This window comes from Eleginops maclovinus, chromosome 3 (genome assembly GCF_036324505.1).
Source record: "Eleginops maclovinus isolate JMC-PN-2008 ecotype Puerto Natales chromosome 3, JC_Emac_rtc_rv5, whole genome shotgun sequence".
Lineage (NCBI taxonomy): Eukaryota > Metazoa > Chordata > Actinopteri > Perciformes > Eleginopidae > Eleginops > Eleginops maclovinus.
In genome coordinates, this window is record NC_086351.1 from 6,044,649 (window position 1) to 6,116,737 (window position 72,089).

The window sequence follows — 72,089 nt, forward strand, 5'->3', positions numbered from 1 at the left end:
ACAGTGACGTGTTTGGTGTTAAATGAGAGAAATTGCCCCTCTCACTGATGATTTTACAGCTTCTGTTGCGTCACTGCCGATGAGTTGGCTGTATACTCACACTTCGAGATACAAACGTGTGGTTAAAATGTTGAAGAGATTATAAAATGTCTTATTTATGGGAGTAAGAATGAAAACAAGGCCTTCTTGAAGTCATCTTTGATGATTGATTCAACATTGTTTTAGGATGTGTTGTGCTTGAACTGGAACAGCAAACACCAGTGTGATTTTGGTGAGGGTATGACTATCCTGGACAAAGTTACTGGTAGAGTGACTTTCTCTGTTCTTACAACAGTATATAATATAGTTATAGTTTAACTATATTAAGTAGATACACTATATTTTAGTCTTTCAAAAACATCAGTTACCTTAAAATACTCAAATAAATAAAATACCACAGAGGAAAGTTACAGTCAACGGAACAATTAAAGTGAGTAAAGTCAGTTTGAACTCATTATTTCTCAGGCTTGATTGGAATTAACAGTGTCAGACTATCTGACTATATCATATGTCTTATATAATTAGCTTTCGGTATGGTTTTAATTGAGAATACGGCAGAAAAAAATAAATATTGTGCGTTTAATGTTGCATAAGTAATGCACGGGTCATACCAACTCCTGTCCATGCCGCATCCTGATAAACAAGACTGATCAGATATGTTTCCTGGGAAGTCATACAGTTGGCTGTAAACAGTAACGTTGTATATCTGACTCATTTTACGGTGTGCTTGTCTAGACCTTGTGCATGACGTCACCTCAACATGCTGCAACATTCACCACATCTGGTTAAACCTTGATCATGTTTTCCCTGATTATGTGTTCCTGTACAATATGTTTGGCAAATGAAAAACATGAAGGCAGTCCTTAATTTATTATTTGATCAAGGTAACTTCTATGGTGTCCTTTAAATGTCCTTGGTCATGAACTAATTGTAAAGATAAGGGTAAAACTGACAAGGTAAGAGATTTATATTAAACCAACATTGGCTTTGCTCACTTACTTTCTCATATTCCTTAAGTTAGAAGTACATAGTAACGTATATTAAATAATAAAGGGCTTATGTTTGTTTGTTGGTATATCTTGACAGATGATCAACACAGGGTAGGTTCTTTTAGTCTAAATTCACAAGCAGACTAGAAAGCCTCGTCAATGCTGATGTAGTACTTACGTTAGAAACTAAATAAAGTATGTTGCACATTAAAACTCACCTGTACTATACGTTTTACACAAAAAGAGCTGAGTATAAATGGTCTAAAGTTACATCTTAGTTTGATATTTTGCAACTTCTTTAGGATTTGGGGTGACTAAGGTAATAGTACACCAAAAATGTAGTCCAATTAATACATACGTCATTTCATAGGAAGGACTTAGGGTAGGTTTGTTTCAACAGGCTCTTTTAGACGTTTCCCATCACACCTTCTCAGGTGATCCCAATTAATGTTGCTGATTAGGCCTCTGCTTTGTTTGCTACTGGGTGAAGCTGCTTGGATTTACCTGAGGTCACAAAACTTCATGAACTGTCCAAACAGGCTCAATAACACAAAGAGGGGCAGGAGAGAGAGTTGCAAAGCCATACAATTAAAACTTGACGTTGACGTTTACTTCAATCCCTCAATTTAATTGTTAAAGCTTTGTAAAAAGGAACCTGACAATGTGCCAATACACAGCTCCTTATACTTTACGGCCCTCCGAAAGGGTAGAATTTGTGAACTCCTCACAGCAAATAACTGAATAATGTAAAACCAGTTGCTCTTTGGGATGTTGTTCAGTTTTGTTAATAGCAAACCTCAGAACTTCCCTTACTGAACACTACCAATTTCCAGTGTATATCTGGTTAATCTTTGCAGAAACACATGAATCCAGTTCAATTTAATCGAATCACTTTCTCGAGAAACTGTCAGACATGGATTGAATAGACTAATCAGGCATCAGTTGTATTAGGCTCCACAAGGTTTGCACACATTTAAAAATGATCAAAATTGAATCAAAACTTGTAAACATTGAATCATTTCAAATGAAACCGTAATCTGATTAGTCATGTAAGACTAGAACCACCAATGAGCAAACATCGGTACATTTAAAGTACTTTCATGTTGTGGATCTTAAAAAAGGGCACAGTTTTAGATACTGAAGATTTATTTCTTGTGCTTCAAAAAACTAAGAGTACTAACACTTTGTTACAATTTATGATTCAGTGCGTGTCTGGAAAATAAAACAGTTTGTATGTTAAGCAAGCAAAACTTAGCTTCTAGCGTTACGATAAGGTAGCTAAGTGTTCTTCAGTGGTTGAGTGAAATGTTAAAGTTTTAATATAAGTAAAGACACACTGTTGTAAGAGAAAATGAGACCTTGTCTTTGCAAACTTCAAGCCAAATGAAGGACTTTCTAAGAGATTGCTTTTGGGTAAACTTGATTCTGGGTGACAGTGACAAAGACACGGGGAAATAGATGTTGCTGAGAATCACAAAAACAATAAGACGGGAAGCAGCTTTGAAATTCATTATAATAGCTGTACAAGTTTAACCTGTTTATGAAATATGTGTTGCATAAAATACAGTTGAAATCCCTGCAGCTTTCTCTGACCCTTCCTGCTTTAACAGCCACCTCTATACCCTTCTCCTCCTTCCAATAAATCCAAGGGGAGCCGTGCGTGGAGCTGAACCCCCCCCCCCCCCACCCCCAGTGAAAGTGCCATGGAGCAGCTCCAGATGTGAACATCCTCCCTCTCTCTCCCTCTATCTCTCTCCCACACTCTTTTCTCTCCCACTTCGAGTCAACCCCCCCGCCTTCCCCCGAGCAGCTACGAGTTTTCCATTTCCTTTTTTGGTGAAAAAATCTCAAACACAGGCAGGGAGGAGGACGTTTCACCCATGCCGACAGGAGAGACTGTGTATGTGTGCTTCATCAAGGCGATGAAACAGTCGACTCAGCATAAACAACGGTGTGTGTGTGTATATATACACATTCAGGCACACACACACACACACACACTCTCCCTTTTAGCTCTGACTTTCTCTCTCTCACTCACACAATATCCTAGACCTACAGACACACACTCAAACACTTTTATTACACACACATGGTTTTCCTCTCCGACACTTTCTAACAAACCTTTATGCCCGTCCCACGGTGCACTCAAAACTCTCTCTGCCTTTTTCCCTGTCACACACACACACACACACACACACACACACACACACACACACACACACACACACACACACACACACACACACACACACACACACACACACACACACACACACACACACACACACACACACACACACACACACACACACACACACACACACACACACACACACACACACACACACACACACACACACACACACACACACACACACACACACACACACACACACACACACCTCCTAGAAATACTTTTTAAACACACAGGAAAGGTTCTCTAGTAAAGTCAAATGAAAGCTATGACCTCGTAAACCAGTGATAGATATTTCACTTTAACCACAAACACACAGAATGCAAAAACTGCCCAGCGAAGATCAGTCAGTGTAAGTTTAATGAATAAGACTTCACAAATAAAAGCAACCATGTGGCAGTATCAATTATCATCTTTTTTGTTGTACAGTAAATTCATACTGTTTTCGCCTCAATGCCATTTTTTCCACCCTAAGTGTCCTTTGGCCAACTCTGACTCACCAGCATCAAAGCTGAAATAAAGAAATATGCCTTTCCTTAATGACTTCTCACATACATATTAAAAAAGAACAATGAAAAACAAAAACAGTAACAGCGTTAAAAGCAACAGTTATTAAGGCAAATCAATGCAGACATGCATACTCCTGCAAAAAATAAAAGATTTTAGCTTCTTTTGGGGTTATAAACGCTGGCTCTCTGAGCAATGTTGATAACAAACTCATAACAACAAAGAAAAAACAAACATGTATATTGAAACTTTTTGTAAGTAGTATTGCAAATTGTAACAAAAGCATATACATGACATAAAAGTGGTCTGTGTGCCATGTTCTGAAGTTGTGTTCTTTATGTGCACGTAACATGGTAGCAAGAGAAGGTCTTATCAAAAGTGCAAAAGACTTTTATTGATCATAACCACCATAAACTGGCTCTCACTGTAAGCACAATCAGCAACGTCTTTTAAACATTTTCTTCCTGTTATTTACCTTCTGACGTATTTAAAAAAGATGCTTAACCTGCAGTTATAAGAGCATTATAGTACCTCCACCATACTTCGAAGAACTGACTGTAGGGTTTACATGCCATACTGTATCAGTGTTCTGTATCCTCTCTTCTTTACCTGAAGTTGCAACTTTTTATATAAAACATGAAGGTTTTTTTTTGCAAAGTGACTTGCATTTTGCTTTTCTTTGGTTTGAAAGTACATAACACATTAGTCGTGTTATTTTTAAGGACAGAATCATTAACTTTTTGGTTGAAGAGGAAACCTTTAAAAAGGGGTTCATTCAAACAATGCAGAAATCCGACCCAGACAGTGAGCACGAGGAACTGATCTATATAAAAACAACCTGAGAGGCAGCATTTGTTAGCCTGCGTTACCGTCCTGGGTAATGACTCTGGGTTCTTAACATGCTGTGACAAAGTGTGAAAGGTTTGTCAGGGAAGGGTGGGAGTGGGGTTAAACACTGTTTATAGGTTGCTGTTGGTGTTGCAGTCGCGGCACAAGATCTTGTCTCCATCAGGGAAAAAGCCGGTGCCCACCAGTGAAGCCGAGCACTGGGAGCAGGTGAAGCAGGGCTGGTGCCACTGACGTTCCTCAAATGAGATGTACTTCCTCCTCCAAAACCTGGGACGAAAAGAGCAACGACACAGAGATTAATCATTATGGTTGAGCTTTAGAGGACTCGCGTGGCAAATCACGCATGCTTCAAAACGTATCAAACTGGGAAAGAAAGCTTTTTCTGGGGCCAAACTCTGATCAGTTTCCATACAGGATTTTATATAAATTAATCTTTTCTCCTGAAACTTTCAGAATCTCTTAACAAAGGGGGGGGGGCACATATCTATGTATAAAAGACATTACAATTGGAAATTGGATTCTGCATAACAGACTTCGAAAGAATTCAACCAGGTTACACACAATGTAAAATGCAGAAACTGGCAGCCAATCTAAATACTAAACGTATATCTAGTGCGGAACCCTCAGCCAGTCAACACATCAAAAGTAGCACCTGGGGAAGCACAAATCAATATCACAGTGTAGAATAGCGATGTTGTCTTGCCTGTGATTGGTTTGCTGCAGGCCTCGCACTTCTTGGAGTACAGGCTGCCGAAGCACTTGAGGCAGTAAGGGTTCTCGTCTCGAGAGGTGAAGTGTTGACCCGCCAGCTGTGTCTTGCAGCTGGTGCACACAAAACACTCCTTATGCCACGGCTCGTCCCGATAGGTCACACCACCTTTAGCCAGGGTCTGAAAATAAGAGAGGTCAAAGGTCAATTGGACATCATTTTTAAATCACTTCTTGAATGTTTTCCCGTGAATGTTTCTGGTTAACAAGGACAAATCCCAGTTATGTTATCCCATGTGGTTGTTTCTGCTGACCTTTTTACAGCGTGTGCAGCGCGGGGCGAACTTGTCCTCGTAGCAGGTCACGCAATAGTGTTCATCCTTGTCAGGGATGAAGGACTTTGAGCCAATCGGCTGGTTGCAGCTGTTACAGATGAAGCAGCCCTCGTGCCATGTAGAGCCTGCATACTCCAACTTCCTCGTTCCTGAAAGAGAAAAAGAGTGATGATAGAAGGCAGGGAAAGAAATAGAAAGATGGAAACATTGGCTTGATTTGAGTATGCAGCTTTTACAATTCTTCATAGAGTTGTAATGGCCATTTTGGGAATTTTATGGTGATTTTATTTAACAATGAACTGATACACTTCAATTGCTTAAAGGCATATAAAAATAAATTTGTTTCACTAAGATGGATTTAATTTTACATCATAATACCACAAGCCCCTCACTTCTTTCTACTAATGGAAACTGGCGGCAGTCCGCTTAGAAAGGGGATAATGCCATTTTCCCCTCTAGGTCCCCAACCAATCCATCTTCTATCCCTCAGCTGTTGAGTTTTTTATTATACTGGTTGGGTTTATAATATGGTGACGCAGTGGTTTGTGTGGGACTGACATTTTAAACGTTTCCCTGTTTTAAGCTGTGTGTTGTTGAGTCCAAAACTGCCAACAACTTGGTTATAAGCTTACATGAATTATAGTGACTCAACAATATCAGCAGTTAAGTATCTGATAAATAGAATACATGTGAACAAGCTGAATTTTGGAGTTTCATTTCACAAGCATTATGAGTCTAAGGAACCTTTAAAAAATTCATAAATGATTGAGTTGGTGCATTATACAGTAGGATGCAAACAAAAGGCTTGTTAAAGATTTCTGCTCATAAAACAGCCGTTGGTATTTCACTCACAACGTATTTTATTCACATCCTCTTTGCGTATAGTCCATTGTCGACATGCTCAGAACTGTCTCTTTCCCTACAGGTTCTATTCTCCTTCCCTAGATGATACTTTATTGTTACAGAACATATTGTAGTTTTTAAGTTTGACTTCTCATACAAGAATTCCGTTTGTATATTTATTCTTGCAAAAATAGTTTGTTTCAAACTTCAGTGCATAACTCAAATAAGATCATTTGTCAGTGTACGGCGGCAACAACAGAAACTATGTCTGTCCTAGGGAATTCCAAACAGAATAAACTGAGTCACAAAAGAAAAGGACCATTGTCTGCGAGACATACAACAGCCTTTGTGACCAATGTTGGTCATGCATTGGGATCAAAGTTGCAGCAGTTTTATCTGAGAAATCTTCTAACCAAATCATGTAGAGAAATCCAATTAGACTACGTTTGTATTAAGTTTCTTCCTTCCTTGAGTAGCCTACATAAACAACTTCAGTCTAGCATTCAGTCTTTAAACAAAGACAAGTGTGTGTGCCTGTTTTTTGAGGGTGTTCATATTTTTATATGATGGCAGAGTCTTACGCTTAAGGAGAGGTCACACTTTTGGAATTGAATCCAAAGTGCATCTGAATTTTGGGTGATGCAGTGAAAGGTTTACACTCTTGTATACTAATGAATTCCAGGAGCATTCCTAAGAAAAAACATTCTGAGCTGATAGATGTATACAACTAGTTATTTGTCTAAAGCTCTTCTCAAACCAATGATGCAAATATGCTGAATGTTCTCCATAAAAAAGAGATTACCTACAGTTGGAATAAAGGGAAATATCATATATTTTCCTGAAAAATGTGCTGCCTTGTCGGGGCTGTGTAAGCTGGAATAACTGACTCTCTTATCTCCTGTTATCATCAGGCTGGTGGCAGCCATCCAGCCCTGAGGGATCTGGCTTACAGACAACAAGTCAAGCAGACTGGCAATTACTCTGTCACATTCAGCGCTGGCTGCTGCTCAATCGTGGACCCTCGCCTTCTCTTCTTCTTTTTTTAAAACCCCTGTCATTTCTATATCTTCTTGATCTGTTACTTTGTACTTTTCATTTGACCCTCCTTCCTGGAGTCTGTCATGCCATCATTTTCCATAGTCATTTGCCTATCCATCTTGAAATGTGAATACTACATGGAAAATAAAATGACGGACAACAAGACAAATGTTTAGTGGGCGAGTGGAATACCATTATATATGGCACTGTCAAATTCATAGTACATGTGCAAGGTATTTTACATGTCACTCCATCGTTCATTTGATTTCATTTGATTAAACTGTTGAAAAAACAGTGGTTTGGAGTGGCTTATATCTCATTGCACAATGTCTTGCAGGTTTACCTGGCATGACGACTTTGTCGCAGGCTACACACTTGGAGGAGAACTCATTACAGTAGCAGTCATTGCAGAGCAGCTCGTCATCCTGGCTGGTGAAAGGCTCATCGGCCAACGAATGATCACAGCGGAAACAGCGGAAGCAGTGCTCGTGATAGTGCCGGTCCTCATAGAAGAGCTCCTGGCAGGGGAACAAGAGGAGGCAAAATCAGAAGGACATTTTTAAATTTCAGAATGGTATTAATCTAAAGTAGGCAAATAAAGAAACGCCTACGAAACTTAACACAGTCAAAAGTTTATTGCTAAACAATAAGACAAGTAAGGTCTTTAAGGCCATAACAAGTATGTGGTTACTCTGTGTGTATGTTATCATACTATAACCCTACTTGAGAGCAGCCTCCTGAGTTAAATAAAAGTCTCACATTGTTACATTTATTGTCTAAAAGGAAATGAGCTATGAAAATGTTGGCTTTATTAATCACTCACTGCCCATAGGGGTGTTGAAAACTTATTGGACTACTTAGCTAAGCAAACTATTACACAATGTAGCATGCCCTCATCCTGTAAACTCTACTAAGTAGCTTATGTCAGTCTTAAATGATCCACTTCATGTTAGCTCTTTGCATTAAGCAAAGTATGAATTTTAACTTGATTATGGAGGAGAGGGAGACGCTCCCTCATGCTGCATTTTTACAATCATAGACAAAATTAGCCTGTGGACCAAGTGGAAATTGCCTGTGTAATTGCATGTTAAATTGGCCTGCACTGTGTCTTGCCACACAAAATACATAGAACACGCCTCATTTAGCACAAATGATGCGTCATTAACATGACATAACTTCTGTTTTAGCTATCCAAGACAATGTCAAATTGAATATGCTTTGCTTCAACTGCAATATGTAGCTCAAAGTGTGGAAAGACTGAAGTCATACCTGCCGTTCAATCCAATGCATGTTTAAAAATAAGGATGTTACATGAACTTTTTGGGTACAGGCCCAACATATTTCTCTGAAAACAAATGTAAGCTGGAATAACCTCCTTGCGGTTGATTGCCTACATGTATAGATTTGGGCCAGCAAGACGTTTTGTGAGATCACAGTGACCTTTGACCACCACTTTCTATTCGGTTCCTCTTTGAGTCCAAGTGGACAGTTTTGCCAAATTTGAGTAAATTGGCTACAGGAGATATTTGGTCATGAGAATCAGACAGTTTTCAGGTTTCCACAAATGGAAAACCTGAAAACAAAATGCCTCAGGCCTCGGCAGTCACTGTCACAGGTACATAAAATGAATGTTGTTTCATTCAAGTTGGGTATGTACTACTTGTTACTGCAGCAGATACATGATTGCATGTCTGATCATGAAAATTGAATGCCTTACCCTTGCGTCATGGCCGATCAGCTCTTTGCACTCATCACACGTGTTTGAGAACAAATTGTCGTAACAGGGGATGCAGTAGGGGCTGTCATCTGACTGGATGTACTTTCTGCCGTACAAGGACTCCTTGCAGTTGTCACAGTCAAAAGAGTCAGTCATTGTAATTTTCTGTGAGCCTGAAACACAAGACAGGAAAAACTCGAGTCAACAACATTTAAAAAACAATCAATAAGAGATGAGGACAAGAAGAGAGGGGAACATAGGGGAGGGGCAGAAAAGCAGAGTCTTTAGGAATGATTTAGTCACCTTTCCCGACACAGAGGTTATAAATCAGAATAGAATCTCACTGCCAATATTTACGCTGTAAATCCCTAGGCTTGTACCATGGATGGAGCTCAGCTCAAACAAAACACACTGTGCAAGTGGGAGCTAGTGGAAAAAGAAAGAGAGTCAGAGAAAGTAACTGAGAGAAATAGAGAGAGAGCGATAAGAGAGGCGGCCCAAAACGCCTATTCCCTTTTATTACTGTGTGATGAAAGTGTGGCTGAGGCAGAGGGAGGGGACAAGAGAGGGAGATGGGTAACTACCAAACTCTTTCCTGTCGCTGTCAACCGCCTAAAAATCTGCAACATAAATATTAAAGAGCCGCCTCTCTCCGTGGGAATACAGTAGTGTATCCTTGCATGTGAAGAACCACATATCATACAAACTTCTAAATATTTATGAGGAGTGTATTTGTGAGGAGAGCGTGGACCACCAACAGATACAGAAACCCCATGAAGCTTTTGTGAGTGTTTGTGTCAAAAACACAGACACTTGAAACAGTTTGAACTGAGACTCCCTAAAAAGTGTCTTCCTGTCAGCATAAAGATACAACTACAGTTACATGCATATACAGATACAGGAGGTACACAGTCTCAGTACATAGTTTTTACTGCACAATAAGGCCCTTGATCATGACAGAACACACAGCAAAGTGACAGAATAATATTGAAAGAGCATTATGGCAACAATATCAGGTTGCCAAAACATTACAGCATGGCTGGAGGACAGCCCGGTGATAAGTGATACAGCCCTCTTGCATGGTGGACTGCTGGTTATGCATTCCCACCACCCAGTAATAATATTCATCTCTGATATTATAATCAATCAAACTGGGCTTGTAATTCCTGTCTTACACACATGCATGAAAAGTACTTCTATCCAAGTGAGAGCTGTCACACACTTGAACACAGGGTGACACATCAGAGGGAACAAAGACTAAAAGCCGAATCACACAGGATCCATCATCAAAGACAACATTAGTCTCTCACGTTTCAGCTGTCTCAGCCTTTTGCGAGACCAAAAGCTCTTAATGAGCCGGGGTGAGAAAGTCAAGGCATCACCTGCTCACAGTTTTCACATCTTAACCAGTGACAGGCTTTTTGCTAACACAACACCACCTCTCCAAACTGGAGACACACTTTGAGCTACCTTTGATGACCTGAAGACGTAAAGTGTAAAAGCTTGACAGCCCTGCAGCCATGTGTGTTGGCTCACATCACCAGACAGGCATATCTCTCTATCTAATGACTGAACAGACACATCTTTAGTACCTGACGTCTCGGATTATAGTATCCATCTGGAGGTTATGGCAAAATACCAAAGTAAGCAGCTGTGGTTGGCCTGTGTAATGTACAGCAAGGTGCTGAACTCTGGGGTTTTACATTCATTTCTTTACATTTGACAAACCATCAGTCAGACGTTGCCAACAGTGTGCATAACCACAACCTCAAGATTAGATCAACAAAGTAAAGAGCTGAATAAGAGCAGTATGACCTTAATGTTATCTGCCGTGCTACACAAGTATGCACTCCCTTTGCTTGCCAGGTAAGGGAACGAGACGAGGCATGACTCACAAAGCCGTGAGGCCAGTGCTATGACGTCTGATGTCAGCTTTAATTTCCAGAGCAAATCAGCCCGTTGTTTATTAACCCTCCCCGAATTAAGCTGTATCATCGACATATCCTCATACTAAAAAACTGTTGAAAGTAGGTCATGACACATCTAAAACGCAGATGTCTAACAAGTTAACTATCCTGTGCCTGAGATGAATCACTCATGGTGTCCCTGGTTGTATTATATCAGCCGTTGTTAGCCTCTTCCACAGCAATTGTTTTAAAGTCTCAGGAGAGACGTAGGTTTTTAGCTAGAATAACTATTCTGCCAGTAATCAGGTTAATAATAAGTAACAGAGAACTCACTGAAGCGCAGATGGAAACCTTATACTCAATCGACTAATGCACAAATGAGTTTAGAAATCAGAAGAAGGGTGTGTTTTGCATTCCAGGTCTTTTAGCATGTCCATTTAAGAAATATTTACTTTGTGCATCATTGTTTGAGTGGCCAATGCAGAGCCAGAAATGAACTCCTGATGGCACAGGCTCTCACAGAGAGGGGCATGACGTCAGTGCACTGACCTTCGGGGCAATGAACTAAGACGTGACTACATGAAGAGAAGAGAGGAGAGGAGTTGGATAATGAACTTCAGTTCTCACAGGGCTTTGTATCTTCTACTGTATTTGTCACTTCCCAGCAGAGGTCCATCTCCTTTCTGACCAGAACCCAATGACTAAGAACTCAGCTCTGGGTTAATAATGTTCCCAAATACCAGAGCTGTGAGTGAATTCATCCTCCTGGGAAAATGTGGGCTCCATGAGGAAATCTCCTCTGCTTCCACATAGAACAATGGTGCAGATATATTGTACTGAGTTTGTATTGTGTGAAACAACGTGGGGATCTCTGCTTAATAAAGGCATCCAGGAATTCCATTCTCTATAAGGATCCATCTATTGTTGAGGATGAGTTAGCTGTGGTTATTATTTTTCCTTTGGTCAAACGTTATCATCTTAGCCACACCACTATGGCTTAATAAAGACCCCAAACCATCAGTGTGTTGTTCACAGGAATTGTGACACTTATATGTTAATAAACAACAAATGTTTTCTTATATCATGTAACCTTTAGTTGGCAAGTTGCCTTGGTATAAGCAGAATAATACTCGAGTTATCCTTAACACTGTGAGGTGTGATGAGTTTAACAACTTCCCAGGGCTGCAAACAGGCATTTAGGCTTTTTATTTGTTTTCACACATCGGGTTGTTAGATAGCGGAGGAATGTCAACGATTCGTTCTACGGGTGAAGTTCATGGCCAATAGAGAGACACCGCAGAGGAACAGACCAATGCAAGCAAGCAGGCCTGTATGTTGTTGCCAGGCAACATATTCATGGTTGCTTACTGAAGGGCCGGTAGATACTCTGTCCAGTCTGGTCCCACAGCCTGTTAATCCCCAGCCCAAACTTTGCTTACGCTCCGGTTGATACCAAATGAGAAGCTCGCACAACCTGCTGGGAACAAGCCTGCCAGTTTCCCCCCCTCCTCTTTCCCTGACATCCATAAGAAGAATCTGCTTGTAAAATGTATATTTAACTAAGGCTAGACAAAGAACCTGATATCATGCTACATCAACAGAGGAGGGATTATCTTTGACACAGTAAGCAGAAACCAATGTACAGCACAAGCATAACTACAAAGTCTCCAATGACTTTTGCTGTAATTAAGTTCTATTACACACTATAGGATTAGAAGACTGCACTACTGTGTATAAGTAATGTTGAGAAGGGTTGAAAAGTCACTTAAAAGTCATGAAAAAGACAGAGTGAAGATGTATTATCTCTAACTGTCTGGTTAGAGATAGATATCAGAGATAGAGTTGTAATATTGCATCCATCAAACCCTAAAATCTAGCTGAATTCAGGACACACAGAAGTGATGTTTTGAACATGTTTTCAGTTTAGTTATATTACATGCTACAATTAAATGTTATTCCAAATGTTAAGGACTCAATGTAATGTCAGTGGAGCAGCTGCTGTCTTGTCCTTCCGTTGCATCATGTCAATAAGGATAACCGCAAAGTACGTTTGTCTATTTCCTCTTTACAACAAAACAACACATTTTGTGGCTATGATATTGCAGGAGGACTGTGGGAATGCCATATCTTCAAGATAAGCTGAAGTCACAGAGCGGAAGTGGTGTAACTGTATTCACCGTGATAAGACAATACAACCGGGGGTGGAAATAGCCTCACAGTCGGCTAAATGATGTCTTGGCACATCAGTTAAAGTTTGGTTAATTGCCAAGTGGGAGACGGTACAAAGGTTATAGCTATGTTAGGAGGAAACCATTTCACTCCCAGGGCAACTGCTCTATTTGTTAGGTCTTTGTTTAAAGATATATTGTGACTAGTGGACTTTTATGTCCAACTAGATACTTGAACAAGTGTGGATTTTATGTGCACAGTAAGGTCTGATTTACTTTAGGAAAGAAGCTGCAACAAAAGCCACTCAGTCACCTTTAATGGTTTCATCGTTTGGCAGCAGATGGTCTCATATACCAGAGGAAAAGTGTGGTGCACACGTTTTCCTTTTACTCAAACTCCAGAGAGAGTGATGAAGAAAGAGTGTGACAACAAAAGGCAGAGGAATAAAAGAGGGGTGAAGAAGGTGACATTTAGTGGCAAATGAATGCTGGAGCTTAAACTGATGACATGTCTTAAATCAAATTAGAGGAAAAGTATAAATGGCTGCGTTTGGGTAAACACATACCATCACATTGCCTTCTGTCTTGTGCCTGGAAATCTTCCAGACACAGTTAAGCTCCTTGGCTGGCGTTGAGATGGGGGAAAAAGTACAGCACTGGACACTTGAGTATATCATTTGAGGGCCTGGTTGAGCATATCAAAAATAAAGCAAAATGTCAAAAACACACTTAAAAAAAATCATTTGTGCCTCAGTCCAGTGGCCACTTCAAAGGAGCCTGATGGAGAAGTCGTCTGATCTTAGTTATTTCAGTGCCTCATGACCGTGGAAGACTGTTCCATTTGGAGACTGAAGCGAAAAACCAAGTAATGAATTGCACAAGACTTTTGTAATGGCCCACAAAGTTTATGACACAAAGTCAAAGTAAATTCATTTATGTTTTTTCTTAAAGGACTGAAAACCGAGGTCAGGTCCTTTTGGATAAGTTTCCAGATTCACATATTCTAAGAGACCAGTAACTCCACAAGTGTTGTGTGCATGAACAACTGGTTGGATCCAAACAGATCACAATACAACAGCACAAGAGTTGGACATATAAATTGACTGTGTTATATATTAGTCAAACGTTTGGTGTGCAGTTCCTGTTGGCTTTTGCTGCATCAGATAAATTGAGTCCAGTAACCGTAACGACACGCCAAGGCAATGAATCTTATCACGGGAAGCGGAGGAAATTGCTCATGAAGGAGAGCTAATGTTGCAGCCCCATTCATAAACAGATGTGCTTATTGAAACAAACTTGCGATTGACACACAAAAAAAACACGTTTAGAAAGTATCTTCCTATTAAACAGTCATAATAAATGTCTCTTTAGTAAAGCATCAAGCTGTTTGATGTAGTTATGACACTGATTCCTAGCCAGAAAAAGCAGAACTGCAATCATCCTCATGACATTTAAAGCTTTGAGCTGTCTGAGGTCACCATTTATACGATGGCATCAGCAAATGTTCAGATGAAGTTGGTCAACAATTGAATCTACTATGAGTATGTCATTTTGTAATCCCCCTGTCTTGCATAAGAGGAGAACCTGGGCCACCCATATTCTCAGGACACTAATTCATGACCCTCTAAGCACAAAACTACTTTTTTTTTTAAACAACAGACTGAACAAGTTGTTGCAGGGCAGGGGGGGAAGTAGAGTTAGGGGTTGGATTTAGGGTTGGGGTTGGGAGCACCTGAGACTGTTTCGCTGTGGGAGCCAGGGTCAGACTTGACGGTTCAGTAGAGGCTGCAGGACCAGACACTGGGAAGCTAACCTGTTATTGTCCCTGAGCGTTTAAACACCGCTTGGTGAAGAGTAGGAGGTGACAGAGGGCTCAATTGAAAGCCAACATCATAAACAGGAGGAGGAAAATGACTACCTGCAGCAGAAAATGTCACCACGGCCTTTGTAATTTGTCCCTTCTAGGCAACGTATAATGACCATGCAAGTGTTGGGATATGACTTGATGTCTCTTAATATTAGCCTTGATTCTGTTGTGTGGTACACTCTGCAGCATTAGAGGAAAGTTATAGTGAATAGCAGCTGGCCTAAAATAACTGCACGTCAAACCATCTCGACTCAATTATTAAAAGGATTTGATCTGGTGATTTAAATGTGTTCAAAAGATAAACAAAAGCACAGCGCAAGCCTGCATTGAAGTATGTTTGGTTATACTTAAAACATACGTTTGTCATAATCTGACAGTTACTTGGCACACTGAGATTTCAGGACGTGTTAGCCAGGAGGACTCCATGTCTGAAGAGCAAAGCTGAAAATGCAATTGTCACAGCTCATCTGTCCCCTTCCACTAGCAAGTTTCAATCCCATTGTTCCACAATACTCCACCAATGCCAAACAATAACATTGCAATTATTTTAATCATACAGTACCGTCCCAACCCTCAGGGAAAGCTTGGAGCTTAGGAATGAACCTGTATATTTTTATACCACTGTGAATGAATGACCAAAATACTACATTTTTGCCCTACATTTGTCTTCCTTTGAAGAAAAAAATGCTGCCATACATTAGTGCTTCACATCTGGTTTGCATTGGGGAAAGTATGCAGTCAACTCCTGTGTGCCAGTGAAGGTTTTGGAGAGTCACGGCCTGGAGAATGCAAGAAAGGTTGCTTTTTTTTCCTCTTTCTGTGCTGGTATTTGCCGGTAAATGTTAAGATGGCAGACAGGAAAAAACTAGAGCTAGAGTGAGAAAAGAGAAAGCAAATATTGAAAGTCATCAAGAAAACAATTTTTTTTACAGTCTGCTAGCTGATCTCTGGATACACTTTGAGGTGGCAGATATTTTGATGAGGGAAAGGAAGGTAAGGAATGCAGAGACAATGGAGCAAAAGAGTGTGTGAAAAAAAGCCTTAACGCCTTCACAGTCACCTAGATAAGCAACTGTATATTAAGAGGAAGGAACAAAAACTGCTGAAAGATCTCAGGTTGAGTCACATGTCCCGGCTTCCTCCGTGCTTAGGTGTGGTCTCTGGTTTTAGAACTGATAAGTGGAGTATAGTTGTTCTAATGCCTCTGTGTGAGTATAGCATATTATTTGTCTTTGAACAAACATTCCCATTAATAACAGAGAGCCCCTTACTCCAAAGTTTCCCAGGGCAAATTTTATGCCCAAAAATGGATATCTTAGTCATTATCTTGATATTCACATCCTTCCTGTCGTCCTCTACCCTGTGATCCAAGGCATGGGACATCCCTTTGAAATCCGAAACCTTCACTGATTATTTGAAAAGGGCAGCCGAGTCTGGTCTGACACTTGCTTTGTTTTGGAGAGGATGGTGGACCTGCACATTGTTTGGATAAATGTATTCAATTTAACAATTAACATGTGTAGCACAGTCCAGTCTGCATTTATATCTGAGCAGGATGATTACACATAGTGAGGTCAGGGTGCGTTGACTTGCACGCTGGATGATTGAGTTACTGGTTTGCAAGCCCCTGGAGAGGATGTTGTTTTCACAAGACCAACCTCCAGGGGGGAACAGCAAGAGCTTTTCGGAAGCAATATTTTTAGTTGTAAAATATAAATATCCACTCTGTCTTGTGCCTTTGCTTGAAGGCCAGGCATACACAGCACATGTCTCGTAAGACACCACAATGGAAAATTACCTCTGGACTTCTCCTATAAATAAAACAAACTTATTCTAAACTGCCAAAGCCAAGAGATGTAGAGGACCATTTGGCCTCCTGTACACAAGTCCTAAAATGGATTTGAGTCACACGCCATTGAGCTTTTGCTAAAGTTCTTTTACCATGAAATATGATCATAGTTTATTAAGTCCTTTTACTTTGTCATTTATGTTTTTGACAGGATAAACAAAATCTGTCATTGACAAATGTCCCTCTTTTATGTCTATTTGTTATGGCTATGAGTTTTGTAGTGAGTGAACCAAAATATGTTTCACTTGTGCGAGAAAATTAAGAGTTTAATGGTACTGCAGATCTCACGGACTGAAATAAAGAAACTGGACCAAAATATATTCTATGGTTAAACTAGATAACTAAAAAGTTGAAAAAGTAATCATGAGGAAAATCACCGCATCATCATTGTTGTTTTTCCTTCATCATGCCCGACCACTGCTGTTTACAGACTAGCTTTGTGGTGATGAGTATCCCACAGGCCCTAAAGACCAAGGCTAACTGTAAACCAAAAGACACAAAATGGCTTCCACAGACTGGTCATTCCCAGGTGGTCTCCAAATGTTGCTTAGTCAGCGCAACTAGCCAGGACATCAAGGAGCTGGGATAAGGTTTCACAGGCCGCACACTCAGCAATCTCAGCATGCCACACACAACTGTGCAGAACACACCCACAACTGCTAGCAATTATTTATAACTCATTCAGACTCGAGGCTCGTGGCTGCAGTGATGGCACTTGACCCTGAGGTTAATGCCCAGACTAGACATTTTCTTTTTTAAATCATACATCCCAACATCCCCAGACATGAATATTCAGCATGCTGTTATAAGCAGGCGGACATTTCCAATCTCTGTGTGAACAGGTATTATACATTATAGGAAAGTAAGAACAATCCTATATCCTACAACCGCATCAGAGCAGAACACTCACCTCTCCCTGAGCCTGTAACTCTGAAAAGATGGGCACGATAAAGAAGGAAAAAAAAACATTACATGTGCATCAAAAAATCAAGGGGGGACTGCCAGCTGTGAAGAAACTGGGGTGAATATCTAAGAAGTCATTTCCAGTATAAACAGCCAATTTTTCCTTTCCCAGATACATCTCCCTGGCAACGTATAAACAGTGCCCTCATTCCACTGGTCCATAAACCCCTTGGCAGTGACGCTTAGCTCTGGATTCATCCTGCGCAGCGCTGACCAACCCAGCATTTTATTAGGGATGCTGTGGCAATGTCACATTTACATGTGTTGTGGCAGAAAAAAACCCTCAGTTTTATATATATTTCTTTAACTAAAATAATTTGCCGATATTCTTGACTTATTTGTATGGTGAAGCCTGCAATGCAGATGTAAAATCAGGTCAAACTTACTTAATATAAAGTTAACAATCCACCAGTGCACATAGTTAAATGTTATACATGTATTTTAAATAACCTGACTCCAACAGCGTAAAACAAAAAATCTAAAAATTGACGTGATAATGTGAGTTGACCTCTGAAACATCCCTGTGTAGATAGAGATAGAATTGGAGGATGAAACCCTCTTTATTAGTCACATACATGCACACAGCAGAGCACACACAGTGAAATTTGTCCTCTGCATTTAACCCATCCTAGTACTAGGAGCAGTGGGCAGCTATTGTGCCCGGGGAGCAATGGGGAGGGGGATTGGAGGTGTCCGGTGCCTTGCTCAAGGGCACCACAGCAGGGCATAGGAGGTGAACTGGGACCTCTCCAAGTAGCAGTCCACTTTCCATATTTTCGGGGACTTGAACCGGCGACCCTACGATTCCCAGTCTAAGCCCCTACTTACTGAGCCACTGCTGGACCATTTTCCTGTCATATAAACATAATGTATTCTTCTTGTAGTCTGCTTCGTGCTGCAAGAACTACATGCAGGATCATTTTCTACAACTATCCCATTCACCAGTGCGGTGTTCATAACAATGAGGATGTCAAGGCAGCATGAACACACACTGTGCCTCTTCCCGTTACCCCAAACAGAGACATCTCTGGGACTTCTCAGAGAAATGATCACACACTTCTGCAAACACAAGGTTACATGGAAAAAACAGGGGTATTATGTCTAAACACACTTACAGTCCTGCAGAAGGACAAAGTCACAGAGACACCTGCAGCCATGTGTACGAGGATTGGAAAACATACAGTAGTATGCATGCACACATATGTGAACACACAAAGCTGAGGCTGGATAGAGGGATCAAACAAAAAAACAAACACAGCAGCCAAACTGGGGGACAATGGGTGACTTGTGCAGGAAGAGCAGACACAGTGAGCAGCTGCATACACACACCCTCGGTTTGTTTAAGTCCCTTTGTGGGGACTTCCCCTTGAGTGTAATTACTTCTAATATTCCTAATCCCTGGCTTTTCTGCTCACATAAATGGCGCTGATAAGATCAAACAATTTGATGTAGTAAGGAAATGAGTTTCAAACAAAGTGGGGAGATCTTGATTATGACAATCCAAACATATCCAATAGACAATGAATTCAAACCAGCCTGAAGCACTGGGACTGACTACCAACCAAACCCCCAGCCTTAGTCCTCAATCCTCTCCAGAATAACAGAAGATGGAAGCTTTACCTATTTAAACAATGATCTCACTATTTGTTGGACTACTGAAGAGAGAGCTTTAAAATGGCAATAGATGATAACATCAGTTTCCATTCAGACTCTACTGGAGAAACTTCCCATTTTCCCTTATAATTCTGCATACTACAGCAAGAAAAGGAAAACTAGCTAGACTCTCTAGGAACAGATCCCTCTCGACCCAATTTTTTTGATTCCAGAAAGGAACCACCTCTTTTTCCTCTTTCTCATCCTCCCTGTTAGCTTTAACCTCTAAATCAGTGGTTCTCAACCGGTTGGTCGCGACCCACATTTTGAAAAAAAAAGAAGAAAAAAAAAAAATCATGGAAAACAAACAACTTTTATTTTGAAGGCCGGAATTTGTAATGCTGCGCGTGCAATAGGAGTTTGACTGGAAAGGTCGGAGAACAGAAACAGTTGTGATCAAGATTACGGCATGTTGCTGCAAGTCCCCATGGAAAATAACTTTGCAGTAGAACTACTCTTTACACATCCATGTGATTTAACTTCTTTTTGTAATCACAAAAAAATGTGTTGGCTTTCATTTTGACCCCCAGAACAAGTGAATATCCTTATTCACAATTTAAAGTAATTCACACAGCTTCTCCTCTTGCTCCTTTTCTCTGTGCGGAGCAGCAGCTTCAGCTGTCAGAACAAAGGATAAATGGCATTAAATATTATTCAGTATGCCGGGTAATAATAGATATAGTTATTTTCTTCTCCGAGTGTACCCGAATGTGTAGTTTACATGTTAGTATTTCAAAAAATCTCAGGGGTTGGATCTTTAACTTGTCACATTTTTCACATGTGGTGAGTTTCCAGGATTGGTTCCAAATCTGTCTTTTTATTTAATAAAAAAAATATGTGCCTTTTTTATTTCATAAAGTTCAATTCTGATTCTAGAAAAACATGATGACCATCACCAGTTTAAACTTTTTTTTTAAAGTACACTTTAGTTCTATAAAGGGATATTATCGGCCTTGCATGGCATATATATACTGTATATATGGTTCAAAACTTTGGGTTGTGATTTATTGACGAAGGAAAAAGTGGGTCCTGAGGCTTGACCAGTTGAGAACCACTGCTCTAAATGGTTTACTGAAGAGAGAGTCAGGAGTTCATTGGATGCCGTGGCAGCTCATTTTTGCTTGTTAAGACCAAACAAACACTGATGAATTGCCACACAATGAAGAGGTGCATATGTGAGTAGCAGTGGAGGGTAGTGGAGGTTGATGACCTAAGGGTCATTTATCCCCCTCGCCGTACCGCCAGGCGAAGGTCCCTGCTCTGTAATGCAGAAGGCGTGCCGTGTGGCTGGAATGAGCTCACTTCAAAAGGTGTCCATAAATCATGCTGCCATGCATCCACGGACAACCTCCATCCTCCACGCCCCCAGTCGCTCACCCACCTACTCTTTTTCTCTGCAGCCTGGTAAGTCCAGGTTCACCTAGACCTTGAGCGTTACCATTTTATTTAGATTTGCATCTACCCACACAACCAGGACAGCTACGTTTGATTGTGTGGTATCCCGAGGGTGAGCGTAGCATATAGAAATTAATCAAAGCAGAAGGAAAAGGGAGTGGTAGTTGTAGATGTTAACATGTATTCACCTAAAACCAATTAGCATTGATATCAAAAAGCAAAACTCCCTTGGTATACATGGATGTCTGTGAATTTCTCTGAGGTTCATTTAAGTCTTGAGAAGAGCTGCAAGTACACAAATCCTATAGCTAGTTCCTCGACTTTGCCAGAACAGAGCTGCAATCCGTCAGGTCCTTATCTCCCAGTGTCACACACTGGGATCTCTTTATCATGCAGCCATGCAAAACACCATTCATCTTCCCCACCTAATTCATTATCAGTGATAAAATGCAAAGTCCTAGCTGCAGTTGTTTAATAGAGAGCTGACGTGAAAACAGGTGCTTTGGTAAACACTGATAGCGTGGTTGAATTATGTTGCTTCGCTAGCAGACCCGTCTATCTCGTTCAATCTATTAACCAGTACTCTCGCCCGACTCTTGTCTGACCTCATTCTGCTTTTATCCTGCTTGTCTTTCCTATGGAGGAGTATGCTTTGCTTCAGGGATGCAGGGACATTACTGAACACAAAACAGACACATACAAAGTGAGAAGCTTGATGAAGGCACGTAGCTCCTGTAACAGCTCCATGGCCTCTTCATCAAGTGAAGTGTAAATGTATGTCATGCATGGTGTAAATTAACAGAATGTATGGCTGATTATTGGACATGCAGAATCCAGTGGCGCTGGGAGATGAAGGTTAAAAGCTTCATAGCAATGATTAAGACACACCGCTGTGCCGAGGCACTGTAATAAACCCCTGCAAGATTACCATAAGCATGATGTGGTGGCCAATGACCATCATAATGCATGACTTTTAGTATGGGACCCCATTTTCTTCAGCAATCATTAAACCTTGAACAGTTTCCACTCACCAGTGTTGAGAAAGGGATGGGTTTTTTTTAAGGGGGGTTGAATACTTCCACAGTGAAGTCATGCTGCTTGTGTCATTGGCCCTGTGCTGTGCTTCGCTCACCGTCTGGCCCCCATTTTACCCATTGATCTAATTTCCATTGCCAACATTGGATGTGGTTCTTTTTGAAGCTGGATGTTTAGGCCCATTAAAGCACTGACAGAATTGCAAACGTATGCAGGACCTTAGGAAAACAAATCGGTGATGTTTGACAGACTCTAGAGATGATCAGAGGAAACTGAATTTAAAGTTTTTGGAAGCATTTGTCCAGTGGGGTGGGAAAACCCATGACCCTGTTTACACCTAGTGTTGACATGTTTCTCGCATCCTAGCTCATAATAGAGCTTGTTTTAATAAATGTCAATTATTGGTTTTAAAATGTAACAAAATAAATGTCCCCTTATGAGATGACCAATGTACCATGTATATTTACATTTTTAATTGTCTCTCAATGCCCGAGCAGCCAGTTTGAACTGCGTGAGCATCTTGTTGTGTCAGCATGTAACAGTTCATGTGCATTTATAGCGCGTATATGTAGATTGATGGCAGAGATGTGTTACATTTGGTCTTTCCTGCTGCTAATGCAGTAAAGCACTGTCCCGTGGGTGGTTTGGCTGAATGCCCTAGACATATACACTACTTCAAGCTGCCAGTTGTAATGGGGTCTGTCACATAACTTCTCCGACATCATACACCACGCTATCCTTAACTTCATCTACACCTGACTGACGACTCATAAAGTGCAGTATCTGTTTCTTCGTTAGAGATATTCCCGATAAACGGTTTTGATTGGCATGATGAAAGCCATTTTGTAGAAAAAACTATATTTTTTAAAGGTTGAAGTTACCGCGGACGACAATAAGATCCAGATATCAGTTTCTTTCCATCAAATGAAATTGAATTGCGAGAAAGTACACCAAGTCACTGCTCTTCTACTTCACTGTACCATCTGCAAATGTATTGCTGAACCACATGGACTGCAGCGAGTGCGCTTGACTGTACCTAACTATGTTTTTCCAGCTGTGGAAAAGAGACAGGAGTCTATGGTTTGGAATCTTTTTCCGTACGTAATAAAGTATATTTATGATTATGCATATGTTTTTTTGTAATATCTGTAAACTATGGTGACAGCTCAACCAGAAAATTGTAACATCACAGGACTTTTAAGTATACATTTCAATATTCTTTACTGGTTTTTGAATTTGTGCAAACTAACAGCTAACAGTATTCCTCTAAAATTACAGATAGAAACTTCTATGCTAAGAAATTAACCACTAATTCTTAGCATAGAGCATATTTGGATAATAAGTATTTTTCTATAAACCTATTAGAGAAATATTGGAAAAATGCAGAGGATGGAAGTTAAAATGCAATGTTCTTGTTCATGACTGCACATGAGAACCTTTGGAGCTACAGTATATAAAAAAGGAATTGATACATCTACAGCCCCAAAGGTTTTTTTCTATCTCTTTTCTACGGTCTTCTAACATAAGAACTTTACACTAAATAATAGTCAAAGAAAACCAACAACAAAACAACAGTATCATCTGGTTCTGGGGGTCTCTGAGTCATTTGGTGATTGTGTTGAATGCTCTGATCTCCCTCTGGACTGAGTTATGTGCAATTACTACAAACATCCTGATTTCAATATGATCTGCTGGTTGTAAATACATTGACAAACAAAGCAGTACTTTGCTATTATGTTCTCGCTGCACCACGTTCGAGCCACCTTTGATTACACAAGGTGAAGGAGAGCTGACGCCGGATGCTTTGGCTGAGTCTCGACATGTTCCTTCTCTTGTGTAAATTTGTTCTAATAAAGGTAAATAGTTTCTGCATTATAAAATACACTTTTTTTCCCAGGATGGAGAGGTGATACATGCAAAAGTAAACTGTACACAGTAGGAACTTGCATTTGTCTTCAATTACGTCTGTCTTTGACAGCCCGTTGACAGATGCAGCCACAGGCAATAACAACTAGCACCACTCCGCTCGCCATCCCGTCCTCAATTAAGTCTCTCTCTTAAACCTCACCTGAAGGGGCCAAGAATCCCTCCTCAGCTCTCTGTTACTCATCTTTCTCGTAAATTACCCTAATCTTCCAGTCGAGGAGCTGATATCCTTTTATAGCCACACTAAGGATACTTTCTGCCATTTATGGCTCCTCCAATGCACTGTAGGAGGGCCATTCAGTATCTCATGAAGGTGAGGGAACAGAGGAGGCCAAGAACCAGCCTTCTCGCTTCCTAGTATTATTTAATGCAACTTTGACAGCTTTAAATATTTGTGCCAAAGTGTACCCGAGCAGTGCCAAGTGCACTCTTCTCTGTGTATTTTTGAAATAGGTGCAATGCTGTATACAGTTGAATGTTCCGGCTAGTGACTGACATAAATTCACACCACAGTGTACGCAGCACGTCCGACACGTCTAAGCCTGTCTCCACTGTAGAGACTATTGTTTCTCCAACAGAGCCATAGAGATGAAAATGAGAGGGTGAGACAAAGTGCGAGTGTGTGTTTGTGTGAGTGTGAGTGTGTGTGTGTGTGTGTGTGCCTGTAAATACTATTGAGCAAAAGACATAGTGGAAAGAGCGACGATGAGAGAGGGATCGTGTAAGACGTTTTGGATAAGGAGTCACATTCTTGATCGCTCACTAGTTTCATCATGCAGACAGGCATGTTAACACTGTTTACTTTCAGCGAGGGGAATGCTCTCGCTCACAGCTGCACCCCAAATAAACAGTCTTGTATTTATCAGAGACAATATACTACACATCTAATCAGAACAAGTAACTGCTTTGCATGCATGTCCTTCTGGTTCATTCCTGGAAAACGGTTGTGCAACAACAGAGAGCATAAGTATGTATGAATAAAAATGTGCTAATGCCAAACAGCAACACAGCCATACACCCACACGCTCATGACTACATTTCCTCTGCCATGATGTCACAGTCTGGGATCATTCTTTGCAGATGTGGGAACCAGCCCTATAAGGTGTCTGGGAAGCAATCAACACTAATTCAGTTGGTAGCGTGGCAAACTGAAGTTACTAGCCATATAAAGACACAACTACCTCAGCAGCAGGGGGTGAACGTGGGGATAGAGTAGTGGCATGGTGGAACTAACAAAGCATGTACACAGTGCCAAGGCTTAATTACCTCTCTGAGACATCTGTTATGGGAACAGACTCCTGCAAGCATGTTGTTGTGGAGAAATACACTGTTAACAGCCAAGTCTCTCAGGGGTTTACAGTGTTTTGAAAGGTGACATTTTGAGCCTTAGGTATTGTTGCCTTGTTTAGGACCTGCTGTGTATCACTGTCTGGTTAAAGACTGCATGCCACATGGTCTCAAATTATTGCCCAATTAAGCCAGTGTACAAGAACATCCAATGGGAAGGAAGAAGACATTGCTGCTCCCATAGAACAGCTATTTAGGCAGACGGTTGCTGTTATCCAAGACAGACTCATAATATAGCTTATTTTGATTGAAAGTTGAAATTCAAAGATATCACATTGGGTAGTGGGTGTCAGACAGTCCCACCAATTTGGTATGTAATATACAGAGTCACAATGGTAAAGCAAACTTCATGTTTCCCCCACTAACTAGATCCTTCTATTTCCCAGATATAAAAATGTGGAGTTATTGTAAAACCTTGGTTCTTTACTTTGTCATTTCTATTTGAAATGATGTATTGGGGTGAAATAACATCTTATTACCTTGCGTACTGGAGAAATTCTCCTCACCCCACACTCTTCTGCTCAAGTGCCTCCATTAACAATAGGTTATCCCATGATTTAGTCATTAGCCACAACCCAACATAACCATTAGTTATATGGAATCAATTCGTAATGCACATAACATTACCAGTTGTATAAAAACCACTTCAATTTGTCCACAGACTTGTACAGGAGGTCAGTTTTCAACAAAAAAAACCTCCAGCTGTCATGGAGTCCATGCTTATTATTGGACATATGGGACATTTAGTCTCCGTGTAGAAATGTACTGTTTTCCATGGGATAATCTTTTATGGCATGGTATTGGGAAAGCAGTAACATTAGGCAATCCTAGATAGATTTACACATGTTTTGGCAATCAATCTTCCAACTAAAAGCACCTGGTGAGGGAGATTCCAAAAGATAAGGACAGGTTTGTCTGGGATTCAGATCCAAAGAACAAATTGAGTCATGTTAGGCCCATGATGGAGGAGTTGGTAACCGCAGCGTGTTTTGCATCATAGCATTTCTTTCATCAAGTCTTGTGATACTGTCTGCCGTAGACTTTTGTTGGAGCATGATCGTCTTCCCTGTAGGCAAGTGTGTAGGGAAACCGTCACACCCGACTCACACCTTTTCTCAGTATAAGTTCATAACATAACCAAATGTAATGATGCAGCAGTGAATCGACAGGACTCATGCACCTTAACAACATCCGTTTCATGTGAGACGCAGCCTAGGAAACACTGATAATGTAGAGGGATTCATGTGTAATTAAAATAACGGACCATTGTCGCACAGTGAATAAAACCAAGTGAAAGGTATAGCAAGGTGAAGCATAACTCCATTCATTCACCACTCGTAATCAGTTTGTATTAAACTACTTAGTGTGTATTTATGGGGGCATCTGCATTTCTTTGTTAACAATTGGGAATTTCCTTTGAAAACAGGACTTCCTTTGAGAGTAGCAGGTAAGTGCTAGTTATGGACCTGTAATTGTATCCCTAAAGGATGTAATTACCCCATTAGTACAGAGTCAGTTGCCTTTTACGCTCATAGTTGCCTATATAAAGTTTATGTTCTCTCTACACATGCACATGGAGAGAAAGCTGTGGCAGAGGGTGGACAGACACTGAGGAAGAAGAGGGGTAAGGAGAGAGAGGCAGGATGACTGCATCGTGAGGGGGACATATTACCTCCCACGGGGGCCCTGGCTGAAAGGATCAGGTTTCAGACGTTTACCAACAAAGCATCCATGGAGGAAGTCCTGTGCCCCTCACAATAACACCCCAGCACCTGGCAAACCCCACACAGGAAACCTGAGGTCACTTCCTCCCTCTCAGGGAATTCAGACACACTCCTGCTGCCAGCCACGTGCCCCCGCAGCCTACTGAAGTATTGAAGAGGGCACTGACTACCAAGGGGAAAACACAGAGACATACAACAAACTAGAATGAACATTTGAATTTGGAGAAAATATTCAGGCAAAATCATGGGAAAGACTTCTAATTTCCCCTTTTTGGTGTCATATGCAGCACAGATGTGATGTTTTTTTAATTAGGCTGAATAGTTAAAAGCTTGATGTGGTTGCATTGTTTGACTTTGGCTGCAACCACATGAATAAGATGATGATGAAACCAAACACACTCTAACAATGTGTTGGATCATTCAGGTTGTCAAATACATGCCTTGAGTATATTGAAAGCAGCACAAGTAAAATTAATCAGATATGGCCAACCGTTTGGTTCTCAGCATGTAAACCTCCTGATTGAACGTAGCCTTACGCAGAATGTGATACAAATTCACGAAAACAACACAAACTGTGTCCTTCAAAACATCATGGAGGGACAGACCGCTGCAGAAGTCAACAGAAAACTGCTGCAACAAAAATCTATATCTGCTCCCTAACCACCTGTAACTACTTGACCGCCAATTCTCCATCATTATCGTTGGCCTGGTTTCAAACGATGCCAATGCATAAAACCAGCCACAGCCAGTCCAAGTCATTTAGCTGCAGTCCCACTGCAGTTGGGAGCTGGCCGGGGTCCAAACACCACGCGGGGCTAACCTTTGGAAAACACTGAGACCTCCGAAGAATGTGACCATGGTCAATGAAGCAGAGAGGGAGAGAGGAAGAGGAAGAAAGCAAACAAACACATTATACAGGCCCGTGGGCTCTGTTGAGGCAAACTTCCCAGATGCTAAATGGGATAGATTGACTGGCTTTTGGCAGCAAATTCATTATTTCTGATTGTTACTGTGACAAACAATTTGTGCAAGAATAGTGTGATGCCAAAGAGATCAAATTCCTCCTAAATGTAATACAGATAGAGAGGCGATATGCATATTTCTAAATATTATTTTTAGCAAGGGCTATACAGTTAAATGAACCCGGTAGTTTAATATCAGATAGTTTACCTAGTTCAAAACCAAACCTGCATACATCTCTGTGTGTATCAGATCAATTAAAGCCCATAAAAACCTTAAAATGCAAACAAATGACTTCTTTTTACAATGAAGGCCAGGTCAGGTATCATAGCATCAGATGCTCTTCTCACTTCTTCTTGTAGTGAAATCATAAATCATATTCTTTTACCCTCCCTAAAAGTATGAAGATTACCCTGTAAAGGAGATACATTCCTATAAAACATGTCAGATCTTGATCAAATGTTCTCTTTTTTGACAAGCCCTAACACTTGACTTTCCCACAGTGCCCACTGCCCTGAGATGACACAACAGGTGGAACACCAAACATTCGTCATGAGGATGACACAGCTACTATACGCTGTGATGGTCATGTACGCCAAAAGCAAAAAAACTACAGGCTGCAGCCGAGACACACCCTTTCAAAATGCACGATGACATATCCCACTTCCTGCACCAGAAGAAAAGACAAGTTTAGCCTGAGGGACTTTGCTCTCTGAGGCCTTCACACACTGCTCAGCTGGGAGCTTCTCTAACACAACAGTTGTTCCTTAATCCTTCCTACACACAGTTCAATGGGTCACACGGTCCAATACAGTCTTTCTCCACTGTCTGAAGGCTGTTTGTTTTTAGGAGCGCAGGTGTGATTTTGTGATTAAAGTGATTTGGAAAATAGATATAGAGTCATAAACAAGGGTAGCAGACAAACACTCCAGCAGACAGAACATGTCCAGATTCTCCCACTGTGTACAGGAAGTGGTTCCTCTTTTGTCAGGGATTTACTTTGCAGACTTCTCCTTCTGTTTGAATAAGGTGTGAAGTATGAAGGCTTGTCCTGATGTCTAGCCCATGTCGGATTTAATCATCTTACTCAGATCTATTACCAAAGAGCATGACTGGCAAAACTCTAATTATAAAGTAAGTATGATCTAATGGTATTAAATCAAATGTGTATCGATCTAAATTAGTGCAATTAACATACTACCACTAATAATCATAATAAAGAACATATAGATTCAGGAGTACTTTGTAAAAGATTATTATTTTAATTCATAATAGATGCTATTGCTATCAAAACGCTTCAATTTAACACACTTGAGTGTATGTCACTGATTATCATTGGAAAACATCACCCACAATCACAATGATGCTTTCAATGACAATTGGGGATACGCTAGTAAACTTTTCGAAAGTAATTTCCGAATATTTGACGTGAAATGAATCCTTTCCTGAAGCCTCACTGAAGAGGTGGGCACCACAAACGTTAACACAGAAAAAACTACGAAGGTTTGCAGATAAAAAAAGTCTTACCAGGAGTATTTCTGAAACCTGGAGGTATCTTTTGCAACTTCACTGAGGGTACGTTAACCCGCCTCCCTCGCTCAGATCAGGTATGGATTAGTGTGCAGGTCGCAGCTCCGGTGTGTCTCGTCAGCTGTAAAACTTTTTGTGTTGCTTCTGACAGCAGTCAAATCTCTGCGGCGAAGAGCGATGCAGCTTGCCGGTTACATTTGTCCTACTACTGAGGAAGTTGCTGGTGAGTCACAAGACCCCGCCCCCCGAAAACCCCTCCCATCTTCTCTCCTATACGACTTCAAACGAACCCAGAGAGAAGTCGGTGGAGGCTGTGATGGGAGATGTGGTGCCGTTTATTTGCGGGCTATTCTAATAGAATTAAGTTGTATTGTCAAGTAGGCTATTATTGAGAAGGTCAAGCCTGTTTATTTCTTAATCTGATTCCGAAATAAAGGAGTGCTTACCATTTAGTACTTTTAGGTTTGCAAAAATATGCACACAAAAACAACAACAGGTAAAATCAAACATCTAGAAAAACTGAAACGTTTTTAGTGATATAAATACCTGCCTTTGTAGATACATTGCAACTAACAAGCTTTAGTTCAAAATCAAATGCCATCTTTGTGTAATGCTCTGTGTTCATTCAGATTTTTATTTTTATTTGCAAATCTTACCTGTGAATCAGTGACAGTTAGTAAGACAGCCATTAATCACATCTTTACTATCAAGTGACCATTCAATCTGACATATTAAACACATCTTCTGGGATTGGATTTAAAATAAGTATTGGTTTGCATAGGTGTCGTGTACATTTTGGGTCTGGGTTAAATAGTGTTGTTGGAACAGGTACATTTTTCTATTCAGAGTTGTTGTTAAGTAAAAAACTTTTGCAAGGATTCTTGGGTTCAAATATTGAGTATCAATGAGATTAAGTCCAAACACTGTTTATATAGCAGAGGAAACATTAAATAGATCTACACATTTGAGCAATAATTAGTTGCAGTCTTAGCAATTACTTCCATATCACTTTTCTTTATATAGAGCAACCTTGCCCCATAGTGACACTTGTTGACTCCCTTTCATCCACATTACCAAACAGGGTAAAGACCAACACGGCTGTAAAATTTCACTTCCTTTTTTACAGTGTGCACCCTTTCTCTTGTTCTGATGAGTAATTTTAAAGACTCAACAAACTGGAAGTGACGTTTATCCTGGATGCACCTGGCTGCTGTTTTGTCCTACGTGAATAGATTCTTAACATCTTGATTTCAGCTATTACCCCCAATTTAGTGGGCAGGAGCAGAGGCACCTTTATTTAACCAAGGGGAAAAGTCACTGATAGCAATGTTCCCTTTTATTAGAAACACCCTGCAGTCAAACAGTTACACAATCACACCTGGAAGCTGTTGAGTATAACCACAGTCTGATCTGGGCCTTACTTAATGGCACATGGTTGGTGATAATAAGAGAGGCTTTTCACTTTTTCCAACCAGATTTACCCTGACGACAACCGTTGACCTTCAAAGCGTCTTGTCTAACCTCTAGGCCACTCCAAACAGTGTAATAAAACGTTTCTATTTAGTCCTCCATTCCAAATTAACAAATGCAATATGGGTGAAGGAGAACATTCAGCTGTTCAAATCCTTCTTCAGCAAGAACAGCTGAACGTTTCACACCACATCAACCTGACCTGAGCTGTTCCAAAGCTGAAAAAGATCCTTTAGACAAACACCTCAAAACAAAAGATGTTTTGTTTTTTTCAAGAAAGGGAGAGAAGGACAAGAACAGAGAGCTGGAAAATTACTCTCTTTATGATTTACACAACGTGTAGCTCCTTAAAGACAGTTAAGTCTGTAATTGAACTCATCTTCTAAAGAAAGCAATTTATAATTTATATTTAGCCTGGCCAAGCTTCGCCTTTAATATCTCTGGATGCTCCACCAAATTTGGAAAAACCACTAAGTAATGGGAACACTATAGGACCCAATTGGTTATTTGAAGCAATAGTTCAACATTTTGTACGTGTTAACTGTTAAGGATTGACAGTGTTTAACAACTGTTAAAATGATGTAGAGCACTCAATTTAAATGTAAACGTTAACCCTTCTGTAATTATTTTCCTGCAAATGCAGAAGCAGCCACGAAGGCACATGCACATGCAACAACCCAATAAACACAGAAGACCTCCAAACATGTGACCCTTGTCTTTGATGGTCCTGTGACCCCTGTAGTCCTCGCAAACCCTTAATTATGAATCCTAATTTTACACTCTGAGGCTTAGTCCTTTCAAACTGCGTGCAACAAATTAGAGGATAAATGCCTGTCAATTCATCATGGGACAAATGACCTCACTGTTTCTGTTTACTTTGTAAAAAGGTTATGTGCAACTCTTAATAACTTCTAGATGCCATATCTCGTTTTAGTTTTGAAAAACAAGTTGAAAGGGTAATGGTGGTTAAGTAAGTAATCAGTAAAAAGTGAGAATGTTTTCACTGAAGAAAACACATGAAATGTATGATGTTAAACGTAACTGTGTTCAAGATATTTTCAACCCTAGGCAAAAAAATACTTTGTAATTCAATGTGAAGCATACTTTTACCTTTTGAAGTCAGTGGTGATGACGTCTCAGGTGACTGTCATGCTCTTTACTGAAACTGAAGTTAAATTGTAAACCTTCAGCTCATTTCTTGAATGTGTGGCTCTGGAGTGAAATTAACTCTAATGAGCATCATGGTTCTGAGCAGCACACTAATGAGGCAATAAAATGGTTAGAAGTCCCACTAAAGTACTAAGTAGGTTTGGCTTGTTCAGAATTTGTCTGTTTTCCTCACCTACATAATGGCGTGTAGAAATTGTGTTTTTGTAGTTTTACCTTATAAGGAATATTCAGAGGGACATCATGTGCTAGCTTTTAAAGGTACAATCAAAACACACTAGCAAAATACCATTACCTGGAAGATCCTTTTGATGATATTGGTGATAATAGCTTTTTTTACACAACACAGTATGATTTCCCGCATCTGAAACACATCCAATTCTTTCCTCTGCACTGCTGTGATTGTCTGCTGGAGTATAAAACAAGTCATGCTACAATGTATGCTTTAAAACTCCAGCAGAGAAAATAAGCAGTGTATTGGCACTTAATTGTAGACAATTTTTGTTTTACAAGAGTTTGTGGTTATGGTGAGAATCCCACCCAGGAGTGCACCTACTACAGTATATGGCTTGGGCAATGAGAAGTAGAGGGGATTATTTGAGGTAGGAATGTCCAATAATGAGTATAGAAATATTCCAAGTAAAGGTACATTGTTAATACTGAAGCATCGTAATGTAAGGACTTAATTGCTGGTCAAGATGGAGGTCATTTTAACAGGGCTCCTTCATATGAGTTCAGTTTAGGGGAGAAACAAAAAATAATAATTTCCTAGACAAATTTGGATTTTTAGGACTTTTCTTTGCATAGTATATAATTAGCTTAAATGTTTCTTATAGTAAATTCTTAATATAACAAGCAACATATTACTATAGCTGTCATTACATGCACTGAAGTACAAAGTGCAATATTTCCCTCTGAATGTAGTTGACAAGTATAAAGTAGCAGAAAACGAAAATGTGTAAAGTAGGCTGACTTGTGAATCTGTATAATGTTATGCTACCTTTGCTCATTCTAAGAGATGTGAAGCTAAATTAGGAGGAAGGGAACTTCTGGCTCATGCATTTTTTAACTGGGCTGGCCTGGCGGCTCACTGCAGATGAGGACCAACCATGGTCAGAGGAGACATACCAAAGCCCTGAGCTCAGCCCAAGTGCAGCCGTCTTACAATATGTCAGCAATGTTATTTTTACAGGGTCATATAAGAAAACCAAACGGTTCTGCATGTGCCCCACAAGGGCATTCCTCCATTGCTGACCCTGAACCAACCCACAGCCTCTTGTCCTCCTGCTCTTGCATCAGCTTGTTACAAGCCTCCGATTTACAAAGTAGTATTTACCCCTGTCATGGCTCACCAGGCATTTCACTTGTAATCATAAATACTCAAATGAATTAAACAGCATGGAGCCAAGTAAGTCAGAATGCAGACATTTTAACCCATAAATCCTGACTGCCGCCTGTGTTTGCCTTGTTAAACACATTCGTGGCTGAGTGGACTAGTTGGGCCTTGGGCTGAAATCTTCACAGGAATCGGGGTCATTAGCTATCAGACTGATAAACAAGCCTGTGACATAATGTGGAAACACTGATCCCATTCATAGGTCTAATCACCCGCAAAACATTCTGCATGCCGGGCAAATCTCACACATATAAAACAAATTCCTTGCGGTTGGTGAGGGGATAGTGAGCTGCCATTGAGGGAAATGACTGTTTAGTGGAATATCTCTCTCTGTCCTAAAGGCTACTTCTCACATCCACACAAAGATGGGAGTCTGGGTGAGGTTAAGGGACTGGTGCCATTACAGCTTTGTCTCTGTCTACCCACTACCCAAAATATCATGTCAGGAAATGGATAGCCTACTTCCCCAGAGTAAAGTGATAACCCCCCTCATTGTCTTGCAGCACTTTTTTTCCCCCTTTAAAATATAGAAAGCGTTTGCGATATCTTTCAAGTAAGACTACAGAGATTCTATGTGATCTCTTTTAGGCTCATTGGTCTGGACATAAATCAAACAGTCTGGAACCCGAACGGAAACATGCAATAAATGTCCATGTTGGAAAAACATAAAGTTGTTACCAATTAGAGTTAACTGTGCGCCCTGGCAAATGCAGGCCTTTATTATAATAACCAAAATGATTTCATGTATGAACAGTGCAGCCAAAACATATTGAGTCAGCAGCACTGTGTGATGACCCTCACTTGTTCTGTGGATCCTGGGCCAAGTCTGGCTTGTATACAACATCTAAATGGCAGATACCAATTGCATTGGTCTTATGATGATTATGATTAAACCCATTTCCCATTGCCATTAAACCACATAAAGTAACATTTGTGGTCTTCAATATTCAAAGCCAAAATAAATGTTACAGGGCATTCAACATCAATTACATGAGGTAATGAGATACGAAAAATGATTACGGAAACTGGGAGATTAAGTTGTTACATTTTTACTTTATTACCTCCGCCACAGAGGTTATGTTTTCTTTTGGTTTGTTTGTTGGATTAATTGACAGCGAGATTATAGGAATACTACTGGCATGAGTCTTGTGAGAAATTGAGGATCCGAGCATTTACCAAGAACGAACCCATTCAATTTTGAATGGAAACCTTGGTTGATCTCTCTGCCCTTCCTTTTCCAATTAATTATCTAACTAATACAAATGGTGGAAGAAGAACTTCCTTAAATCAGGTCAAAGCGGAATAAACCAATATTCAAATACTAAAAATAAATGTCCTAAATTGAAAACTTTAGAAAAATTATCATTAATAACTAACTTCATGCATAAATCTGAGATGCATATTATTATTTTACGTAGTGAAAATGAAACAAATCACAACTAATTTATATTTTATACAATATTTTAACATATAAATCCATGACAATAGTTCATATTTGATAAATTGTGTTTTGTTGTGCGATCGAAACGCTCAAGTAAAGTACAAACACTATTACTTCAAAACATTTACCAAGTTACTGTCAACAGCTGCATAATACATCCACTATGAGCTACAAAGACTAAAACAGCAGGAAAGTGCAACAGGCTGCTCGCATCACGTAGCATTGTTTAAATGCGAGCAACAGCCCCCTCTACTGTCTATTACGCGCTCTTACAACACGTAGCAGGATATTCACAGCACGATAATAGATCGAACAAATAATAATAATAATACATTTATGAAACTCAAAAAAAGCAAATACATGTTTCAAATGATGTTTTTAATCTTCAATAAATTGTCAGTCTCGATTTATCACTACATTTTCAAAACAAGTTGAGTTTCGAATCTGCGGTACGGAAATGCAAATCTACTCGCCGTGCTCCAGGCAGGAACCCACGTGTGCAGCTAGCAGGAGGAAGCATCAGACCAAAAGCAGCAGGCAGGATTCAGTCTGTATGCATAAAAACCTGACAGATATCTGCTTTCCTACACTACTTTGCTTTATTACGCCAGACGACATTCTTCATAATGTCTTCGTTCAGGAAAGCGTTGAAGTCCCGACAGAGAAACCACCATGAAAGATCTCAGGTGAGCATTTCAGTGTTTTGTTGGCTAGCCTGCTAACTTCCTAGCTTGTTGCTATGTTATGAATTACTGTGACCCTTAAGAGATGTCTAAATATGATAATCAACCGGATAAATGTGGTGTCATGTAATACATATTGTTGTGTATTGCTTGTCTTACCTGTATCATTTTGTTCACACAGCCTGGTTTCAGGAAACATTTGGGATTGCTTGAGAAGAAAAAGGACTACAAACTCCGTGCAGAGTAAGTTTGATCAAGTAAAGGAGACATGCTTTTGTTTCTATGCTTTGAATGTGCATTTTGAAATTAAACATGGTTGAAGAGCAAGATGTGTAATGGCTTGCTTGGTTTGTTTCATAGTGATTACCACAAGAAACAAAACACTCTTTCAGCTCTGCGAAAGAAAGCTCTGGATAAGAACCCAGATGAGTTTTACTACAAAATGGTCAACACCCAGCTGCAGGTGAGAAAGGGACCATTAGAGCAACAATACAGAGACAATTAGCTACCCTATGTTAATCTCCTCTGATCTCTGTAGCTGAAGTATTTATTATGGCCTATTTTGTGTTGACAGGATGGAGTTCATGTAGCAAAAAAAGCCACTGAAGAGGAGGAGATAACAGAGGAGCAGAAGAAAGTGATGAGGACGCAGGACATCAAATATGTGGAGATGAAAAGGGTGGCAGAGGCCAGGGTAAGTGGATGTTTCTGTGTCTTGTGCATGACCGATAAAGAATACAACCAAACTGGACTTAATTGTGCTCTGTAAACGACGTTACAGATGTGCTCCGGCCATTACCTAACCTGTTACCAAAAAAATGAATCCTCCCCAAAATAGAGCTCCTGTTTTGCCCAATGTAAATCTTTGTGTTTGTTATTTGATTTCAGAAAATTGAGAGGATGAAAGGAGAGCTCCATATTCTGGAAGCAGATGGCAAACAGAAAAACAAGCATACCTTCTTTGTGAATTCCAAGAAAGAAGGTACATGTTATTACACAGTGGTTAATTGTGATACGAACAGACTTACTTGGCTGGGTGGCATTTAATAGTTATGAGGTAATACATTAAGTTTACATTTTTTACTGAACGTTTTCTTGTTACTCCTCAGTGGAGTCATTCGATCTGGCAAAGCACCTCAACACTGTTCCTGAGCTGGTGGACAGAGTGTTCAACAGACCCACTCTGAAAACGCTGGAAACGAAGAACATCAAGGGAGCCGTAGACCCTAAAACTATGAAGGTTTGTGCTCATAATGCGTGGAGATCCGCATCATTGGGTGTGACCAGGACCAGACAACAGCTTCTACTCTCAGTTGACATTGGCTCACGTAAAAAGTCTATTTCGAAATATTTGTTTGCATTATATTGTGGTGAATTTAAGGTTCAAAGTGCATTTCAACCCACTGATGGTTCTTGTTTTTCTCCTCATGCTAACTGTAGAAGTTGGCCAAGCAGAGGAATCACCAGTACAAGATCCTTTCCCAGAGGATAGACAGAGAAAAGAAAATGTATGTGATCAGCCAGAAGATTCAGACCCGCAAGGACCTACAGGTGAGGAAAATAAGTCCTATACAACAACAAGCATTGTGGCCGTACAACTGTAAAATCAACATGTTTCCTTTTCTTCTTTAACCCTGTGCACCAGGATAAGAACAAGAAAGTGAAGGTAAAAAAGGAGACGCACACTGCTGCAGCTATCTACAAGTTTGATACCAAGAGGAAGCGCTGAGGGGGGTGTTATCAAGCTGAGAAGAAATCACCAACTTTGCCTGTCTGATGTTGGTGAAAGGATGGACTTGATCACACCTTAGACATGGGAGCATTTTCTTTTCCTTAAATGATGGTGCAGTTTTGTAAATATTTATCTACAACTTTTTAGTTTCTTTCAAATAAATATCAAAAGAACATCCAACATTTTGTGAGTTGTTTTCAAATTTGCATATAACCTGTGATTGACCTCTTTTTTTGGGTTAGTAGTTTGTTGGTTGTTATTCTTAATGTGTTCCAATAGGGAATTAGAAACAACAGCATAATCAGTTTAAGAGGCCTCAGGCTGAATTTGAGCTGAGGATGTCATTTGCTGAGCCGTCAGACTGCAGTTTAGTGTAATTTGTTGTACCAGTAGGTGGCATTAGTGTCCTTCATCACTGTGGATGGCTGAAGACATTAGAACATGAGTAGAGAGTAGACCAAAAGGTAGACTTCAGAGTCCAAATGTGGTTTTGCCGTGCCACTGAACTTAACTCTTGTTAAGAAGGTAGTGAAATGAGGAGCTGAACCTCTCATTCACATTTCACACTCGTCAGAACAGACTGTACAATTCAATGCTATGCTATTAAGAACAAAACGTTTGGCCTCATCCAGTATCTCACAGCTTCTAGTGAGTGAGTCAGTTGCGTTCAGGTTGTCCTGCCATCTCATAAAGTTAGGAAGTCAATGCCGATGTCATATTTGTTGTGTATTTGCATTAAGGTGGACTACAGGTAAATTACGTGATGAAAAAGCCTTAACAATCAGAATTGGAATACCTTTAATAGTCCCACAGAGGGGAAATGTGCATTGTTACAGCAGAAAGAGCCAAAGACAGCTTAATGTTACACCCAAGATACTAAAATACAATCACCCGATTGCAAAATACACAAAAATAAAAGTATAGCAGCCAGATATGTATTGCAGTTATGTATAACTAACAGTAATGTATAACTAATCGAAGTGAGGGATTAACTCCACTGTTGGTTTGCCGCCATGAAATTCACTCCTATGAATTCACTCATGTTTACCAGTTTGTTGGAGATGTGAGGGGAACCTCCTTGTCATGAACCTGGATATTTGTATCTAAGCATTTTAAGAGGAATCCACAGAAACACTATGTTGTGGTGTCAACTAAACAGTTTGAGAAATGAAGACACAGGCTCTCTGACTCTAATTTGTTGCAGCCCCTGACATAAAATACAACAACCCTCAGAAGATGCATTTTCATGTCACAGCAGGGTAACACACAGCTGCAACTAGTAAAATTGAGTATGATTTAGTTGTCAGATAGCATGCATTAATAATTACAACAATACTACTGTCAGAGCTTTCTCATTAGATCACTTTAATCATAATTAGCATTTTTAATTGTATTAGCTGCAGCTGTGCTTATGCAAAAATACCTCCGTTAAAAGACTCCCTTGAGAGGCAAATGTAACTATTGTAACAGCTACTTGTTTTTCTACAGGTTATTCTCATCAGTGTTATCATGTGATGTGTCATCAGATATCCCAATATGTATTAACCAAATCAATGCCTGTTCTCTAAAGCCCTATTTACAGCAGATATTTTTGACTCGTCATGGCAGGTGTCACTAATTGTATGTAATATAGTATGTTACATTCAGGTGTCCCTTTAAGCCGTGACAGTGAGCCAGCATGCACAAAACCATGACCCAGAAACTGAGGCTGCTAATGGGAATTCGTCCATTACAAATGAAATCATTTACACCTGTGCTTTTCCTACTGTGACATGTCAAAATGTATTCCAGGAAAAAGGCCTATCATTTTCCATGTCTTCCTTACATCTGTCGGCTTTCACAAGACTACCCAGCGTATACAGGCTCATTGTCTCTGGCTAATTACACTTCTCAGGAAAGTGTGTGCGTGTGTGGATCAGGGATTAGCTGATCCCTGGTTTCCCACTAAGACCAACTCTTCTGTTAATCCCCCTGCCATCAGTCCTCGCCAGGTCACTGTCCTCAAAATTGAAGTTTGTTGAGTCAAGTACCTGCATTAAAGCCCCATATGTCAGGTGAGGCAAGCACACAAAATCCATCCCCTTCAACATCTTTCATAGCGCTGTCTTTCTCCATCAACCTCTTTGTGGCTTTCTATTTGCATGTAGTGAGTACTAACAAACTGTACGTGTGGTTTCTACAGCATCTAGTGTGAAATAGACTGAGGACCTGGCGTCCAGCAGCAGATCACAGCGGCCCAGGTTTGATTGATCACTGTGGTGGCAGCAGCTTCATAAACAGAGCCCATCCATCAGCCTCTCCTGGGAGCCACTGGAGGGGGAAGAGGGAAGAGAGAGAGCCAGGCAGAAATGTCACCAGGCGCAGTGAGAGGTGGAGGAGCTGGAGGAGAGATACCAGAGGCCTTGGCCCAAACACTGCTGACCAGAGCAAAGGTGAGCCAACACCTCAACATGGGCCAAAACAGGGAAAGAGTAATGGTGGGTTCACTTGGACTGATTACACTCATTTAAAACTTGGTACAGCACTAACAGCTGTTTTCTAATTGTAGTAGAAAAGTGTTTAGTAAATATACGGTAGAATAGTACTTTGTTGTGCCACACAGCAGCTCCATTCGCAACATCAACAAGGACACGTAATAAGATACAAGGAAAGAAACATTAAACCAAACATCAAAATCACTGAAGACAAGCATGCTCAATACCCCCCAATGTACATTTAACGTCGTATTTAGCTCGGTATTTAATTTGAGGATCGACTGATGCACACAGAATGCTTCAGTCTAACTTTATTAAATCCAATTTGATGGTAACAATTCATACTCGCTGTTCAGGACACGGTTGGGGATGATGTTGTTGGACAGCCTCAATATGATGTTATGGTAGGCCGATTCATAGAGTCTCTCAAAAGGTTGACCTACAAACTGATCAGATTTTCAACTTGTGGAGCAGTTTTGACTTTAAATGGGTAGAAAAACACTGTACCGTTTAGTATGGCAATATTGTTGAACACTCAGATGTAATAAACAGAAGAAGAAAGTATTTGTTTGCTCGCCCCGAAAGACCTAAGGCGGCGGAGAAAATAAATGATTTGTTTTGTCCTTTTGCAGATATATTTTATGTGGTCTTTCCAACATATGAAGTGTGGATTTTAACATACGCATATGCACACCAACGTGCAAGGTCCTTCAGGGGCATTCCAATGTTGACCATTCATGTCAGAATTGAGTTGTACCCAGTAAAAGAGTGATTGACGTCCTAGGCCAACTCTCTCTCCCTCCTTCCTCACGCCTTCCTCCCACCCTCCCCTGCCCTCTGCCACTGCGTCACAGCACTGAGAGAGCGTGCGTGTATCAGGACCCTCAGGCCCAACGTCCATAAGCGGAGGGGGTGGAGGTCGTTGACGAGAGCCCAGGGGTCAAAACACTGTGTGCGCAGTTCCGGGACCCCTATCTGACTGTGAGACCCAAGTACAGACGAGCCACTGTTCCTCCTCAAGCTCTCCTTTCATTCCCCCCAGCAACGGGACTCTTGCGCCGGGATGCAGTAGCAGGGCTCAGGGGTGGGCAGTGGGCGACCTTCTGATTTTAAAGATATAGACAGGCATTTCTCTATTGTCAAAAGCCTCATAATTCATTTGACTTCTCGCACAGGCCATCCTGTTGCCCGACACGCCATCTCTAAAGTTAATGACCCTGGAGGTCCGCTAACGAAGAGTCATTTTAGGAATGGGGGGAGCTGGAAGTGGAGTGCTGTGTGGTCACACAGCTGCAGGGTTTGACATTGACCCCGATATATAGTAACAGTTTGAGAGTAAAAGTGAAGCCTGGTTAAGAAGGGGTGCAACACAATGGCTCTTTGTTCTATAGGTTTAGTTATCACACATTTTTGGGAATAAAAACTACTGCTTTAACTCAGGAGGACATTTTTCTGATCCAGTTCTTTAATGTTTAATTTCTGCGATACCATATTTAACATTTTAAATTTTGTTCCAAGCATTTCATGAGGTGTCAGTTAAAGCAACGGTAGAACTTGAGATATGAAGGAGTTTTTAATTGTTGCATTTATATGGGGGGATTTTTATTTTGTTCACTAATATTTACTCAATTACCACAACTTTTTTTGACCTACTCGTAAATTTATTTTTATTTGCCCAGGCTTTGAGATATCCAGCCCGACATTTCAGCCAACACCCCATACGGTATATACTAACAACATTTCCTTTTGGCGGCTTGTAGTATTGACAAAAGATGTCATTCACAAACTCTAAATCTGCTTTTAAGAATCAATGTTGCAAAGCATGTTACTCTGGGTAATCTATGCCCTATTATAAATAGATTTAATCAGAAATACTTTCTTCTAAAGAAATGTCTGCATTATTTAGACGGACAAGGACACTATTTCTTGAAAGTCATCTATCTATTTAATTTATATTTAAATGCCAACTTCAATTGGATTGGGCTGGCAATATAAAATTCTGCAAATAACCAAAAAAAATCTTGACAACAGACGTTTTTTTGGTCGTTTTGGTGATTAAAACTTTTCTTTTAGAAATTGCATGTTATCACATTGTCTTTACCATTGGATGATACAGAAAACAAATTGCTTGCTATCCCCTCCCCACACGGTTTTAACCCGGCACTTGATCCTCGCAAACCACAAGTGCTGCACCTCCACCCTCCTTATCCACAAACACAGCTCTCGCCTGCTCCAAAGCCAGCGCACACAGCCAAGGTTAAGGATGGTTAAGGACAATACTAATCGATCCCCCAATTACGGAGAGCTGGAGAGCGAGAGAGAGGTGGGGAGAAGAGAGAGGTAGCCTGGGGTTTGAGTGTTGGGAGGGAGTCTCAGAATGCGAGGGGTGGGGGGATGAGAGGTAGTCTTTATCTTCGGATCCCTCTCTCCTTTAACTTGAAGCTGGGTGTCATGGGGCTTTTGAAGTAGTGGATAGAGAGGAGGGACAGAGAAAGGGGGAGGAAGAGGGAGGGGGGTTTAGGCTTGCGTGCAGGCAGGGTCTCTCTCCATGCCAGGGGGAAGACGTCTGAAAGAAAATCTTTACAGCCTTGACAGTGCCCCTGACGTGTGTGCCTTTTTGTGTACTTGTGTGTGAGTATTTGGATACGTGTGTGTATCTTAGCATGTTTGTGTGTGTGTGAGTGCATGTGTGCCTGAGTTGAATGTCTGGCTCATGCAGTGAGGTGGGGATCACAGAGCCCCCTTTTTAAATTGCCGCTAATGAGCCCTGGCTGGCGAGAGGTACTCGAATTGATTAAATTTGCATGGGAGCCTAAATCATGACGGGGGCCTCATACTTGTGGCCCCCACCTCTAGGTACACACATACACACACACACACACACACACACACACACACACACACACACACAGCACCCCAAGTGCCCCTCCCCACCTCTACCATAAGACCTACAGGGGGTATCTCTCTGCAGGAAAGAGGGACAGGATAGACCAGGGGGAGGGTGTGTACATGTGTGTGTACATGTGTGTGTGGTGTTGAACAGGGCGTGGAGGGCACCCATCTGCCCCGGTATTACTGTCAGTCCATCATTCAGGGGAATGCCAGTCGCGCGCCTGGGGGACGTGTTCATTACGCTTTAACTACCGGATCTGTCCTTGTCTCGCAGCCTCCCAGTGTCATTGTCTGCCAGAGATTGCGTGTGTGTGTATATTTATGCAAGTGTCTGCTTGCATCACAATTGAACAGCACCCAGTACTTGTATATGGGGTGGTGGGGTGGGGGGGATGTTTGTGTGTTTGAGAAATATTCTATGAAAACACACACTGGACACTGATATTGTAAGGTTTTGAAACCCGTAACTTTCCTCTTGTGTCAAGCTCCTTTATGTTTATGTTCATTATAATATTTTCCTAGCCTCTTAATATGTACTTCTGCCTTCCACACAAACACACTCCTGCTGTGCTCTTTCTGTCTCTCAAATGTGTTGATCACCCGACGGTTACCTCTTTAATCGCAACTACGTGGCAAACAGAGAGAAACTTTGTGTACTTGGGCCTTACATCTGCTCAACAGTAAGGTGTTAAAATGGCACAAGTGTGTGTGTGTGTGTGTGTGTGTGTGTGTGTGTGTGTGTGCTGCTGGGGGACAGTGCCTGTGCGTGGTTAGCCCTGGTGATTGCAGTAATCAGATGGGGGTGTTAATCAGAGTTTGTTCGTCAGTGGCCTGATGAGGGGCGATGAGGGCCGCTGATTGTAATGCGATGCTTCAATCGGTCTCTCTGACGACTACAGAGACAAACCGCTAAGAGAATCATTATCATGCCACACACTTTTTACCCCCACTTTTGGAACACCACGACAGCCTGCCAAAGTGTAAACAAACAAGCAAAACACAACACTGCTGTACGCGTGGAAGTATGTCACTGGGAAGATGCAGACTCAATTATTATTATAGAGGATGTTTTCATTCCAGTGGACACAATAAAGAACAGTCGCACGGTGGGTTATATATCACTATTTAGGTGTCAGTGTCACCCCTATTGAATAACAAGAGCAAGGGGGAAGGGATGCGTTGGGGTTAGAGGGGAGAAAAGATGTAGCCGAGAGAAAGGTTGGGGGTTGGGAGGTAAATGTGACCCCGTGGTTTATAGTCCTGTCTTGTCACTGACAGGCTTGCATCAGATCTTTTTCCTCTTTCTTTTCTTTCTTTTTTTTTGCAAGAGGGGGGCAATCGCTATTACGGCTGGCTCATCAGCCAAGTCCCTACAAGGGCTGATACAAATTAATTAACCTAATTAGGGGCTGCGATTGCGGGTGTGATTATAGGGGCTGGAAGGGGAGGGAGGTAGGGAGGGATGGTTCATGGAGGTGGGGGTGCGCTGGCAGCCAGGGCCCAGGCGATGATGAGCCGGGAGGTGTGGGAGCACAGCCAAGATGCTCTGCATGGCTAATGAGAAAAGCTAGCTAGCTTCAGCATTCCCTCCCCTTCCTCTTTCAATTCTCCACCTTCTATTTACGCTTTCTCGTGTTTATGTTGCACCTGTTACGCTTCAACATTATACTCCTTTGCTTAGGTGTAACTTTATATTAGTTTATCAATGTATATCTTAACTTTTGGTGATTTCCTGCAAGTTTTTATCATTATTTCTCTCTTGTTAATTCCTTTGCCTTTTTGTTTTGATGACTTGCATAGGCTTCAAAAACAGATAATGCACCTGTTGTAGTTCACAGTAAATCCACGTGCATTCTGTTCTCTTTTTTAAGTATAGAGTTAAAGCTATTGATCTCTCTGATCCACCTGAACCCTCATGTAGGTTTATTATTTATATTCAAGAAAGCTCTGTGTTTTTGAATTTCAAAAGTGAAGTCATAGTAGTAGTAAGGTGTTTCAGATTCCTCTATAATGCTTGAAGTCTATCTTTATTTGATGTTCTGTAGTATCACACTGCATAGGGTGCAGTGCAGCGCTGCCTATTGTTCACTTAAACTGTACTCCACACAAGGAACAGAAATACCCTTTGGGAACACACAGTGGCACACCCACATACAGGCTCACACAATTTCTCATCCTTTGGTATGCACAACCAATAGTGTCTCAACACACAGATGCACACATGCAAACTCTCTCTGCATCCTTCTCTCGCACAGGCACACTAGACCGAAGCAAAATGTGTTTTCTTGCTGGCATCAGCAATTCTAATGTTTCTAATGAGTTTGAGGAGAAGAGTGAATGGAAGGGTGCGGTATCAGTCATTAAAAAATTTAACAGGAAACACAACATCCGTTTTGGGGCCTCTATGTTCCTGTCCAATGTCACCTTTGAATATTGGCGCTTGTATCTCGGCCACACTGAGCACGCAGTGGATTGTGCCATTTGATTTCCAAGATTGTGCCTTTAGCCGTCTCTCTTTCTTTCTCTCCCGCTCCTTTCTCACCCTCCCTCTCGCGTCCTGTTTCTGCCTCAGTATCAGTAGCAGGGATGTGATTAGGAAGCGACTAGCAGACAGTGATAGGGAGGTGTTTATATCACCGTTCTAATCTGGAGCCCCAGGAAAAAAGGCCCCTTCCTTACTTCTCTCTCAAGGATTCTGCATTGTAAATGGCTGCAAGGCTCCTGTTCATTTATGAAAAAATGCAAGATAGCTTTTTTTATCCAGCATAAATATTAAATAAAGAAAGAAAATGGTCAAATAGAACTTGTATTTTTAAAGCTGCACTAATCAATGTTTTTGTATTAGCAGTGGATAAAACAAAATTGAAAGGTTTCAAGGTTTTATTGGTCATATGCACAGCATATACAACGTATATGTCGGCAATGAAAATCTTATATCCCATGCTCCTCCAACAACTCAACATACATGGTGCAAATAAGATAAATAAAATAGTGCAAAAAGAGAGAAAAATATTTACAATAACAACAATGAAGATTTAAGGATGTGAAATATATACATATGTGGAATACATTGAAAGTATTTAAATACTTTACACTGTTGAATGAGGAGCTATGGACAGATGCATATATTATGTATAAACAGATGTGTATGGCAGATGTGTATAATATATATATATATATGTGTATGTGTACTATAAACAGATGTGAGTAGACATTCACAGAGCTCAGGAGTTCAGCAGCCTTATAGCCTGTGGTATAAAACTGTCCCTGAGTCTGGTGGTCTTGGTCCGGATGCTGCGGTACCGTCTGCCAGGCGGCAGCAGACAGAACAAAGGGGGAAGCTTAGTGAGATGATTACACAGGGAACATCATCTGACTTTCCTTCAGCTTTATGAAACATTTTAGCATCTTTGAGCGTATTGTTTTGGTTCACTCTAATTGTCCAATCTGAATTTTGTCACTTGTTTCCAGCTGGTTACAAGATCAAAAAACCCCACTGTGCATTACCTGGTGTGTAGCAAACAAGATTATTGACTAGCTGGTGAACATAGTGGAACATTTCAAAGGTAAATAAGACAGGGATCTCAACGTGCTTCTTGCCGCTTTCCAAATATCTTTTAATGTCTATAACACAACATTTACATTAACATCTAACGTAAAGGTTGCCAGATGTGACACATTAACAAACAATAGATGCATTGCATGAGCTCTCACACTACCTTTTCTAATCTTTCAAGGGATAAATCCTCTGTCACACAGGAAGTGAAAATCTCCAGCAGCAAAAGGTTTTTTTTTTTGTTTGAAATGAGTTGAAGAATAATTAGCATGACTCGCTACAGCCACTCGACTGAACATAAGAAAATCCCTTTCATACACTGTTTTAGTTGTTTTCTATTGTCTTATTTAGGTGGTACAAGCGTTGATTCACAGCTCAACTCTTTGTACTAACTTTATGTTTCATTAGATAATTTAAAGTCCTGAAGTTGATGAACCATTGCAAAGCATTTGTATTCCATATGCATGAAATAGGTAGGAAGAGGCGTGTCACAATAGGGGTGATGCTTAGATTTAGAAAGTGTGTGTGTGTGTGTGTGTGTGTGTGTGTGTGTGTGTGTGTGTGTGTGTGTGTGTGTGTGTGTGTGTGTGTGTGTGTGTGTGTGTGTGTGTGTGTGTGTGTGTGTGTGTGTGTGTGTGTGTGTGTGTGTGTGTGTGTGTGTGTCTGTGTGTGTCTGTGTTTACTGTATGTGTTGTGGCAGAGTGGCCCGAGCGATTACTCAGGCCTTTTAGAAGTCCCAGTCTCTTGGCTCTAGTTCTCTTGCCTTACTGATAAGCATGAGCCCTGTCAGAGGGAAGGTAAATACGGCACTTAAGGATTCCTCTCTCATTTTGTAGTCACACTTACGCTTTAATTAAAGCCAGAGAGAGAGAACGAGAGAGAGCGATAGCCCTTCAATGAGCTGATGCTATCTGGGGGCCAGGCAGGTAGAACCACAGGGAGATGTGGGGCTGATATCTGGCCTCCGACCAGTATATGCATGTCTGTGTGAAACAGAGAACATTACTTACAATTTAAGCTTTTGTGTATGTGCACATGTTTGTCCGGTTAAAGTGTGTGTGTGTGTGTGTGTGTGTGTGTGTGTGTGTGTGTGTGTGTGTGTGTGTGTGTGTGTGTGTGTGTGTGTGTGTGTGTGTGTGTGTGTGTGTGTGTGTGTGTGTGTGTGTGTGTGTGTGTGCGATACGCTTTACGTTGCTTTCCCAGCTAAACAGCTGTAGCGAGGCTGCTATCAGATATTTATAAGCGGCTCATGAATATGGATGGGCGGCGTGATGGGACTGATGTTTGTCCTCTAAGAGGGGATGAAAGGAGACTGTGCTCCCTTCCCTGAGAGACCCAGTCAGGGCCGCTCATAGAGCAGGGGATGGGAGCTCTGGATTGGGAGTAAATCGAGGATTGAGGTGGGTGCTGGTGGTTTAGGACAGATGGTGAAATTTAATGAAATGTGATTTGGATACTCAAGGCAAAGTATCTCCCTTAATTTTAAAACGTGTATGTCCAACCATTAAGGAGCCCAGAATTTATAGTGTTGTTGATCAGTGCTAATCATTTGGAAATTCTATTTTTTATTTAACAATTAAAATAAGGCGTTATTGGTTGTACCGTATTTTCATTTACATGTGCATTTACAAGTCAATGTAGGTTATGTTAGGTAATGAGGATGAAACATGTGTCTCCCTCAATTTCTAACCAAAATCATGACTGCTGAATGGAAAGTGTGTTTTTTCAGTCCTCCAAAAGAAAAAGATATTTGCTTATCATTTTCTCAGTGAATAACGAATGTCCTTGTCATTAGCGGTCATTCTGATTCCTAGTAGCAAACATTTGGCCAGGGACGTGCGTACCTGACCTAAGTGTCCAAAGTAGAGGTCAGTCCATTGAGAGACAGGATCAGAGGACGGCAGGCATGGGGCAAGCAGCAGCCCTGCACTACAATGTACCTTTCAATGCTAATCACTGCGTCATCTATCAGAGCTAATACATGGGCGCTAAGCAACCTGTACATGCATTAGACCTCCCCAATTACCATAATGGCTCGGTATTTAATATGGCTAATAGGCTGGCACGACCTTGCCCATTCACTCAGCAGGTACATGCACCCAGCGAATGTGAAATGGACATATTTAGAGACTAAATGACCATTAAGGACTTTTAGCTGTTCTGGGTCCATAGTTATGCATCTGAAAAGGGATGGAAGGACAGATGAATAGATGAAAAACAGGAACATTTATGGGCAAAAGACAATTAAATGCAGCTGAAATGGTTATGTATGCAGAAGAAAATGGATATTATTGTTGGTTTTGCTCTTAGGAGTTCAAAACAGTGAATTGCTAGTTTATGGCAAAGCATGTTTACTTCTGCATATCTGAATGTGCTGGTGTAGGAGTGCCCTGTGGGCTCTGCTGGGAAGTACGTCAGTGTAGGCACACTGTGGTTCTGAGAGGGCGGTTGGGTGGAGCGGGAGAGAAGGGGCAGAATCTGAAAAATGTGCCTCCGCAAAACCCTGGGGGGTTAACATTTTGGTTTTCTCTGAGTCTTTGTGATGGTGGACAAATGATCCCAGGAGTCGGACAATAATGTTTTTATGGGACTCTAAATGTTGAGCTCAACAAGGTCATTGTGGGAGTGTAATGGCCAACACGTGGCCAGTCTTGAACTCCAGCAGCCTGGCTGCTGCTCTGGGGGCCAGAGGGGAGGAGAGAAGGGGAAGCAGGGAGGAGAGAAGGTGGGTGGAGAGCAGGGACTCACCCCTCTGGGTTTCTCCAACAAGCCTGCACATTGTTCTAAAGAGAGACAAGAGCCACTCAGAACATAAAGTACCTAGATGACAAAACTATGCCTGGCCCGGCCAGACTAGGTCTTGTAAACTGGCCCAGAGAGATAATGTTTCCCTGTGGCCAATCTGCGCCTGGATGCCCACGCCTTGGCATCTAGTGAACAATAACCCCTTCCTGCTTCAAACAAGAATCCTTTTCTTGCTCTGCCTTGGGACAAGTCAGTCTTTTACTGTCTGTCGCTCCCCTGTGTGTGTGAGAGTGTGTGGGTTAGAGCTGGATGATTTATCTGTTTGTTAGTCAGGATAAAGGACTTCACTGTAGTCTGGCTGTCCACTTCACTGTCCCTTATAAAACAAGGAGATGGGAGCTAAGGTGTAGATTCAAAATGGTCTCAAACAGAAACATTTAATATCTAAATAATTTAAAGGATATTGCCTGCATGGTTGCAGTAGTATCTACATTTATGTTTTTCATTGGTGTATGAGCTTTTTCCCCCGACTGATGTGAAAGAAAGGTTTTCACTATTATTCATGTGAGCTTTCAATAATGTGTTTGATTGTGTTATGGGTCAGTGTCATCTCACACAGTTTGTATAGCTGATGGTAATTCACGTTTGTTGTTTGGTTTAGTATGTAGTATTTTGAAGACATTCCCACACTGGTAGAATAATAATACTGTAACCTGCAGAAAAACTGGCAGTAGATTTCATATGTGCATCTGTGGAAATGTGTGCTGTCATTTACATACTGTATCTAGAGCGAACTCATAGCAAATCTACTCTTTCTTCTGAAAATGTGTTTTGAACACAAGGTAAATTCCCCTTCTGTCTTTTATCAATTGAATACCTGTCACACCATTCCATCTGAAAAATGCTAATATGGTGTCAATACATTGTAAGATGTAAACAGCCTTTGAGTGACACAATGTGTTGGTCCCTGCATCGACTTCCTTGACTGGCTGAACAGATGTTTAATTGGTCAAAGCTAGAAGAGGCAGCCTCATCGTGTCTCTCCTTTGTCTCACAGTCCTGATAGTTGCATTGTTAAATAAATGGACCTATGGCACGTGTGTGAGTCCCTCTGAGGCCCCCGTTTCATGGTCCCTTGAGTGAAGCCGTATGGCTGCTTTTAAAAAGGGCTGAAGCACCAGACAGCTAATCAATAGATCAATCATAACATTTCCACTTCAAATCAATTATACCGTGACTTCCTATCCATCTTTGTTCTTATTCCAATAGATTTTGCTTCATCCTCTAAGAATAATTTGCTTCATTTAATAAATCAAAGATTAAGAATTGTGCTTTTATATTTTTTTAATCATACACTACAATTATTTTTGATGTTCCACAATTAGTTTAAAGATCCTTTGAGAGATGAGCGTCACAATGAAACTATCAACACAGTGACAAACAGCTACATTTAGAGAGAGGGAAAGATTCAAAGGCAAAGAAGAAAGAGTGCGAGTGGCAGAGGGAGCGAGGGAAAACGTAATAAAGAGGGCACATTGTCTCCAGTCTGCACGCATGAGCTTGTCTTTTCGACCAAGTTGAATTCCAGCCTTTCAGATGACTGGAGTGCGTAGGCCAGGCCTCCAACGCGTTTCCCCGTCACCATCACAACAGTTGCCATTCATGAGGCTTCCCTGGCTATGGGGACATCTGCACCACAACTTTTGTCACCTCCACAGCCCCCCACCCCCCCCTCGCTCTTCTCCACCGCACTGCCCCACCGAAACAAACACACACAGGCAGAAGCATAGTATACACACAGACACACACACACAATGAGCTTCTGCAGCTAAATGCCAACAGGGAGAATCAGAGGGGCATCAAAGATGGCTGTTGTGTGCATCCGCCCATGTGTGGGTTTGTGTGAATGGGACCCAAGGGTGGGGAGGTCTCTGATACCATGGGGTGCTGACGGGGGTGGCACATTGCTTGGCCCGCTCGGGTGTGTCACGATGCTTGGAGGGTTGTGCGGGTGACAAACCCAAGATTTTCGACCAGAAGGACCCGCTGGCATTCCTCACACGCTTGCTACACCACAGTGACGTGGGTGGGCCAGGTGACCTTTGAGCCTATAGAGTTCTCTCATATGTGTGCATTGTGCCAGTGAATTCTGTATCAATTTGACACATCTACACAGCATGGATCTCATTGGTGTCTTTTACAAAGCTTGGTGTTGAGACGCGATTCAAAGCAAACTGGATACAGCCAAAACTAAGTTATTCTTACTTATTATTTCATTATATGTACAATGCAGTCGAAGTTCCCATTCATGATGTTTCCCAAGCTGGCTCTCCTGCTGGTATTTCACACTATTGGGTACTGGGCGTCAACACAGAGGTTTGTTGGATAAACATCCAACGCTGAGTAGGAGCGCCAAGCATCACTGTTATTGTTACTGCTTAATGCCATGCACCAGCATTGTTGTTTTGCAGCAATCAACACATACATATGTAATAACGCTGAGAGGCAGCGGGACAATACAAGTTATTGTAACGCCCAACTCAGTTTAGCACAAAGGCCCCTGCTAGTCCAGACCTAAGCAGATTTTCATAACCGTTCTCCAGCACTGGAAACAGCTGTTTCTTGTTGAAAGTGCAAACTAATGCAATTGGTCTCTGTTGAGAGTTACCTGCCATTTCTCAGGTTCTTATTGGTTTGGAGCCATCTGTTGAGCTCGATGGCATTTTGTGAATGATGTGAGTTGATGGATGGTGATGAGGGTTCAATGGAGGGAAGGACAAGAGGTGACGGGACATTTTGGAGTGACCGCTAAGATGTTTTAGATTTAGTGTGCTTCAGTGTCTGTGTGCGTGAGTTGGTGTGTGTGCGCGTCTAAGGGCAAACGTCGATGCCTGTGTCAGGGGTGAGTGATAACCGTGGTCTTTTCAGCACTGCGGGTCAGACGGGTGTGATGGATGGTTAGCAGTCTGGCCCCTTCTCCACGCCTCTCTCCAGCCCAGTGTCTGAAGCTCTGGGCTTGGGTGGAGGGGTTTAGGGGCTTGGCGGTTGGGGGTGAACATGTCTGGCCTTTGTAAGACTAAGGTTGTCTCCACTCTAAAAAAGAAAAGCGTATTCGGTGGTGCTTTATAGGCTAAATTGTATTAAATGGAACTCTTGCTACTAGCTAAACCACTTTCTGAATGGATCTCTCAGTTATTCAATATATAACAGCTTCACATTTGTGTGTTTCTGGATCTGGTTTTACCTCCACTTAGAGCCTCTGAACTGATAAATCATCAACATGTCTATATATGAAAAACGGGCGTCGCAACTGACATAAAGTATGTCATAGGCTTTTGTATATCACTTTTTATAGACGGATATGCTTTAGGGAACATTGCAGGACCAAAATGAGCCTCTTGTTGTGTAAAATGTAATATAAGGTTAGTGCTGTTTAGCCTGAGCAGCATAAAGGAAATTCAGTAAAGTAAAAAATAACAGATTGTTCTCCACGTGTATTTTATTCTCTTTCCTTTTCATTGTTCTCACTGATTTTGCACTTTTCCTCCCCTTACTTGTTTCCTATGATTTCCTTCAAAAACCTGATCATTTTTTTTCTTTCTTCTACTCGTCCTCCTTTTCTTTTTCCCTTCCTTTGCTCCAATTTCCTCCCCTTCCCTTTCCTTACTCCTCGTCTTTCTGATCAAATCTGCTCCTCTCTCCCTTCATCTTTTCTTTCTACTTTTTCTTCCACCTTCCGGTCTCGAACCTTTCATCACTTGTCATTGATCCTCATCCTTCTTTTCCTTCTCCTTCACCTGCCCCTTGTACCAACATCCAACATTATTCATTTACTGGACGTACACATCTCAGGGCCCAATCGTCGTTCTGCACTGGTAGGGGTGATGGTGTATCTGACACCGCCATCCTTTTCTGACAGAGTTTGGCTCTCCTTGGCGAGGCCTGTGTTTTCCCTCCTGTGTTTGAAGGCTCTGTGGATACTGTGGTCTGCTGCTTCAGGCCCAGGCAGGCATACAGAGGGGCAGACAGCAACCAACACCCAAGAGAGGAGCTACAGTAACCTGCCTCATGTCTTTTCTCTATCTTCAAACACGGGGGAGACAGAGAGAGGGAGAGAGAAGCAACAAAGGCTCATGTGAAAGAGCGCAAGGCCTTCTCACACCCAGGCTCACTAATTGACGGCTGCAGGGAGTGGGAGAGACAGTGGGAGAGATGAGAAAGCCACCAGACCCTGCTCATACTCTGCACATTGTGCATTCAGATGTCCATGTAGAAACACAAATAAACATACGGTAAGCACATAGCACACATTTTAAATGATGTTTAAACTCATTCATCTTCATGTTGTTGATGTTGCCATACCTGAAGACCTTTCCCCGAATATAAACCCCTCATAATATAACTTCTGATGACACAGAATTTGTTTCATCTTTCCGGCATATGTGATCACATGTGGGTCGAAGTACGGAGAGAAAGGCCCAATTTGCTGCTTTGTCACTGGTTTAGTAATGGCAAATTGAAGGCCTAGGGCCACTATTTAATTGCTTTGGCCATGTGCACCAAATAGGTGCCACACCAATTAATCTCCTCAGTAGCGTAGTGTCCTGTCCCACGACTGCACCCCCTGGTAGTGTTGCCCCGCAGGGGAGAGGTGGGTGGGTCGGAGTGGGTGGAGAGGCACATGGGAACCCAGTACCAACAATGGGTGCCAAATCCATACCCTCTGCTCCACTTCACCACCATCCCCCCTCATCAATGGATCACCTTTCATCTTTATATGCAAGCAACACAAGCTGATTGGTATGAGAGCAGTCCCTGATCCACTCTTTTAAAAGAACATGACGCAGCTGCATTGATTATATTTGAATTGACTTGAATACAGAAACGTGAAATTGGACTATTCATATTTATTGCTAAAAATAGTGGAAGAAGTATTCTGATTCTTAGTAAAGTAGCAAATCACCAGGTAAAAATACTATACTACATCATTCTAAATTGTATTTTAGTAAAATTACTCTTGTTACTTGTTACTTAGTTAAATCCATAAAAGAGGTGTTATGCTATGTAACTAATAACTATACTTGTCATTTCAATGTACTGTAGTTGAACTACAATATTTGCATCGTGAGTGAAGAAGACAAAGGTTGAATATCGTAAAAATCTAAATATGCAGTTGCATACAAAGATAGCGCTTAAGTAGTATTTGCATAAATGCATAAGGTTAAGTTCCAACACTGATAGCTAACTCTTACAAAATGACCTCGAACTACCCATCATCCACTGCGATGTGTGGGGTCAGCATGTGAGGAGAGCGATACATTCCCCTACTCCTTCCTTTTCCCTGCCTACCCATGGGTCATGAGTATTTACCCCAACAAAGGACCTGTCACCTCCACCCATCATCCCCTCTTCCCCAGGCTCCTTGACTGAGGTTGAGGAGGTAAACTGAGGTAGTCTGAGTAATGCAGGGAGAGCAGCAGGTGTACAGACGGACGGACAGACGGACGGAACAGACAGACAGACAGACAGACAGACAGACAGACAGACAGACAGACAGACAGACAGACAGACAGACAGACAGACAGACAGACAGACAGACAGACAGACAGACAGACAGACAGACAGACAGACAGACAGACAGACAGAGTGAGGAAGATTAGAAGGATTTTGGATTTGAAAGGTTTATTTGCATCTCTACATGGGAAGTTAAGCATTGGGGGATGGAGAGGGGAATAAAGGGGTGTAGAGAGGAGGAGGGCTGTGGGTGGATGCAGCATCTGGCTGATATGAAGCCGTGTACTGAGGCGATGAGGCGCCTCCAGCCCCAGAGGAGGTGAAGGGGAGTTTGTATGAGGCCAACACAGATAGCCAAATAGATAGACAGTGACAACAATAGCCTCCTGTCGCTGCAGCTCCAGGCTTTCGCGCCACTGACAAAAACTCTCTAGACCATATCCTTCTGCAAACTTCCCTTTATATCTTTACAACTTTGTTCATCTTTCGTTTGGCTTCAAAATTAGGATCCCTCATGAATAAAGAAGAAGCGTCACGTACAGGGTGGGAGATCACTGCGAAGACAGGTCAGGACACCGACTGACCTTTTGTCTTATTTAAAAATCAAAGGGGTGCCGCTGCCGGGCCCGTGGGAGACTAGAGGTGGGTTGGCTGGAGAAACCATGGGTAGTGGGGGTGTCTGGGTGCTAATCCATGGGACCATCGATGACCCTTGACCCCTGGGGGCATTGGGTTGAGCTCTGCCGAAATGTGTCTGTGAAAGTCAGGCCTCCCCTCTGCTCTTCAGGAAAGCCAGACCCTCCTGAGCCCCCCCCTCCCAGCAATGATTTATAGGGCAGGGTGCGATCGACACACGCTCAGCTCTAGGGATGATCCTAAATGGTAGTTTTGACACCGCTGAGAGACGGGGTTAAAGGTGATCAATAACAAGCCACTGGAGGAGGAGAGACAGAAGGACAGATAGAGCGAGGAGGAGAAAGGGAGGTGGTGGATAAGGAAAAGGAGGAGGGAGCAGCTCTTTTTAATTGGCCTCTGCTCATTACTCGGGTCTTTGTAGACCATCGCCTCTTTTGTGCATGTCCCGGCCTCTGGCTCCGGGGCACATATGTGTTGGAGTTTTAGGTGTTTTCGCTCGATTCTTCTTAAGCTGACCTCAAAATGCGGAGATCTCAAAGGACCGGTTTGAAGTTTGACCTGAAAGCGACTTAGAGTAGAGCCTTGACACATTTTCTCTCATGATATTCTCCAATCCTACTTCGAGTGAAATAAAGAATGACTCACTAACTATGCGTTCTCTGAACAACTGTATGATGAAGGACAACTTTTACTTTATCTCTCTTTTCATTTTTCCCTTAATATGATCCTTCATTGCAATCTGTTTCCTACATATACGCTATTCTTCAAACCTTTCAGTTTGCAAGTCCCTGAGAGTGGCAGAATGGGTTCATTTTGCATGCAGCACATTCAGTTATAGCTCCCTCTTCTACCAATGATGGCCTTAAGTCTCATCATGAATGCATCTAGCTCCATATGTGTTTGCATGGTCAAATTAAGTGGCTGCTCATACCCATCGCTATGTGATTTCTCATTTCTGGATGTCTAACTTTACATGCATTGGTGTCTGTGTGCCAGTTACTCTAGTGTGCCCTTCCACTGAGGGGAGAGATACCTAGTAGTGAGTAACACTCCCTATCTTTCTGCTACACACACACATACACACACTCACAGGCAAACAGACAGAGAGCGGCACTCTTGGAGTATCTCTCAGAAGTGAGCTGATTAGTCCTAAGACTGGGGACTGCTTTGCCTAATCATATCGCTGCATCCAAATCATCTGTGTACATTTCTAATTAGATAGTGGCACGCGGTGTCCTTGAGCACAGTGGCAGGTCTCCATTTCATCTCTGAGCTGTGTCTACCCCCTTCACTTGCCTTATTTTTTCCCTTCTCGTCTCTCCTCTATCTTTATTTATTTACTTCCATCTGCCTTATCTTTGTTGTTGTTTCGGTAGGACTGTGGGCTGAGCTACAGCACTCATTTACCCACCGATCTGCGTCCTTTGAACTCGGCATCGCAGGGCGAAGTCGACTGTCGGGGGCAGTGGGATCATCTTTGATGATCTGTTTATTGTCCAATTTACCGGGGTTCACAATATATCATCTATTCCAGTATGCACAGGACGAAGGATCAGTCATGGGTAAAGGACTACAGCAAAGAATATTGCTGGGTTTGGATTATCGGGCTTGCACACAAATAATATAAAGCAGAGCTGGATCTTCCTTAGTTACTTTTGCCCTACAAAGATTTTTGTGTGAGAGTGTTTGCTTTCCTGTGTTTGAGTGTCCATAAAAAAAAAAGAGCTTCCGAGGGTGTTCAGAACGATGATATTTCCGCTGATGTGCCTATACATTTGTGAACTCTGAATAGTCGTGTTTTTATTTCATTTCGTATTGAATACCCAGGATGAAGGAAGGCCGTCACAGTGTGCTGTAGGGTTAGACGACCTTCCTATTGTCTATCTGTGTGTGTCTCTCTACTGCAAGGTCTTGTCTTGCCTTTGACTTTCCTCTCTCCTGCACTGAACCTTGTTATTTAAGTCAGAAGGCATTGACATGCTTTTGCTACAGTTGACAAAAGCCAGGCTGGAAGGTGAAAAGAGGGGACGACATTTAACATAGAAACGTCATGTCCTCTAAGGCGCAACAATTAACTTTGCAACCTTGTGCAGTTTAAAAAGCCTCCACAGCACCTGGGCTATGAGATTTCAGTCATTAGTTGTCATCCGGAAATGACTAAAATAATAAAACCATTATTATTAGTGCTTTGTTTGGTTAGTGTGTTATCCCTAATACGTGTCCTTGGGCTATTTGCAACATTTTACCCCACAAAATGAAGGCAGCTTGTGCAGAGCTGATGATTGCGTTTATCTTGCATTTCCCACAGTGTTCTTATCACCGGTTAAGGTTGTCACAACTATTGTTTTATACCTACCAGCTCACTGAATCAGTAGTAATTGCTGCTGCTGAAAGCCTCTAACGTATGACTTTCTTCTCATTGTATGCCACCAACAGTAACATCTATGTGCTGCTGCCTGGAGGCAAGTTCCTGAGATATTAGTTCTCCACTCTCAGAACTGTTAGTCACACTGACAGGCACCTGAGGCGATATAAAATGTCCCTCAAAGCCATGAAAGGGAGAGACGGGTTACTTCTCTTCTTCAAAACCTCAGAGAGGGGAGCAAAGAGATGCAAAGGGGTGGGGAGAGTAACTTTCTAAAGCTGCACTTAAACCCATCGCATATGGGGGCCATAGCTTGGAGTAGACATGAAGGGGGAACCCATATAGCTACAAGGCCCTGTATCATAAATAACACAAGACTTCTCCTCTGCCGTCTCCGGCTCCTCCAGTTCACTGCTGAGTGTTTCATATGGTAACTAGGTGTTCACTGTGTGGCCACATTGTTGCCCATCTTTCAAGTGGCTCAGTGGAGGAAACCTTGAGGTAGGGGAAGAGAAGGAATTTTTGATGAAAAAATGCATTATTCTGTTCTTTTTCCAGTCCGCCCCCCCCTTCTCTGCCACTCACTGTGGGAGTGGAGTATTTATTACATAAACGGTAAAAAGAGGAGAGGAGAACTCGGCTGGAGGAAGAGGTAGTAATAGAGAGTAAGAAAGCTACAGGCTCTTCACCTGTCGGGTTAAAAAATGTGGGTCCAAAGAATGAGCAGTTCTTTCTCCTCCACACCTCCTTCAGAGTTATATGGCTATGCAGAGGGTGTATATTGTAGATGACCTCCATATGCAATTTAATAAGTCTCAAACAGATTTCCGTATTGATCCGTTAGAGCTTTAACATCACCTGCAATAAAATGAAAAGGAGGCATATATTGACTGTATTTTTTATCTGCTGTGACTCTTAAACACAGTTTTTAAAAGATGCGCACCATTTTGTGAGCATACCAGATGCTTTCTTCTAAGTTTGCCATCTGTTGCAGCAAACTATAAAAACGTTTTGCATTTATCAACACTTCACAAGGGCGATCCTTGGGTTACCAGATTATGGACTTGAAAGATGCCCACTTGTTGCGTTAAAAAGTAAGTAGAGTAAGAGTAAAACAATCTATAGTTAAGATATCGCTTTTGGTCCAGATCTTCCAATTTTTGTAATTAATCAGGTATCCTACGGCAGGATCTCCATGATGATTTTCAGAGAACAAAAGGCAAGAGTCGCTGAAGGAGAATATACCCAAACCTAGGGGTTGTTTCGCTGCCTGACAGCTCAAAACATATTCTAAGGGCTTATCCCTCTGCCTACCAGTTTCTTTGCTCTCCATCATCACCCCGTGTCCCGTGTCTCTGTACATGAGGATGATCTGAAATCACAAGAATCCCAACCAAGTAAATTATTCAGTCGCTCCCATTATTTCCATAATTGCCAGCATTGTAGTGTTTGTAATGTCATTAATAACAGGCGTTGGCGTATAATACGCTTAATGTTATTTATCTGTTGGCAGATAGCTTGATGCTGCTAATCCTCATTCATTTGCTGTGGATCAATGCAAATCCGCTAGCGTGAGTGAAATCCCCCTCCCCCTCCCTGAGCCGATGGTTCCTAATGTATTTTCCCACCATTAACCAGCCATAATCCCTGCTAATCATCACTAATCCACATCTCCTGTGTGTGACGATACTTCCCTGATGAAGGAGGCATCGTATTCACGAGTGCCCGGGCACTGCTGAGGCTGGAGCTCCTCTGCAGTGCTGCAGAGGGCCCACTCAGTGTAGGAGAGCAGACTGCTGAGAGAGGAAGAGGAGGATAAGAGGAAAACTGTGTTGATGCAGGGGTCAAATAGCAGGTTCTTGCTGTTTTGCGATGAGTAATGCTCATGTATTATTGATTTATCAGCATAATGGGTGTTGTGTGCCTCCATACGGCACAGAATAAAAATTGCATATCATCAAACAATAACAGTTGGTACCAGTCACTACAATCCCTCTTGTCTGGTTAACTGGTGCCCATCTATGTTCACCCAGTAGGCCTCTGTTTGGCATTGCATTTCAAGCCAGTTCTGTGGTCACTAAGAGGCCCTCTGTGGTCTGGGTGCCTCTCCTCATACTGGGAGGTTTAATAGTTGAACCCTGACTGAGTCCCATTTAAATCTTTTAAGAAGGTAACCTGGGGTCTCTCTGCTCGACTCACTGCAGTGAAGAGGTGACAGACTGGGGATTAGTTAACTTGGGGCAAGACTACTGAGCACCTTCACAGAAACCCCAGTTTACTTACAGAAGTGTTGCACACCTGTTTCCATTTGATATTTATGCATTAGCTTGATATTTGAATAGAAAAGTGGATGTCAAATTAGTCTCTGTCATAAACTCCTAAAGTGTGAAGTAAATACAATAATGGAGTAGTTGGAGTTACTTGTCATGCATCTTTGAGTTGTATGTGTTTTACATAATCATACACCAACAGGTAACATTTGGATGACACAATTTGTTATAGTTATCGTTTGTTATTATGGCGAATTTCCATCAAACATGCAGTACTCAGATGATACCGGCAGGGGGCGCCTGTGCCCCGCTGTTCTCTTACACCCTGTTTGCTTCCTGATGTTGGCCTCCTCTCACAGTTTGACCACCTCAGCCAATGCAAAGAGTTTTTGTATTTCAGCAACACAAAAGGCCCGATAAAAAAAAGAAAAAGGAAAGCCTCTATATTCCGTCTAGTAACTTTGTAAAACAGTTCTTAAAAAGCATGACACAGTTGCTCACGTGGAGCCCACAAATTCATCTTTTTAAATACAATCGCAAAACTAAATGACGGAAAGTTTTCGTGGATAGTTTTAATGATTTTGAAAAATGGCATTATAATTCATAACAGTGGAGCATATGTCAAACTAGAAAAATATTAACCCGAGTTTTCTTTAGAAAGCGGATTCTACTTCCAACTTTGTTTTGCGTAGCCTAATACTGTTAGATAGCGGGACACTTTCACTGAGGAAGTAGCCTTATCAGATATAACACTGTTTGATATGACGTGTCCAAGATTATTATTTAAAAAATCCTAAATGTATACATTATTAAATTATTCAGAAAACCCTAGAAATTGCAAGCTAAGTATCTTCGAATATGTAGCGATTGTTTTTAAAGCGTTTTACTTTCCACGATGATAAAAAGTATATATAAAACCGTAAATGTAGTAGAAGGAATCAACATGCAACGCCTCGTTGAATCTCTCCATGGACCCAAACTGTATCCTGGTCTAATATGTAGATGTAAATGTAGAAACATTGCGCACAGCCGCTTTTGGCCCGTAATTATAAGTAAAACATAGGGGCCTAACTTTAGGACAACATAATGTATTTGATTTAGAGAAATGTAATATGTAATTATGTGCTAAAAAAACATTAAGATATGATGCCTGTAAATGTTGGCCTGTCCTTCCAGTTATTAAACTTCAGGGCCTGCCGTTTTTTGTTGATCCTTAATGTGTTTTCTCTCTCTATCTTTGGAAAGGAGGCGGATTTTTTGCCTGCAGGCACCTCAGTCTCAGATCAAAGATTCGTCACAATTTGCCTTTTAAACGCTTAACACATGACAAGTGATGATGGTTTATATAAGGAAAACAGCTCGGTAAGATTAAGGGAGGCCTATTAAGGCTACTCTAAATAAACATAGAAACTAGGCCTACAACTTAATAATAATAATAATAATAGTAAAAATAGTAGCACTAATAATAATAATTATCATCATAAAAATAATGATAGTCGTCACTCAATGAATAGACAATAATTCCGTATTGATATTGCACAATTTAATACTGCGATTATTACACAAAGATGTGAACAACGTCAGATACTGTGTGAACTTAGCAGGGAATGCCTGAGGTAAAATACTGTTGTCTACTCCCTTTAACAGCACATGTACACAGCCTCTGATTGAAACGACCCCTTGTTACATAACGAATCACTGCTAACTGAACACATGGCGAGCTGCTCAGCACACCGAACAGCATTAAACTTTATGATCATGTTTATCTTGTTTGCCTGGTGGTGCTACAATAGACAACAACAAAGGGCGAGTGGTTTGCATCTTAATGAAGACAAAAGACCATTTCTTGTATATATGTTTTATGTAAGTAATAAAATATTACTATAACATAAATATAAATGTGACTTTGCAGTCTACATTTAGCAATCAACATACAACCAATGTAGTAAACAAAAAGGAAAAACATACTGAAATCCACTGCAACATAACCATTAACAGAGCTAAACAAAAAGCTCCAAACACGTTTAAGAAATAAATATATATATATAAATGGTCAGATTCATAAATGAAATCATATTAAAATATCTTCTTGGAATTAGTAAGTGTACAAAACTGCCCGGAAAGAAACAAAAACAAACAATATCTCAGAACAAATACAAGTTTACATATTGGACATATTTACATATCGGAAATAATCCTGGCAACATTTTCTCTAAAATCTTTTTTTACTATTATTATTTTTTCTTGAAAAAAAAAAAAACGTTTCCCTCATCTGTATTGAATAGCACTGCTGTAGGCTTTTGGACTGGTCCAACATTGAGAAAATGACACACAATGCATGACATTTTCAGATTTCATTTCAGGTCAGAAAAAAATAAATATATCTAAAGTTAAGTCCCTTCATCGCTCCCCCTTAGGGAATTATTATTTTCTTTTTCTCCGAATCCAGCGTTTTAATATAATACAATGGATTTAGGGGACAAAGGAAAACGTTGTGGATGTAACCAGATTGAAATAACTAAAACACAGAGGGAAAAAAAAAAAATCATGTACAGGCGTGATATTCCGACATGGGGCACTGAAGTTACCTGAGTTATTAATACTTTTCATTTCGTATTTGACCAATCTCTCTTGAAATGTTTGGAATACAACAGGATTAACAGGCAGTGAGCAGTGTGAGCTGACAGCGCTCTGTGGTGATAAGCAGGAACCTGTAAACATGGGATTTATTGTGTTTAAGCCTATGGAGATCTGCTCCACTCACAATGTTAATAACAAATATAAAATCGCAATAATAATATCAACGAAAGAATAAGTGCTCCATGCAAAGAAAAAAACAATAATTTGAAAACAATCAACCCCCCAATAAAATAAAATACGTTTTTTAGAATTCCCTTTTTAGCGTCTGGTGCTGTTTGCACATTTTGACGGTCAGCTGCAAAGCTTTAAATATTTTTTTTAAGGCATGCAGTCAGAACTTAAACGTCCTGTTGCATTGGACATTTTTTTGAAATGTGTGTGAACTTAATTATGAGGTTTTTTTTTCGGGTGCCATAATTTCCATCACTTTTCCACCATCAACTCCCACTGAGTAAACTGAAAAAAATAGAGGCTGCTCTGATGAGTTACAGTACCTAATATAGCAAAAATAATGAACGAAATAATAGACAGTCTGCAGAAAGAGAGACACTGAAGTTAAAGTATTTCCAAACCAAAACATCACACTTAATATAACAAAGAAAGTATACACTAATATTCAGAAATCTGGTTAATCAGTTGAGCCTGAAAAAGCAAAATGTTCATTCAGTGTTGGCTATTCGTCTCCAGTGTTGATCATTTTCAGGCAACCACCTCATTCTGGTGAGCGCCAACAGTTCATGGTACACCAGGAGGAGATGGCCTCACTTGCCACATTAAATTAATCCCCATTTGAAACAGCCATGGGATATCAAAATCACTTTTTATGCCTTCTCCTCCATATAATTTGGTAAATAAAGATCTTTGTTTCACTTTAAATACGCACGGAATCTGTACTAGCGAATATTTTTTTTGTCTTTTTTTTGTTGATTTTTTTCTTCTTAACATTTTCACTCTTGCCATCTATTTGTTAGACAAGACGATCTCCGAATACTAAAGACACAACTCATCTGTTGAACTTTTCCATGTCTCTTTTCTCTTAGGAAAACAAAAGCCCAACTTAAATACTGTAAACTCCATAGTCCCTTTTCCTTTTCTATCCCCCCGCGGTTATTCTCGGATTGTTCATGAAAACAGTCACTGTACAGGACTCTGTAGTGTGCGGTGTAGAGGAGGGGTTTCTGCTTGGGAATATACGTCCTCCATACTCGGGTGAGGGACCCCAATTGGTGTCATTCTTTTCTCTTTTTGTCTTCTGTTGCAAAACCAAACACGGACAACCTCTTTTTCCAACTGCAGCGTGTTGGCCAAACTGCTGATTTCATGAGCAGACGGCTTTGGGCATTTTAAGAAATGATTTTCCAGCGCCCCTTTCACCCCCACTTCAATGGAGGTCCTCTTCTTTCTTTTCCTGCCCTGCGCAGCAATCTTGTCCAAATTGGTGGGACTGCCCGTGTTAGAGTCTGTCTCCTCCAGCCACTTGTTTAGGAGCGGCTTAAGTTTGCACATGTTCTTGAAGCTGAGCTGCAGCGCCTCAAACCTGCAGATTGTGGTCTGAGAAAAGACGTTTCCATACAGGGTGCCTAAGGCCAAGCCCACGTCCGCCTGCGTAAAGCCCAGTTTGATCCGCCGCTGCTTGAACTGCTTGGCGAACTGCTCCAGGTCGTCGGAGCTGGGCGCGTCCTCGTCTGAGTGGTCCTGGTGATGGCTGAACGCCTGCTGGGGCGACTCCATCTGGTTGTCGTGGCTGCCCGACTCGTCGTGGATTGGGTCCCGCATGCCATGGTGCAAGGAGCCGGGCTGGGGACTCAGCATAGCGTTAAGGTTTGTGTATCCAGGCTGCGAGTACACCAGAGACTGGTGGCCGTTGGATGTAGGGGAAAGCGGGGATAAGTGGTGCGTTGTGGTGGGTGCCCACGAACCATGGTGGGTACTCTGCGTCTGCTGGTGCACCAGGTGAGATCTGTGGTGAAAGCCGCTGCTCAGGTCCTCCCTCGCCTGCACGGTGGCTTTGTGCTCCTGCTGTCCGATGTGGGTGCCGCTGGACCAGTCGGTGTTGGAGGTGGGCAGCCACTGGTGGTGCGTCAGGCTCATCGGGTGTCCCGTGTTGGTAGCCGCTAGCCCTTGCAAATACTCGTGGTGCATCATTTTCTGCACCTCTCTGTAGGTCGTCCCCTGATGCATCCTATCCGAATCCGGATGCATGAGCGGGTTAGACGGTAAGGAGTTATTCCTCGGAATATACTGAGCTGTTGTCGCCATGGCTCCTACTTCGAAAACTGACGAGCACTTCGGAGGTCTCCAGGCTTTAGAGCCAAAACGCAACAACCTGCTCTGGGAGGTCTTGGGGAAGAGCGAAGACACGCCTCCCTTCTGCTTGTATTGGCTCCTCTCCGATTCAAGCCCACTAGGGACATATTCAATAGGCGCAGGGTTTTAGAGCATGGTACAGCGCATTTTTCGCACAGGATGGATAGAGCGCCGATCTTACATATGTTATACAAAAACACATGTTCTATTTATTAAATGTCTCTTTGAGTTTTTAACTGTACTCATCTCGTTCTGTATACCTGCGCACAGATATCCTCCCGTCTATCAGTTACTTTTTTCCCTCATATTCTCTCCAAAGAAGGGGCTGCAGCAGCGGGGTTTGATTAGGTTTTTTCCGGGTTTAGATCGGTTGTTTTGCAAATAACCACGTGGGGGAGTACGATGATCTTTTTGAACGGTTGCTCCCCCTCTAACATACACACATGCACTCACACACACGCACCCGTGCACCTTTATAATAGGTCACTGATGATTATAGCGCTCCTCATTTTAAATAGATTATAAGGCGCGATGCTCCGGCTCTGCAGCCACCCACACAACGAGAGGCGTGTAAATAAGCGCCATGAGATGTCTGTGAAGGCTCCTGTAAATGTGTGACAAATTTGAAAAGCATTTGCTCTATTTCAAAGCCTCCGCGTATGTCATTTATTTGTATTGTCTCGGTAATTTTCAATGTTGTATGATCTCATCATCACCTCCCACTTAGTTATGATAGGCCAAGATACACACACTCTCTCTCAATGCACCCCTCCGCACACACAGGCACGTATAGTGCAGGTGACAGAGATTATACAGCATTTATTTATTTATTCAGTTTCATATTTTGAAATCATGTAGCCTATAGACGTTATCAATGTTTAGTACCATATCTGATAATAATCATTCGTAATGCATCATACAACAGTGTAATTTTATTTGTATATGGCATTTATCCCCACTGCCAAGCTGCTGCAGCTGTTTTGGGTTTTCCCTGGAAATTTAGATTTAACCGATCAAGAAAATAAAATAGGCTATACTTTTTATATAATTTACCTCTTGAAGCATTTCACTAAGCAGCAACTTGGAGAGAGAAACCTTGTGTTTCTTCCTCCTGGCTCCTTCCTCACTACCTCTCCCGGTTGATCTGATTATTTTTCCCTTCACGTTTTGTCCCAATAGCAAATTACCAATTCTATGAATTGCAAAGCAGCCTCAGAGACGCTGAGGGGTAGAGAGAGGGGGGGAGATGCGAAGATTGAAAGGGATCTTTGCAAACACAATCACGTTCTTAAATGGAAATGCGGGGCTTTAAACAAATCTTACATCTCTCCCGTTCCATTCGCCTAAAACTCTGCAATCAGGCACATGTTCCTCTCCTTCTAAAACAGGAGCGTTTTGGAAGGTTTTTCAGGCGCAACAGTCCCATTTTAATAATTTACCTGAAAGCAATGTTTTGCCTTTTTATCTCTGCCGCGTGTTTGTTTGTTGTCATCTTCCCCATGCGACTATTCTCTGTCTATTTACAGGACGACTCAACTCATGTTCATTTTAATCCGGGACTACAAGACTAAAAGGTAAGTTGTCTCCTTTCTGCTGTGACCGCGTCCTTGCTGTACTCTTGTCTTCAGCGGTAACATTGTGGCGAGTGTGTGTGTGTGTGTGTGTGTGTGTGTGTGTGTGTGTGTGTGTGTGTGTGTGTGTGTGTGTGTGTGTGTGTGTGTGTGTGTGTGTGTGTGTGTAAAATGTTGTCGGGGTCACAGGTGCTCGTCATCATCTCTTGAAAGGCGTGGTTTTTGTCCACCCATCCTTTATATATATTTAAGAGCGGAAGACAATCTCAGCGAGTTATCGGTGTGCCATTTTAGGACAATTTATTTGTAACAAAGTCAGATTTTAAGATAATATGATGGTGTTTTTCACTGCAGTGTACCTTATTGGCAGTATTTGTATTATATCTGATCTTAAGAAACACTCACTATTAATACATGTTACATTTTGAAAACATGTTTTTCTGCATAAACAATTATCTGCATGGTTTAGCTGCCTATTCATAACATGTAACAATATATTTTATTATAACACTTTAATTACCAAAATACATATTTTTTGATTTAAGTATTATTTATTGTGATTTATATTTTATAGAATCTAATCGGGAAAATCATAATTAATGTAAAAAATAAAAATACGTAAGGCAAGGATGCACAATGCTTCTCTAAAGCGACTCGTTATTGTGAAATGCAAGCCAGAGCATTTCTTATCGTCAGTGTAAACTCCTGAGAGACCTCAGTGTGTCACTGCTATGAGGGACCGGAGCTCCATGCTGTCAGTTAATGAAGATGCGTTTGCCATTCAGTCATTCTTGTCTCCCAGTCTATAAAAAGCAGTGGTTTCTGCCACACAGACCCAGTCTTGTGCTTTCGCCATGCCAGCAAGGAGCTGCTGGAAAAGAGGGATCCAGATGCTTTGGCCCTTTTGTAAAGAATATGGCCTTGTGTGCGCTGAGGTGCATTTTTGCCAGGACGCACTAGGTTTCCATGGTGCGCCCAATGAAAGGGATCACACAGAACTTAGTGGTGAATGACAGGCCGTACAGGAAAAGCGGCTGGAAATGAACACGATATGATGGATTAAAAAAAAAAAGCAATGAAAAAAGTCGCGAGTCACACTCAGAGTGACCCGCAGAGATGAGTGTGGAGGAAGTTTGGAAGACCATTACCAGAAATAAGTGTGTGCACAAGTCTTCTTTGTATCAGCCTGAGAACTCAACTCTCCGATTTATGCTTCACTCTCTCGCGAGTATTTCCCTGTGCTGTCTTGTCAAAACGTGAACATTAAAGAACTTGAACTACATTAAAACGTAATAACTGTAAATAATTAACATTGGCAATACTTTATAAACGCAAAGCATCAATTTATTTTTTGTAAACAATGTGTAACTAAATGCAGTAACTGTATTTCCGTAATATAATTTAGAGCATTATTTATTAGCGTGGAGGAGCTTTTCTTTTTTTTCCCCCAGTCAGTCACGTGTTTATCTATTCCCCAGTCTACTTAATATGCAGCAGTTATTGTCAGGACAGACCTCAACCAATAGGACCCCGTGACCCTTCAATTAAACAACTTTCTCTCTTTCTGAATGGATAACAGAGCAGTAGGGATGTAATGTAAATAAGAAATAATTATGTATCAAATGACCCATGACAAATAGTTAAGAGAAGCATTGTGAGGTATGTCACATCATTATAGTCTTAAATTAGATGATAAATATACATTAACAAAGAAAGGAAAACCTTGTTAATAACCAAAAACAAATCCTAAATCTATTGTAAAGCATTATTTTTCTATTCGAAAACAGCAGGTTATTTAAGTCCTCATCCCAAGGCTATATAAGTATATGCCATCATTACATTTCGAAATAAAGTTTAAGCTAATGATCTAGTTTTATTTCCACAGGTATACCTGAAATAACACACTCCCTTAAAACGGCCTCGGCCTCATATTAGATGTTAAATACAAGTCTTCCTCAATTCCATGGGGAACATTTCGACCTGCCACAAGCTATATTTAGGTTTTAAAATTCATGTGATGTACCTCCCAACTACAGCGAGTAGAATAATATCCACCAACTCACTCAATCAGATAATTGTATTTCGTTTCCAGTTTTCCTTTTTTTTTGATAGACATGCGTAATAGGCACTAAATATGCACAAGCAAAAAAAAAAAAAAAAACTTGTTTGCCCATCCATTTTGAAGACCAAATCGTCCCGTGCTTTTCAGGTAACTTTTTTCTCTTTCTTTTTTGGCTAATGAACTTGGGCTATTCTGCCAGCATCCCCCTGAGAATGCGACGGGGGGAAACGCTTCTCTTGTGGTAAAAGGTGCGAGTTTCTTCCTCTATCTCTCGGCTAATTAGGCGGGGTCTGAACACGCCAGAATGAATATTCATGAATGGCACCAGCGCGCAATTAGTAGTGGAGAGAGTTCCCAACTTCAATCCCAAAACAACGCAGCTTGCAGAGGAATGGGGTACCGGTCCCCCCCTGTACTCCATGTGTCTCTGCTTCTGCTCAAGTACTCTTTGAGCCCTCACTTACACTGTCAACTCTTATCAGCGAGGCTCCTGCTCCCACTTTCAAAGCAGCCACCAACACAAGTGATTTGTCCACTTCAGCATGTTGGGAATAACAGCTAATCCAATTAGATTGCTCAGTAATTTCGGAAGATATTTCTTGTGCCATTTGAGTTATTTGGAGTCACTTTATGGCAAATCAACAAAATGTTTATTTAAAAAAAAAAATGTATGAGTTGATTTCTCTGATATGACATCATCTCTTACTCCACAAGGTGGAAGAAACAGACTCAAACGTGCAGTAACACAACCCGTTTGAGCACCTGCCCCCTAATGAGGCATATCATCAAACAAGGCAACATTTCATAAGCATCGCACCTCACTTTTACAAATCCCCTGAAATGCCAATGGCCCTTGGTGCACACATCAGCTGCCATCCCCTAAAGCCTCCCTCTACCTGTCTCATGGTTTGTGTGTCACAGCGGCGTGAGCCTTAGCCTGTGTGGCTGTCTGCCTGTCCGTCCGCCCGCCGAGGACCCACAATCCTCTGCTTTGAATTCAAGGTGATTCTTATCCCCGACCCCCTCCTAGACCAGCGCGTTTGCCTCTTGCCTCCATAAAGATGTGTTTATGTATGTATGTATGTGCAGAGGGGAACACGGGGAGGTTTTTCAAGGGTTGGGGGGAGATAAGCAGAGGAATTTGAGGCCGGTGAATATGGATGGGGTCCCTGCTTTTAGAGAGCACCGCTGATAGAGAGGTAAACAGCTCCTGGCCAGGAGAAGGGAGAAAGGGGGAGAGGTGGAGGGGATTGGTTGATGCATGCACTGGCATACATTTGAGGCCTAACTCCATATCGCTCTCTCTGTGTTACTCACTCACCATCTCTGAGGACTATCTATCATTATTTCTTCACCTCTTTCTGTTGTTGTATTGTCAAGTTTTTGCTTTTGGACAATCTTGGATTTCGACAATGAGGTTCCATTATCAATACATGCAGAGCGACGGTGTTGGCAGACAGGCCCAGAAGTTTTTGGTTTCTCCCTGCTGATGCTGCATTTTTAAGTACAGTAAAATCAGTGCAGGTTTAAAATGATATGTGCCATTGTTATTGTTACAGCTCATCCGAATCTGTACTCCACGCTCTTGTCTTCTATCCTCTCGTTATGTTGATGATCAGGCCGGTTACATGTTGTCCTCAGATTCTGACCCTCTATTGTTTTCATTCTCCCCTGTTTCTTCTCTCCTCCTGACAGATCCTGCAAGGCTGAGCGGCTGGCCAACACGAAGGCCGCGACCCAGCAGGAGTGAGTCGACGTGTCTCGCACATATTGTCACAGTGTGTTTGTGTGTGTGTCTTTAAACATGTTGCCTGGTATGGATAGTCTGGCGTGACTCTGCTAAGTATTTTCCAGCATCTTTATCATTTTATTTTAGAGTTGAGTATGAACAAACACTTTACGTAAACAACATGTTGTGGCTGTTGGAATAGTTATTTTGTGAAACTCTTTGTGATGTTCAGGTTTATTTGAAGGCCCATTACAGTTGATCTTGTTGTTAAATATCTCCCTTTATTGTTTTTAGTAATATTTATCCTTTAAAAAAAGATGAATGTAATATTTTAAAAGCAGTTGTCTTAACCCAAAAAAAAATCTTCATTAGGTCATGTTAATATTTTCTAATTAGGATTTTTTCAAGTGCAATTTTGGCACTTTTCAGGCCTTCACAAAAGAACTGAGAGTAGGGAGATTCAACAAGAAAACAAGGGGATAATGTGTGATTTAAAAACTAAGGAAATGAGCACCTTAACCTCTAAGCCACATGGGTGTCAATTTCAGTTTTGTTTTAATAGTTTTACTGTAGCTAAATTAAACAGTGAATAAAGTTAACTTTATTTGGAGGAGAACATCTTCTTTGCATTTGGATAATTCGGAGCAGTTGTTTTGTTCCACAGGTGAGCCCTCTCAGACCCTGACTCTCCTTTGGGGCAGCTGCTTAGTTTTATCCCACTTGATTGCTCTCTTGGCCACGACACAACACAGCTTCTCTCTCATACACACAGACACACACAAGAACTTCCACACTAAGGCCCCACCGCAAAGTTATTAATGAGCTGTTTAATTTTAATTAGATAGTAATTCATGTTAATGCCTGCTTAATGGAGCCAAATAATTCCCCTCGGTCACTCGGGGTCTTTATGCTTCGTTTACCAGCCCCTGCAGTTATTCTCTGGCTTTTGTTTTTATAGTGCATTTCCAAGTCTTTCTTTTTTCAAGCAGTGAGTGAATGATAAAATGGTTAAAATTTGGAAACATATGGGGTGAGTGAAGCGTGTGAATTGGAGTGTGTGCTTGTGTTTAAAAGAGTGTCAGTGTGTCAGCTATTAAAAAGCTATTATTCATGTTTTTTTAATTTCATTTTCATTTAAGTGCTTGTTTAATCGACATGCATGTCCATGAATGTAGCTCTACTTGTGTAAAAACATTGAAATCCCAGGCACCACACACACACACACACACACACACACACACACACACACACACACACACACACACACACACACACACACACACACACACACACACACACACACACACACACACACACACACACACACACACACACACACACTGACTCTCCTAATGCACAGGCCACTACAGTAAATGCTTTAAGTCAGACCAAAGAAAAGGTTAAACTCAGTATTGAACGCTAAGCAGGGTTAAACCCTCAGGTTGAAGTGCAGGTACCAAGACATTTGTAAGAGAGAGGTCGCGACCTTTTTTCCAGGCCTGGCCTCAAAGTAAATTGTCGCTATCTGAACGCACGTGTAGACCCACTGCTTACCTAGGTGAAGCATTTGTTCGAGACACCCTCCCTTGAGGTTCAAACATCGGTAAGGCTATGTATGAGTGACCACACCGGCTCTGACCACCCTGTGTGTGTGTGTGTGTGTGTATGTGAGGAGGAGCGGAGGGGTCAATGCAGTCGAGTCTGTCTCGGTTTTGTCTGGGTGCCTCGGCTCTAACGGAGCACTAAGCTGAGTGGTTGAATTGAGTTAGTGGCTACAGACAGGCTTTTAATTGTTGATTGACCAGTCTGAGTGCTTCCTGGGCTGGGGTCATTGCAGAGAGCAGGCGGGGAGGTCCCCAGGCCCCAGCGGCAATTTCAGCCACACACACCCGAGCA

General features: G+C 41.5%; 3 protein-coding genes across 5 annotated transcripts; 1 reads left to right on the forward strand and 2 right to left on the reverse strand.

Annotated features, from left to right (window-relative positions):
- Positions 1-3,560: 3,560 nt before the first annotated feature.
- On the reverse strand, positions 3,561-29,743 carry fhl3a (four and a half LIM domains 3a). Of its 3 annotated transcripts, none has more exons than XM_063879893.1 (6): positions 29,541-29,743; positions 9,220-9,392; positions 7,846-8,020; positions 5,601-5,770; positions 5,282-5,468; positions 3,561-4,845 (listed from the first exon to the last, which is right to left on the reverse strand). In XM_063879893.1, exons 2-6 carry the CDS (start codon positions 9,373-9,375, stop codon positions 4,595-4,597), a joined length of 939 nt encoding a protein of 312 aa, XP_063735963.1. In that variant the 5' UTR covers positions 9,376-9,392; positions 29,541-29,743; the 3' UTR covers positions 3,561-4,594. The 3 variants fall into 3 exon arrangements, with proteins under 3 accessions (XP_063735963.1, XP_063735965.1, XP_063735964.1); XM_063879895.1 differs by having other exon boundaries at positions 3,561-4,833; positions 5,269-5,468; positions 29,541-29,614; XM_063879894.1 differs by lacking the exon at positions 29,541-29,743 and adding an exon at positions 9,523-9,707.
- A 5,745-nt stretch (positions 29,744-35,488) lies between these two features.
- utp11 (UTP11 small subunit processome component) lies at positions 35,489-37,608 on the forward strand. Its single transcript, XM_063879544.1, has 8 exons — positions 35,489-35,703; positions 35,882-35,943; positions 36,061-36,163; positions 36,275-36,394; positions 36,589-36,682; positions 36,810-36,940; positions 37,141-37,251; positions 37,346-37,608. Exons 1-8 carry the CDS (start codon positions 35,644-35,646, stop codon positions 37,427-37,429), a joined length of 765 nt encoding a protein of 254 aa, XP_063735614.1. The 5' UTR covers positions 35,489-35,643; the 3' UTR covers positions 37,430-37,608.
- Positions 37,609-61,480: 23,872 nt separating this feature from the next.
- Positions 61,481-64,812, reverse strand: pou3f1 (POU class 3 homeobox 1). Its single transcript, XM_063878664.1, has one exon. It carries the CDS (start codon positions 64,781-64,783, stop codon positions 63,659-63,661), a length of 1,125 nt encoding a protein of 374 aa, XP_063734734.1. The 5' UTR covers positions 64,784-64,812; the 3' UTR covers positions 61,481-63,658.
- Between the last annotated feature and the right edge of the window lie 7,277 nt (positions 64,813-72,089).

Coding starts and splice junctions, on each gene's coding strand:
- fhl3a (XM_063879893.1), bottom strand. CDS start 9,375: ATGACTGACTCTTTTGACTGTGACAACTGCAAGGAGTCCTTGTACGGC. Junction 5,771..7,845: donor CGACAAAGTCGTCATGCCAG/GTAAACCTGCAA, acceptor TTTCTCTTTCAG/GAACGAGGAAGTTGGAGTAT. Junction 5,469..5,600: donor GCTGCACACGCTGTAAAAAG/GTCAGCAGAAAC, acceptor TCTTATTTTCAG/ACCCTGGCTAAAGGTGGTGT.
- utp11 (XM_063879544.1), top strand. CDS start 35,644: ATGTCTTCGTTCAGGAAAGCGTTGAAGTCCCGACAGAGAAACCACCAT. Junction 36,164..36,274: donor TGGTCAACACCCAGCTGCAG/GTGAGAAAGGGA, acceptor TTGTGTTGACAG/GATGGAGTTCATGTAGCAAA. Junction 37,252..37,345: donor AGACCCGCAAGGACCTACAG/GTGAGGAAAATA, acceptor CCTGTGCACCAG/GATAAGAACAAGAAAGTGAA.
- pou3f1 (XM_063878664.1), bottom strand. CDS start 64,783: ATGGCGACAACAGCTCAGTATATTCCGAGGAATAACTCCTTACCGTCT.